A 60,948-nucleotide genomic window follows, 5' to 3' on the forward strand; every position below is an offset into this window, starting at 1 on the left:
AACAAAGGGAAACAAAAGGTATCCAAATTGGTAATGAAGAAGTCAAACTCTCTCTTCGCAGATGACATGATTCTTTATATGGAAAACCCAAAAGACTCCACCCCCAAACTACTAGAACTCATACAGCAATTGAGCAATGTGGCAGGATACAAAGTCAAAGTGCAGAAATCAGTGGCTTTCTTATACACTAACAGTGAAAATACAGAAAGGGAAATTAGAGAATCGATTCCATTTACTATAGCACCAAGAACCATAAGATACCTGGGAATAAACGTAACCAAAGAGGTAAAGGATCTGTACTTGAGGAACTACAGAACACTCATGAAAGAAAGTGAAGAAGACACAAAAAGATGGAAGGCCATTCCATGCTCTTGGATTGGAAGAATAAACATTGTTAAAATGTCTATACTGCCTAGAGCAATCTATACTTTTAATGCCATTCCGATCAAAATTCCACTGGTATCCTTCAAAGAACAGGAACAAATAATACAAAAATTTGTATGGAATCAGAAGAGACCCCGAATCACTAAGGAAATGTTGAAAAACAAAAATAAAGCTGGGAGCATCACATTACCTGATTTCAAGCTTTATTACAAAGCTGTGATCACCAAGAAAGCATGGTACTGGCATAAAAGCAGACACATAGACCAGTGGAACAGAGTAAAGAGCCCAGATATAAACCCCCAACTCTATGGTCAAATAATCTTCGACAAAACAGGAAAAAGTATACAGTGGAAAAAAGACATTCTCTTCAATAAATGGTGCTGGGAAAACTGGACAGCTATAAGTAGAAGAATGAAACTCGACCATTCTCTTACACCGTACACAAAGATCAACTCAAAATGGATAAAAGAACTCAACGTGAGACAGGAATCCATCAGAATCCTAGAGGAGAACATAGGCAGTAATCTCTTCGCTATCAGCCACAGCAATTTCTTTCAAGATATGTCTCCAAAGGCAAAGGAAACAAAAACGAAAATGAACTTTTGGGACTTCATCAAAATCAAAAGCTTCTGCACATCAAAGGAAATAGTCAAATAAACAAAGAGGCAATCCACGGAATGGGAGAAGATATTTGCAAATGACAGTACAGACAAAAGGTTGATATCCAGGATCTATAATAAACATCTCAAACTCAACACACACGAAACAGACAAACATATCAAAAAATGGGCAGAAGATATGAACAGACACTTCTCCAATCAAGACATACAAATGACTATCAGACAGATGAAAAAATGTTCATCATCGCTAGCCCTCAGGGAGATTCAAATTAAAACCCATTGAGATATCACCTTACACCAGTTAGAATGGCCAAAATTAACAAAACTGGAAACAACATGTGTTGGAGAGGATGTGGAGAAAGGGAAACCCTCTTACACTGTTGGTGGGAATGCAAGTTGGTGCAGCCTCTTTGGATAACAGTGTGGAGATTCCTCAAGAAATTAAAAATAGAACTTCCCTATGACCCTGCAATTTCACTCCTGGGTATTTACCCCAAAGATACAGATGTTGTGAAAAGAAGGGCCATCTGTACCCCAATGTTCATAGCAGCAATGGCCATGGTCTCCAAACTATGGAAAGAACCAAGATGCCCTTCAACGGACGAATGGATAAGGAAGATGTGGTCCATATACACTATGGAGTATTATGCCTCCATCAGAAAGGACGAATACCCAACTTTTGTAGCAATATGGACAGCACTGGAAGAAATTATGCTGAGTGAAATAAGTCAAGCAGAGAGAGTCAATTATCATATGGTTTCACTTATTTGTGGAGCATAACAAATAGCATGGAGACAGGGGGTGTTAGAGAGGAGAATGGAGTTGGGAGAAATTGGAAGGGGAGGTGAACCATGAGATACTATGTACTCCAAAAAACAATCTGAGGGGTTTGGAGTGGCGGGGGGGTGGGAGGTTGGGGTTACCGGGTGGTGGGTATTATGGAGGGCACGGATTGCAAGGAGCACTAGTGTGGTGAAAAAATAATGAATATGTTTTTCTGAAAATAAATAAATTAATTTATTAAAAAAAAAGAAAGATTCACTCAAAAAAAAAAAAAAAAAAAAAGCAAAGATTATCCACCATGACCAGATGGGATTCATCCCTGGGCTACAAGGATGGTTCAACATTCGCAAATCAATCAATGTGATAGAACAAATTAATATGAGAAGAGAGAAGAACCACATGGCCCTCTCAATTGATGCAGAAAAAGCATTTGACAAAATCCAGCATCCCTTCCTGATTAAAACACTTCAAAGTATAGAGACAGAGGGAACATTCCTGAACCTCATCAATTCTATCTATGAAAGACCCACAGCAAATATCATCCTTAATGGGAAAAAGCTTGTGTCCTTCCCTTTGAGATCAGGAATACGAGAAGGATGCTCATTCTCACCACTCTTGTGCAACATAGTATTAGAAGTCCTAGCAACAGCAATCAGACAACAAAGGGCAATAAAAGGTATCCAAATTGGTAATGAAGAAGTCAAACTCTCTCTCTTCGCAGATGACATGATTCTTTATATGGAAAACCCAAAAGACTCCACCCCCAAACTACTAGAGCTCATACAGCAATTCAGCAACATAGCAGGATGCAAAGTCAATGTGCAGAAATCAGTGGCTTTCTTTTACACTAACAATGAAAATATAGAATGGGAAATTAGAGAATCAATTCCATTTACTATAGCACCAAGAACCATAAGATACCTGGGAATAAACTAACAAAAGAGGTTAAAGATCTGTACTTGAGGAACTACAGAACACTCATGAAAGAAATTGAAGAAAACACAAAAAGATGGAAGACCATTGCATGCTCTTGGATTGGAAAAATAAACATTGTTAAAATGTCTATACTGCCTAGAGTAATCTATACTTTTAATGCTATTCCGATCAAAATTCCACCAGTATTCTTCAAAGAGCTGGAGCAAATAATCCAAAAATTTGTATGGAATCAGAAGAGACCCCGAATCGCTAAGGAAATGTTGAAAAACAAAAATAAAACTGGCAGCATCATGTTACCTGATTTCAAGCTTTATTACAAAGCTGTGATCACCAAGACAGCATGGTACTGGCATAAAAACAGACACATAGACCAGTGGAACAGAGTAGAGAGCCCAGATATGGACCCTCAACTCTATGGTCAAATAATCTTCAACAAAATAGGAGAAAATATACAGTGGAAGAAAGACAATCTCTTCAATAAATGGTGCTGGGAAAACTGGACAGCTATAAGTAGAAGAATGAAACTCGACCATTCTCTTACACCACACACAAAGATAAACTCAAAATGGATAAAAGACCTCAATGTGAGACAGGAATCCATCAGAATCCTAGAGGAGAACATAGGCAGTAATCTCTTCGATATCAGCCACAGCAACTTCTTTCAAGATATGTCTCCAAAGGCAAAGGTAACAAAAGCGCAAATGAACTTTTGGGACTTCATCAAAATCAAAACCTTCTGCACAGCAAAGGAAACTGTCAAGAAAAGAAAGAGGCAAATCATGGAATGGGAGAATATATTTGGAAATGATAGTATAGACAAAAGGTTGATATCCAGGATCTATAAAGAACTCCTCAAACTCAACACACACGAAACAGACAATCATATCAAAAAATGGGCAGAAGATATGAACAGACACTTCTCCAACGAAGACATACAAATGGCTATCAAACACATGAAAAAATGTTCATCATCACTAGCCATCAGTGATATTCAAATTGAAACCACATTAAGATACCATCTTACACCTGCTAGAATAGCCAAAAGTAGCAAGACAGGAAATAACATGTGTTGGAGGGGATGTGGAGAAAGGGGAACCCTCTTCCACTGTTGGTGGGAATGCAAGTTCGTGCAGCCTCTTTAGAGAACAGTGTGGAGATTCCTCAAGAAATTAAAAATAGAACTTCCCTATGACCCTGCCATTGCACTACTGGGTATTTACCCCAAAGATACAGATGTCGTGAAAAAAAGGGCCATCTGTACCCCAATATTTATAGCAGCAATGGCCACGGTAGCCAAACTGTGGAAAGAACCAAAATGCCCTTCAACGGATGAATGGATAAGGAAGATGTGGTCCATATACACTATGGAGTATTATGCCTCCATCAGAAAGGATGAATACCCAACTTTTGTATCAACATGGACAGGACTGGAAGAGATGATGCTGAGTGAAATAAGTCAAGCAGAGAGAGTCAATTATCATATGGCTTCACTTATTTGTTGAGCATAACAAAAAGCATGGAGGACATGGGGAGTTAGGAGAAAGGAGTTGGGGGAAATTGGAAGGGGAGGTGAATCATGAGAGACTATGGACTCTGAAAAACAATCTGAGGGGTTTGGGAGGGCATGAAGCTCTGTGCTCTTCCCCACATAACACACCCTATACATCTCTTTTTTCTGGCTATTCCTGAATTATACCTTTTTATGAATAAACTGCTGATCTAGTAAATAAAATGTTTCTTTGAGCTCTATAATGGACTCTAGCAAAGTAATCCAACCCAAGGAGAAGGTCAATGAACTTCAGATCTATAGCTGGTCTGTCAGAATTACAGGTGACAACTTAGGCTTGCCATTGACCTCTGAAGTGGGTGGAGAGCAGTCTTGTAGGACTAAGCCCACCACCTGTGGTATCTGACAACATCTCCAGGTAGATGGTGTCAGAACTCTGTTGAATTGTAGAATGCCCAATTGCTGTGGAGAATTGCTTTATGTGGAAAACAATATACATCAGAATTGGTGTCAGAATTTTAAACTGGAAAAAAAATAGCAAAATATATTCTTTTCAAGCACATATAAAACATTCTTCAGATTCAATCATGTGATAGACCACAAAAAAAGTCTTAATAAATTTAAGAAGATTGAAATTATGTCAAGAAACCTTTCCAACCATAATGGTATGAAAGTAGAAGTCAATCACAAGAAGAAAACCCAAAACTTTACAAATATGTGGAGATTAAATAATATCTACTGATCAACCAATGGGCCAACAAAGAAATAAATCAGAAGATAAATCAAAAAATAACTTCAGAAGCTAAAATGGAAATACAACATACCAAAACATGGGATACAGCAAAAAGAGTTCAAGGAGTGAAATTTATAATGATAAATACCTATATTAACAAAAAAGATCTCATACAACCAACCTAACTTTATACTTTAAGGGACTAAAACAGAGGAACAAATGAAGCCCAAAGCTAACAGAAGGAAGGAAATAACAAAGATCATGGAAATAAATAGAGACCGCAAAGAAAATATCTATGAAACTAAGAGCTGTTTTTTTTAATAAAAACAAAATAAAGAAACTTTAGTGAGACTTAATAAGAAAAAAGAAGACTCAAATAAATAAAATTATAAATAAAAGAGAAGACCTTACAACTGATACCACATAATTACAAAATGATATCTGACAATACTATAAAAAATTATATGACAACAAATTAGACATCCTAGAAGAAAATGGATAAATTCCTAGAAACATACAACCTACCAAGTTTAAATCATGAAGAAATACAAAACCAGAAAACCAGATTGGGAGGGAGACAAACCCTAAGTGACTCTTAATCTCACAAAACAAACTGAGGGTTGCTGGGGGGAGGGGGTTTGGGAGAAGGGGGTGGGATTATGGACATTGGGGAGGGTATGTGCTTTGGTGAGTGCTGTGAAGTGTGTAAACCTGATGATTCACAGACCTGTACCCCTGGGGATAAAAATATATGTTTATAAAAAATAAAAAATTTTAAAAAAAACAGATCAATTACTAGTACAGGAAATAAACCATTGATCAAAATCTTTCCAACAAAGCACCAAATGGCTTTACATGAATTCTACCAAACATTTAAAGAAGAATTAATACCAATCCTTCATAGAATCTTCAAAAAAAAAGAGAGAAGAAAATACTTTCAAACTTATTTTATGAGACCAACATTACTCTTATATCCAAGCCAGACAAAGGCACTACAAGTAAAGAAAATTATAGACCAATGTCCTTAACAAAAATATAAAAATCCTCAACATAACATTAGCAAAATAAATTCAACAATACACTAAAAGGATAATACACAATGATCAAGTGGAATTTATTCCAGGAATTCAAGGAATGGTTCAACCTCCACAAATCAATCAATGTGATACACCACAAAATGAAGGATAAAATTCCATATAGATGCTGAAAAAGCAGTTGACATAATTCATCACATTTTCATGATAAATAGTATCAGCAAACTGGGTACAGAGGAAATATCTCAATAGAATAGAGGCCATATATGAAAAGTCTACAGATAATACTGTTCTCTGTAGCAAAAAGCTGAAATCTTTACTCTAAGATCAGGAATAAGACAAAGATGCCCATTCTTACCCTTCCTATCCAACATAGTATTGGAAGTGCTAGCCAGATAGCTAGTCAAAGAAAATAAAAAACTGGCTTCAAGAGCAGAGAAGAAGAAAAACTATTTCTATTTGGATACATGTTATATGTAGAAAACTCTAAAGACTCCGCAAAAAAAATTGTTAAAAATAATAAAATATTTAGGGGTACCTGGGTGGCTCAGTCAGTTAAGTGTCTGACTCTTGATTTCACCTCGGGTCATGATCTCAGGGTGGTGCAATAGAGTACCACACTGGGCTCCACACTCAGCACAGAGTTGCTTGAGGCTCTTTCTCTCTCTCCCTCTGTCCCCTCCTAAAATAAATAAATCTTAAAGGAAATAAGAATTTTAGTAAATGTGTAGTTTACAAAACCATTATACCAAAATCAGTTACATTTCTACACACTAATAGTGAACTCTCTGCAAAAGAAATTAAGAAAATAATATCATTTACAAAAGCATCAAAAAGACTAAAATATTTAAGAATAAGTTTAACCAAGAAAGTCAAGATATATACACCAAAACTGTAAGACATTAATGAAAAATACTGATCACAACACAAATAAATGAAGAGATATACCATGCTCAGGACAGTCTTTACAAAAATTCCAATGACATTTTTCACAAAAATGAAAGAATCCTAAAATTTGTATAAAACCACAAAAGATCCTAAGTATCCAAATCAATCGTTATATAGAAGAACAAAGTTGAAGGCATCACATTATCTGATTTTAAACAATATTATAAAGCCATAGTAATCAACACAGTATGATATTGGCATAGAAGTTGACACAGAGATTAATGGAACAGAATAGAAAGTCCAGAAATGAACCCACACAAATATTGTCAACTAACTTATGACAAAGGAACCAAGAATACACAATGCAGAAAGAATATTCTCTTCCAAAAATTGTGCTGGGAAAACTGAATTGTCACACATAAAAGAACGAAATTTGTCCCCTATATTATGCCATACACAAAAATAAATTCAAAATAGGTTAAAGACTTGAACATAAGACCAGAAATCATAACTCCTAGAAGAAAATATAGGAGGGTAAGCTCTCTGACATTGGTCGTGGCAATGATTTTTTTTTTAATTTGAAACCAAAAGCAGAAGCAACAAAAAGCAAAAATAAGTAAGTGAGACTACACCAAATTAAAAAGCTTCTGAACTGCAAAGGAAAATGTCAACAAAATGAAAAGGCAATCTACTGAATGGGGAAAAACATGCAAATCATATATCTGATGAGGAGTTAATATCCAAAATATATAAAGACCTTACATAACTTTATAGGGGAAAAATCGAATTTGAAAAATAGACAGAGGATCTGAATAGATATTTTTCAAGAAAAGGCACACAGATGGCCAACAGGTAAAGGTGTTCAGTATCATTAATTGTGAAGGAAATGCTAATCACAACCACAGGGAGGTATCACTCACACTTGTAGAACTGCTATTATCAAAAATACAGGGGCGCCTGGGTGGCTCAGTGGGTTAAGACTCTGCCTTTGGCTCAGGTCATGATCTCAGGGTCCTGGGATCAAGCCCCACATTAGGCTCTCTGCTTGGCACGGAACCTGCCCCCCCCCCCCCCGCCTGCCACTCTGTCTACTTCTCTCTGTGAAATAAATAAATAAAGTCTTTAACAACAACAACAAAAAAGACAGATAGCAACTGTTGGTGAGGATGTGGAGAAAAGGGAACCCTAATACACTGTTAGTAATGTTAATAAGTGCAACTACTATGGAAGTTTCCTCAGTATGGAAGTTCTTCAAAAAATAAAAACAGAGCTATCATATAATTCAACAATCCCACATTTGGGTATTTATCTGAAGGAAACATAAACACTAAATAAAAATGTTAACAATATGGGTGCCTGGGTGGTGCAGCAGCAGGTTAAGCACCTGACTCAGTTTCGGCTCAGGTCCTGATCTCAAGGTCATGAGACTGAACTCTGCATCAGGCTCTGTGCTCAGTGCAGAGCCTGCTTAGGACTCTCCCTTCCTCTCCCCCGCCCCTCCCCCACCCCCCCCTCAAACAAATAAATCTTTTTTTAAAATGTTACAACCACTTTGAAACTGCCTGTCAAACAAAAACTTGCATTTGATCAGACCATTGAGAGGTAGGTATTTACCAGAGAGAAATGAAACACCTGTCTACACCAAAATTTGTAGATCAGTGTTCATAACAACTTTATTCACAATAACCAAAACCCAAGGACATTCAAAATGTCAATCTATTATTGAATAAACAAATTGTGATATATCTAAGTTGTGGAGTATTTCTTGGTAAGACAAACTGACTACTGATACATGCAATAGTAAAAATGAATATAGGGGTGCCTGGGTGGCTCAGTGGGTTAAGCCTCTGCCTTTGTCTCAGGTGTTGATCCCAGGGTCCTGGGATCGAGCCCTGCATCGAGCTCTCTGCTCAGCGGAGAGCCTGCTTCCCCCACCCCCCTCTCTCTCTCTGCCTGCCTCTCTGACTGTTTGTGATCTCTGTCTGTCAAATAAATAAATAAAATATTTTTTTAAAAAGATGAATATAAAAAACACAGAAGGGAAGAATGTTGTGTATAATTCCATTCATATGAAACACAAGAAAAGGACTTGCATTTGAAAAAATCAAATTTAATATAAAATGATGAAAAGCATATTGCCATTAGCTGGGATTAGAGGGTTTTAATAGGAAGAGACATTAAGGAACTTTGTAGGAAAATGGAAATATTCATTGTACTTCCAGTGGTAGTAATAATTAGAGAGGTATATTTTTGTAAAAATTCTTCAACTGAAATATTAAAAAATGGTCCATTTACTGTATGTAAATTTTACTGTAACAAAACTGTAACCCAACCTGCACCCATGTTAACCCATAAATGAATGAAGGTAGTAATTACTTAAAAGAAAAGAAGATCTGTGTTCATGACTTAGGTGAATGCACAAAGATACTCTTAAACACTTAATTTAAAGGAAGATATTAATTATTACTTAAAATAATGAATTAATAAAATGATCAATTAAAAACATAGTTAGAAATATATCAATATTATGAAGAAAGTTCAATTCTATCAATTATCTGACAATGTACAAAAAATATTTTCACAATTTTTTATCATTATAAAAATTTTTATAATGATAAAAAATTGTGAAAATATTTTTATAAAATATTTATTTTATAAAATATTTATTTAAAAATTTTATAAATATTTTATAAAAATATTTTATAAAATATTTATTTTATAAAATTTTTTATAATGATAAAAAATATAAAAAGAAGCTAAAATTATTTAAGGTAATTGGAAACAGTATAATTATCCATACAGTGATATTTTACAATGGTGAAACTTTGGAAGCAATTTACATTTATGACAATAATAAATTTTGGTTTAAATTCTGATGTCATATTAATATAGTGTACCAAAATTAAATAGATTTAAAATGATGCATCTCAATAGTAATTAAGATATAACAAGATTTACACACTTCTGAGGGAAAAATAACTGAGACAACTTGTATATCTCAATACAGAGGTATTTTTAATTTAATGTTCATGCATTTGTACTTACTATATGTGACAAACATGCATATGATTACAGGAAGGAAAGAACGAAAGGTATTCTCCAAAATATTACCTCTAATATTTCACCATGATTTTTCTGTTGTTATATATCTAATCAAATGTTTTAACATATAATTTGTTCATTCCATAACTATTCGAAAAAGCAGAGAGGGAGATCTATCATCTTTTAACTACCTTACACATAAGAATTAAAAAAAAAAAAAACTGGACTAGTTTAAGAGTCAATGTTCTCCTACCAGTCTCTTAAATGACTCTGTTGCTTTTCCTGTCTCGAAAGGACATGTTCCCACTGCTACTGTGTTAAGTTTACTTTTATTTTTGCTTTTTTTTTTTTACCCTATGGTCAAATGATTACACAGATGACTCATTAGCGATTTTTGAACCTGGGTCACCAAGGACTCTTCTGTTTATTAATTTTGCTGCAGATATGGCAAATAAATATCAAGCTTGGGAAACTGGAAAATTCTCTTGTCTCAGCAGAACAGTTCATAACATCCACTCTTCCAGAGTGCCCTTGAACCTGTTTTTCTTCTCAATGGCTGAGAGTTTTAAAAAAAACAAACAAAACAAAATAAAAAAACCTGTTTCCTAGGCTTGTGATGGCACTACAGCTATTGTGCGGGAATTGATACAATCACCTGAAGATAAAAACTGCAAGGAAAGTATGTATATTCTTGAGAGCTGTTACTGCAGGAGTGGCCGGACTCAGCCAGTAGCGACCAGAAGTTTTGTTGCTAGTTTTCAACATTATATGCATCTTCAAGTTGTAGCTGTAAGAATAATTGTAGTTAACTCAATAGAGAGAAGCTAAGATTAACTGCCAGAGTGTAAGTATTATGAATCCTGTCATTTCAGTTACATTTGTTATGAGATTTGGGTCATATTCACCTATAGTAAGTGAATCTTTACTGATTATATAAAATTTAGCAATGGAAGGGCACCATGGTGGCTCAGTCAGTCGAGCAACCAACTCTTGGGTTTGGCTCAGGTCATCATCTCAGCATCCTGGGATGGAGCCCTCCATCAGTCTGGGCTCCATGCTGAGTGCAGGGTCTTCTTAGAATTCTTTCTCTCTCTTCCTTTCCCTCTGCCCCACCCCCACCTTATACACACGCTCTGTCTCTCTAAAATAAATATTTTTTTAAAAAACTTCGCAATGTCATTTCTAATCTGGGTATGAAACATCATTTTTAGAGCACTTTATTCTTGGATAGTGTATAATTACAGATAAGATTAGTTTAAGCGACAATAAATAAGAGGTCACCTAAGAGTTGCATAATTTGAATTCCATGATGAAGTGATATGTCTCACAAATGCAAATTCTGGGAACTAAAAACTATTAACCAGTGGCTGGCTGAGGATGTGCATGCCCAGCAAAACTGGAGACTGGGAACCAAGATTGGGTGGGGAAACACAGAACAGTAGAGGGAAGATTACTCCAGATAGATAATCCATGTAAAATGCAGGTTTCAGTATCTAGCATATAATAAAGCTTCAATAAATATACAAGTTAGATTATTTTTAAAAAACACAGGGGGAGAAATAGGGTGAGAGTACAGAAAATTAAGAGTTTCATTTTGAACATTCATTTATGTTTGGAGTGCATTTGTTTATATAACTGAAGCGCAATCATTTTTAGGAGTTCAAGAAAACACTCAAAGGGAGCATTGTGTTAACAAGTAAAAAAGTATTAACAACTGGGACACATGGGTCATACAATCCATTAAGCATCTGCCCTTGGCTCAGGTCATGATCCCAGAGTCCTGGAATCGAGTACCACATCAGGCTCCCTGGAGCCTGCTTCTCCTTCTCCCTGCTGCTCCCCCTGCTTGTGCTCTCTCTCTATCTCTGACAAAATAAATAAATAAAATCTTTTTAAAAAGTGTAAAGAATTATGTCAACATATGAGAGATCAGCAAAAAAAAAAAAAAAAAAAGTATCTAGAGATTAGAAAGCCAAAAGATGGCAGGTAAACATGTATGTGGTATTAAGGTAAGTTATGAGAGAATGCTATGAATATTGGGTGGTTGAAGGTACACATTCTACTTAGAAATCTCCTAAACTTTAAAAGCAAAAAAACCAAAAGTGATAAATTTTGGCCTATATTATTTCAGTAGGTTCTTGAGAACAAAACAGGACTATAGCCTATTGATAATTGAATGTAAGGTAAATAAAAGGTAAATTATTCTGGACAAGGTAATTGAAGTAGTTAAAAAACTTATCACTCTTTATCAGCCATGTACATTCTAAGGACTTTATATATTAGTCTTTAATTTTTTGATGAAGGAAAATATGATTCCCATTCTGTAGATTATAAAAACTGAGTCACTGTTAAAGCAAGCCATGCTTGAAGAATGTGTTTAATAGCTCAATCTGAAAATTTTTGTAGTTAGTGATATTATTAACAATATTCTGAAATGTGTTTCAACCTCAACTAAGAAAACTAAGAAAAATTGTAATTACTTTTTACATCCCTATATATCTTACATCCAACACATACATATTATCATTCTATACATATATTTGTCATCAAAATACTTCCTGTCTTCCATAACACACTGGGAAATTAGTGTAATTTTAAAAATAAAATATGAAAGTCAGGGAAATGGGTGAGTGAGAAAGAAGTTGTTTAAGGAAACACATATTTATAAAATTATAATACTAGAGCTCGTCATCTTCAGTAATGGATATGCAGAGCCTATATAGTGAGACTCAAACTATTTGTGATTTGTTCCTTACCAAAACAAAGCTTCAGGGAAACGTATGAAGGTGATAATGAAAGTTTAAGATTCAGCTTTAGGATTCAGTCTGTGAATAGGGACAAAATGATCTCACAAAACATTAGCAATCAAATCTATCCATCGAGAAAATCAAATCCCAGGTATAAGTAAAAAATACATAAATTGCAAATTAAATTTAATGAGAAGGAAGCACCCATAATATTTTGGAGTATGATACAAATTTTTCTGATTTTTTAAAATATCTTCTGAATTTACCAGAAACACCCAATTGTAGAACCTAGAATACCAGTGTATTGATAATATTTGTAAACAAAAATTTTGTAAATGCATGTGATTATTTGCTTAGTTTTTTTTCCAATTAATTACCACTGCATCTATATCAAATATACCTGAATTTTAAATGCAGATTGAATTGAAGTCAGAAGTCAAAGATGAGAAACCACACAATAACAACTTTTATCCTGTTGGGACTGACCAATGATCCACAACTGAAGATTATGATTTTCATCTTTCTATTTCTCACTTATATGTTGAGTATAACTGGGAACCTGACAATTATCTCCCTTACCTTCATAGATTCTCACCTTCAGAATGCCATGTACTTTTTCCTACAAAATTTCTCCTTCTTAGAGATCTCATTTACCTCTGCTTGTATTCCCAGATATTTGTACAACATATTAACAGATGACAAGACAATCACATATGACAATTGTGCTTTTCAGATTTTTTTTACTGATCTTTTTGGTGTAACAGAATTTTTTCTCCTGGCCACCATGTCCTATGATCGATATGTTGCCATCTGCAAACCCCTGCATTATGTGACCATCATGAACAAGAAGGTCTGTAGAAGACTCATCCTTGGGTGCTGGACAGCTGGCTTCTTGATCATTCTTCCACCACTTAGCCTGGGCCTAAATCTGGAATTCTGTGACTCTAATGTTATTGACCATTTTTTCTGTGATGCATCCCCCCTCCTAAAAATATCATGCTCAGAAACATGGCTTATAGAGCGGATGGTCATAGTCTGTGCTGTGTTGACCTTCATTATGACCCTCATATGTGTACTTCTATCCTACATATACATCATCAAGGCTATTCTACGATTCTCTTCTTCCCAGCAAAGAAAAAAGGCATTTTCTACATGTTCTTCCCACATGATTGTAGTCTCCATCACTTATGGAAGCTGTATTTTCATCTATGTTAAGCCTTCAGCAAAGGAATCAGTGGCCATTGATAAGGGTGTGGCAGTCCTTACTACATCCATTGCTCCTATGCTGAACCCCTTCATTTATACCTTGAGAAACAAGCAAGTAAAACAAGCTGTCAAAGACTCAATCAAAAGAATTGCATTATTCTCAAAGAAGTAATAGTATTTGCTAAAATAGGGAACCACATTTTCATAAAAATATCTTTCGTTCCTAAGTATATATCTTTAGATTTTTATGTCATTCCTTTCTAGCAAAGAGTCTATTTCAGAAAACTTTCTTTTCAAAAAATTTTTTTATTTATTATTTTAAGAGAAAGAGAGAGTGCACAAATCAGGGGAGGAGTAGAGGGAGAAGTGAGGGAGAAGCAGACTCCCTGCTGAGCAGTGAGCCTGACTAGGGGCTTGATCCCAGGACTGTCATGACCAGAGCCCAAGGCAGACCCCCAACCAACTGAGCCACCCAAGCAAAGCTCTCTTAAAAAGAAAATGTGATACATTTCTAGGAACAAAATAATGCTTCACATCTTAACAAGCCTTTACAAAACTGCAGACAAAATAAGCAGAACCAATGAGTTAATTGTATATTTTGGATAGAGTAATTGTGTATTGCATTTTCCAGTTCTAGCTTTTAAGAGCATTTTTGATGCCAGGGACCATTTCAGGAACTGGAGATAGAATAGAAAACCTACAGGTTTCTTGCCCTTAAATGCTTTACACTTTAGAAGGAATATGTGACTAGTGCATTAAATAAAATATGAACATCACTGTCAACCTACAATTGTCAGGAAACAATACTCAAGCAAAAGTGTGTATTTGGGATCAAAGAATTATAATTCAGGTACCAGAGCTGGGCAGCAATGTCCTACTAGGAAGCAAAAACCAGGGGTTTTAAAGATAAAAAGGGAATGCTTGTGTAAGTTGTCCACAAAAACATCAATTGGTGTTAGCAGCAGAAAACTAATCTTGGATAAACATAACTGGTCCCTAAGGCCATCACTAAGCAAAAGTTCATTACTGCAGCAAGTTGTATATATTCTTGCAGAGTCCTTGAGGTATTTGGGATTAGGCCCGGTTCAGAAGTTCATGGTTCTACCTGATGAGGACAAGCATATAGCCCACCTCCTTAATGGCCTCCCAGATGCATTTTAAAACCCCTTGACATCAATGACTCCATTTTATTTCACCCTTCACAATTATAAACAACAAAAATATCTTTAAGTGAAAAGAAGGAAGCTATGACAAATGTTTGCTTCTTAATGCCTAAGCTGAATTATAAAATGTAAATTCTCACAATTTTGAGTACTCAAAAAATCAATGACTAGCAGGTTAATTTGAACTAAAAGTGCTAACAATTCTTCTTAAAAGACAAGTAAATTTATTTATTTATTTATTTGTTTTGTTTTGTTTTTGTTTTTCATTTTTTTTATTTAATATCTTTTCAGTGTAACAGAATTCATTGTTTATGCACCACACCCAGTGCTCAGTGCAATACATGCCCTCCATAATACCCGCCACCAGGCTCCCCCAACCTCCCACTCCCTGCCCCTTTATAGCCCTCAGATTGTTTTTCAGAGGACAAGTAAATTTCTAAAGACAGTGGTTATATATCCATATCTGTATTTGTTTCTAAACCTTTATAACTATATGCATTAGTTATTGAGAAACATGTAAAAAATAAAAAAACAAGTAAAAACATGAAATGTATTTTAATTAGGCACAGAAATAACTACAACTCAAAGGAAACCTATGGAAGCAGTACTTTCATCTATAGTACACAGTCAGCCTTGGAAACAGTGGCTGTTAATAAGGGCATGACAGGGCTCCATACTTCCTATGTTCAGAACTACTTCCTGGACCCCTTCATTGATGCCTTGAAAAACAAGGAAGTAAAACAAAATTGTAATGACATTTCAGGGACCTTGATTGTGAAATAATATTTGATATATTTGATTACATAAAATATACCATTTAAATGGATTTTTAAAAATTTTTTAATTTATTTTTTTATAAACATATAATGTATTTTTATCCCCAGGGGTACAGGTCTGTGAATCACCAGGTTTACACACTTCACAGCACTCACCATAGCACATACCCTCCCCAATATGTCCATAACCCCACCCCCCTATCCCAACTCCCTCCTCCCAGCAACCCTGTTTGTTTTCTGAGATTAAGAGTCACTTATGGTTTGTCTCCCTCCCGATCCCATCTTGTTTCATTTATTCTTCTCCTACCCCCCCCAGTCCCCCATGTTGCATCTCCACTTCTTCGTATCAGGGAGATTAATTTATAATATGGCTATAGAAATGTCTGAATTAAATATGTGCCTTACATCACCTTTCTATAGGAATGCTTCAGATATTTAAGCAGTGCTGGTTAGTAGTGGACTCAGAATATAGGGTCTGTTTATTAGACCCAAAATTCTGTATTTGACTAAAGAAAAATTCACCAAAGAAACACTTTTAGCAAAAAAGATGTTTTCATAAGACTTCTCAAGTAAAACGTACATGGAATGAAATCAGTATAAGTAACATTTAAAAATATTATCCCTAATATTAAAAAAGGCTCACAGAGACTTAACCTATAAAATGCAGTACATCTTTTTTAATGTAAGATTAATAATGTACAAATGAAATTAATCTGTGGGTTAAGTATGAAAAGAACTTTCAAAAGATAATATAAATGTAGTGATCACTAGCATAATATAACTAATTTTCCTTTTAAAAGTGTTGAACTTTTAAATATATATAAATTAAGATAAAAAATGGGAATCTGAATATGTAAGCAATGTGGTTTTTAAGAGCAATACTCCTTGGCATTGAGTAGGCAGGAAGGACAGCTGAGTGCAATGAGGTCAGGAACCCTGGGAAGCTCCTTCTAATGCAGGCAGAACTTTTTTAGCAACTCTCTATATCAATTGTTGTACAGCATTAACTGCAGTTCATACAAGCTCTGACTCTGGTGGAATCATTTTTTCCACATCATTTTTTCACCTTTGCCCAACCTTCTCCCATTTCCTTCATTGGTCTAGTAGGTGCCCTCACTCCCAAGGAGACAATACTAAGAATTATATCATCCTCGTCCAGAGCTCCTGATCTGACAAACTGGGTGTTTCCAGAGACGAGTGGACTTAATGACTAAGTTATTAGAAATTGTCAGTTTCTGGGAATTTAGATTGCAATAATAACCCTCACCTGTCTTGAGACAAGTTGCTAGAGGAGGCCTGTGTTATAGGAATAAAAGTCCCTTACTGCTCATGCCCACTAATAGTAGCTTACCTGAGGGCCCAGAATGAGAAGTTATAGTCCTCCAGGTCTTGTTCTAAGACAATAGGTCTTGTTCTAAGGCTTTTTCAGCCCAAGGGTAATTACAACTAGTTTCCTAAATTCCTTAAAATGTCTAAAATATTAAAAATATCTTTAAAAAAATCTTAATATCAACAACAAATTATTTTTGAGTACTTATTCTACCCCAAGCTGTATGTCAAACACTTCATTTCTCTTCAACTTACATAGAGAAAATTTCATAATACACAGTACTGTCTCAATCACATCAACAAGTATCAATTTATAGTCAACTTGTTTCATCTACAAACAGGTCTATTCCTTCCAACCCCTACTTGATTATTTGAAACAGATACATACATTATTTCATATACATTTCAGTATGACTCTCGAAAAATATAAATTTTTTAAACATTGATGATAATATATAATATAGCACATAATTCACTGTGTACAGCTTGATGAGTTTTCAAAAGTACTGATACTCATGTAACCATTACACAGATCCAGATACAGCACATTTTAAGCACCCAAGACATCTCTTTTATGCCACTCAATATCAATATCCTCTCAAATGCATCTGCTCCGCTGATACAATGCCAAGGCTCAGTTTTGTATAATCACGACCATCAAATGAATAAGAATACACAGAACGTACTCTGCGGGGTCTAGTTTCATTTGTTTGACATCATGTCCATAGAGTGGTCCAAGTTGTTTTGTTAGCAATTTATAAGTTATAGTCTATTATAGAAATATAGCACAATTAATTTAGCCATCTCCTATTAATAAATATTTAGGTTGTTTCCTATATGTGACTATTATAAATAAAGGTCAAAGAACATTCTTGACATGTTTTTTTGGCAGACATAAACACACATCTGTAGAATATAGAACTAAAAGTGGATTGATAGGCTATCTGTTAGCCATATGTTTAGCTTAGTTGACATTTTCAAACAACACTCAAAAATAGTGTACTGATTTATCTTCCTATCAGCAATGTATATGAACTATAATTGCTTCATATTCTTGCCAACATGAAACTTTGTCAGACCTATTAACTTTAGCCATATTATGACTGATGATGTTGAATACTCTCATATGCTTTTCAGATATCAGACATCCTATTTTGTGAAGTGCTTATTCAAATAATTTGTCCTTTCTATTAGATTTCTTTCTGTTTGAATTTATTTTTAGGACTTTTATTAATTTTCTATATGTCAGTCCTTTGTCAGAGGCGAATACTGAAGTTATCTCTTATCTATGTCTTGTCTGTTCATGATGTTTATGTTAAATTTGTAAAACAAAAGATCTTAACTTTAATGAAGTCCAATCCATCCTTTCATTTCTGTTGTTGATAGAGGGTTCTTCGTTTTTTGTTTTGTTTTGGGGGATTTGTTGTTTCAGAAATCTTTGTTAACTAAACATCATGAAGGTAGATAACTATGTTCTATTCTATAAGTTTCACTCACAGTTCTTACAAGCTAAGGTTAATGGCCCATGTGAAATTGACTTTTTCTATGGTTTGAGATAGAGAAGTATGGTCTTTTTTTCCATGTGAATATCAAAATAACAGAATTATTTCTTGAAAAGATTCACCTTTCTCCTTGAATTCAGGATGCTGTTTAGTCTCCATGTATTTGGGTTCTTTCCAAACTTCCTCTTGTGGTTGAGTTCTAGCTTTATAGCATTGTGGTCTGAAAAAATGCAGGGAATGATCCCAATCTTTTGATACTGGTTGAGACCCAATTTAGGACCAAGGATGTGATCTATTCTGGAGAATGTTCTATGTGCACTAGAGAAGAATGTGTATTCTGTTGCTTTGGGATGGAATATTCTGAATATATCTGTGATGTCCATGTGGTCCAGTGTGTCATTTAAGGCCTTTATTTCCTTGTTGATCTTTTGTTTGGATGATCTGTCCATTTCAGTCCCCTACTATTATTGTATTATTGTTGATGTGTTTCTTTGATTTTGTTATTAATTGGTTTATATAGTTGGCTGCTCCCACGTTGGGGGAAAGATATTTAAAATTGTTAGATCTTCTTGTTGGACAGACCCTTTGAGTATGATATAGTGTCCTTCCTCATCTCTTATTATAGTCTTTGGCTTAAAATCTAATTGATCTGATATAAGGATTGCCACTCCTGCTTTCTTCTGATGTCCATTAGCATGATAAATTCTTTTCCACCCCCTCACTTTAAATCTGGAGGTGTTTGGGTCTAAAATGAGTTTCTTGTAGGCAGCATATAGATGGGTTTTGTTTTTTTATCCATTCTGATATCCTGTGTCTTTTGATTGGGGCATTTAGCCCATTAACATTCAGGGTAACTATTGAGAGATATGAATTTAGTGCCATTGTATTGCCTGTAAGATGCCTGTTACTGTATATGGTCTCTGTTCCTTTCTGATCTACCACTTGTAGGCTCTCTCTTTGCTTAGAGGACTCCTTTCAATATTTCCTGTAGAGCTGGTTTGGTTTTTGCAAATTCTTTCAGTTTTTGTTTGTCCTGGAAGCATTTAAGCTCTCCTTCTATTTTCAATGATAGCCTAGCCGGATATAGTATTCTTGGCTGCATGTTGTTCTCGTTTAGTGCTCTGAATATATCATGCCAGCTCTTTCTGGCCTGCCAGGTCTCTGTGGATAATTCAGCTGCCAATCTAATATTTTTACCATTGTATGTTACAGACTTCTTTTCCCGGGCTGCTTTCAGGATTTTCTCTTTGTCACTAAGACTGTAAACTTTACTATTAGGTGACGGGGTGTGGGCCTATTCTTATTGATTTTGAGGGGCGTTCTCTGAACCCCTGAATTTTGATGCTTGTTTGCTTTGCCATATTGGGGAAATTCTCCCCAATAATTCTCTCCAGTATACCTCTGCTCCCCTCTCTCTTTCTTCTTCTTCTGGAATCCCAATTATTCTAATGTTGTTTCATCTTATGGTGTCACTTATCTCTCGTATTCTCCCCTCGTGGTCCAGTAGCTGTTTGTCCCTCTTTTGCTCAGCTTCTTTATTCTCTGTCATTTGGTCTTCTATATCGCTAATTCTTTCTTCTGCCTCATTTATCCTAGCAGAGAGAGCCTCCATTTTTTATTGCACCTCATTAATAGTTTTTTTTTTATTTCAACTTGGTTAGATTTTAGTTCTTTTATTTCTCCAGAAAGGGCTTTTATATCTCCCGAGAGGGTTTCTCTAATATCTTCCATGCCTTTTTCGAGCCCGGCTAGAATCTTGAGAATTGTCATTCTGAACTCTAGATCTGACATATTACCACTGTCTGTATTGATTAGGTCCCTAGCCTTCAGTACTGCCTCTTGTTCTTTTTTCTGTGGTGAATTTTTCCGCCTTTTCATTTTGTCCAGATAAGAGTATGTGAAGGAGCAAGTAGAATACTAAAAGGGTGGCAACAACCCCAGGAAAATATGCTTTAAACAAATCAGAAGAGATCCCAAATTGTGAGGCTGGAAAAAGGCGATAAAAAGAGGTTCACAAGAAAGAAAGAAAAAGAAAAAAAAAAGAATTAAAACAAAGAAAATGAATAAAGAAAAGTATAAAAAAGAAAAAAATATATATATATATATTAGATAAACTAGTTAAAAAACGTTAAAAAAGAAAAGGGTAAAAGTTAAAATTTAGCAGAAGAAGGGAAAAAATGAAAAAGAAAAAAAATTAACTGTAAGATTAAAAGATCACAGGGAGAAAGCCATGAGTTCCATGCTTTCCTTTCTCTTCCTCTGGAATTCTGTTGCTTTCCTTGGTATTGAAACTGCACTCCTTGGTAGGTGAACTTGGTCTTGGCTGGATTTCTTGTTGATCTTCTGGGGGAGGGGCCTGATGTAGTGATTCTCAAGTGTCTTTGCCCCAGGGGGAATTGCACCGCCCTTACCAGGGGCCAGGCTGAGTAATCCGCTCGTGTTTGCTTTCAGAAGCTTTTGTTCCCTGAGCACTTTCCGTAGAGTTCCAGAGGACGGGAATACAAATGGCGGCCTCCTGGTCTCTGGCCTAGAGTTGCCGAGAGCCCGGGGCCCCACTCCTCAGTGCACCCTCAGAGAACAGTGCCCAACAACTCCCGTCTGCCTGACCTCTGGCTGCGCTCCGAGCTCACCAAGCCTGTGGCCAGTTCAAGGTAACACTGAGCTGTGAGCTTACTGTTGGCTCTGTCTCTGTATCTGGCTTTCCCGTTCCAATACCTGCAAGCTCTGCGACACCCAGACACCCCCGATCCTTCTGTGACCCTGCGGGACCTGAGGCCACGCTGACCCCGCGTGGGCTTGGCCCTGGTTTAGCCTCTGGAGTGATGTCCCTCAACGGAACAGACCTTAAAATTCCTGATTTTGTGCTCCGTTGTTCTGCCGCTTGCCGGGAGCCGGCCCCTCCCCCCAGGGTCTATCTTCCCGTCGCTTTGGATTCACTTCTCCACCAGTCCTACCTTTCAGAAAGTGGTTGTTTTTCTCTTTCTAGAATTGCTGTTCTTCTTCTCTTCAATCTGCCGATGGATTTGCAGGTGTTTGCAATCTTTAGATAAACTATCTAGCTGATCTCCTGCTAGCTGAAGTAGTCTCAGCCTGCTACTTCTCTGCCATCTTCTTTTGCACCCCGCACATCAATTTTTCTTAAAAAAACTTTTTTAAATTAAAACTCATAAAACTACTAAGTAAATTTTTATATTGGTAATTTTTTTTGTTTTTTCTTAATTTTTTACTATTCTTTTTATAAACATACCATGTATTTTCATCCCCAGGGGTATAGGTCTGTCAATCGCCAGGTTTACACACTTCACAGCACTCACCACAGCACATACCCTCCTCAATGTCCATAACTCCATCCCCCTCTCCCGACCCCTCCTCCCCCCAGCAACCCTCAGTTTGTGAGATTAAGAGGCCCTTATAGTTTGTCTCCCTCCTGCTCTCATCTTGTTTCATTTATTCTTCTCCTACCCCCCCAACCCCCCATGTTGCATCTCCACTTCCTCATATCAGGGAGATCATATAATAGTTGTCTTTCTCCGATTGACTTATTTCACTAAGCATGATACCCTCTAGTTCCGTCCACGTCATCGCAAATTGCAAGTTTTCATTTCTTTTGATGGCTGCATTGTAGTCCACTGTGTATATATAACACCTCTTCTTTATCCATTCATCTGTTGATGGACATCTAGGTTCTTTCCATAGTTTGGCTATTGTGGACATTGCTGCTATAAACATTCAGGTGCACGTGCCCCTTAGGATCACTACGTTTGTATCTTTAGGGTAAATATCCAGTAGTACAATTCCTGGGTCATAGGGTAGCTCCATTTTCAATTTTTTGAGGAAACTCCATGCTGTTTTCCAGAGTGGCTGCACCAGTATGCATTCCCACCAACAGTGTAGGAGGGTTCCCCTTTCTCTGCATCCTTGCCAGCATCTGTCATTTCCTGACTTGTTAATTTCAGCCCTTCTGACTGGTGTGAGGTGATATCTCATTGTGGTTTTGATTTGTATTTCCCTGATGCCGAGTGATGTGGAGCACTTTTTCATGTGTCTGTTGGCTATCTGGATGTCTTCTTTGCAGAAATGTCTGTTCATGTCCTCTGCCCATTTCTTGATTGGATTATTTGTTCTTTGGGTGTTGAGTTTGCTAAGTTCTTTATAGATTTTGGATACTAGCCCTTTATCTGATATGTCATTTGCAAATATCTTCTCCCATTCTGTCAGTTGTCTTTTGGTTTTGTTAACTGTTTCCTTTGCTGTGCAAAAGCTTTTGACCTTCATGAAGTCCCAATAGTTCATTTTTAAGCTTGCTTCCCTTGCCTTTGGCGATGTTCTTAGGAAGAAGATGCTGCAGCTGAGGTCGAAGTGGTTGCTGCCTCTGTTCTCCTCATGGGTTTTTATGCATTCCTTTCTCATATTGAGATCCCTCATCCATTTTGAGTCTATTTTTGTGTGTGGTGTAAGGAAATGGTCCAATTTCAATTTTCTGCATGTGGCTGTCCAATTTTCCCAGCAACATTTGTTGAAGAGGCTCTCTTTTTTCCACTGGACATTCTTTCCTGCATTGTCAAAGATTAATTGACCAGAGTTGAGGGGCTATTTCTGGGCTGTCTATTCTGTTCCATTGATCTATGTGTCTGTTTTTTGTGCCAGTACCATGCTGTATTGATAATGACAGCTTTGTAATAGAGCTTGAAGTCCGGAATTGTGATGCCAGCAAGGGTTGCTGGGGGGTGGAGGGGAGGGATAGGGTAGCTTGGTTATGGACATTGGGGAGGGCATGTGCTATGGTGAGTGCTGTGAATTACATAAGACAAATGATTCACAGACCTGTAACCCTGAAGCAAATAATACATTATATGTAAAACAAAACAAAACAAAACAAACAAACAAAAAAAAAACTAGAGTGTATAAAGCTAAGTGAAATAAGTCAGTTAGAGAAAGACAAATACCATATGATTTTACTCATATTTGGACTTAAGAAACAAAACAAATGAACAAAGAGGGGAAAAAAGAGTGACAGACAAACCAAGAACCAGACTCTTAACTAGAGAGGAGAAACTGATGGTTACCAGAGGGGAGGTGGGCGGGGAAATGGGTAAAATAGGTGATGGGAATTTAAGTGGTCCCTTGTGATGAGCACTGGGTGATTACATTTTTTTTTTTGAAAAGGCAACCTATGAAATGGGGAAAACATATTTCCAAACCATAATCAATAATATCTAAACTATACAAGGAACTCATGCAATTCAATAGATAGCTAGATAACCTAACTGAAATATGGTCAAAAGACCTGAACATTTTCCAAGACATAAAAACACATACATGAAAACGTGTTCAACATCACTAATCACCAGAGCAATGAAAAAACTATAGTGAGAAATAACTTTATACTTGTTAGAATGTCTAGTACCAAAGGAAAAAAACCCCAAGAGGTACCAAATTCTGCTGAGAATGTGGAGGAAAGGTACCCTAATTCACTGTTGGTGGGAATGTAAACTGTTACAGTTAGCACTGAAAACCATACGGAGGTTCCTCAAGAAATTAAAAATAGAATTACCATAGGATCCATGAGTCCCACTTCTGGTGTATGTATCCAAAGAAAATTAAATTATCTCAAAAAGATACCTATCTTCCTATGTTCACAGCAGTATTCACAACAGCAGTATTCACAACAGCCAAGGTACAGGAAAAAGCCTGTTTTCACTGATGGATGAATGGATAAAATATATAAATATATATATATATATATGGAAATTAGCCTTCAAAGTAAGGAAATCCTACCATTTGCATGACATGAATAGATTCAGAAGGCATTATATAAATGCCTTATATAAATGCTTATATAAAGCAAGCAAGAGAAAGAGAAATACTGCATGATACCATGTAGATGTGGAATCTACAAAAGATTTTTTTTAAAGTTTAACTCATATAAACAGACCAGAATGGTGGTTGCAGAGGCTGGAGAGTGGGGAAAATGTGTAGCAGTTTAGATAAGGACATAAGCTTTTAGTTATAACATGAATATGGTTTGAAGATCTAATGTGTAACATGGTGGCTATAGTTGATAATTCCGTGTTGTATAATTGAAATTTGCTAAGAAACTAAAACAACTGTTCTCATAAATAAATAAATAAATAAATAAATAAATATGGGGGGCAGAATGCATTAATTAACTAGATTGTGAGAATCCTTTCACAATGTATACATATATCAACCCGTCACACTGCACATTTTTTTTTAGAGTTTTTTTTTTTTTCTAATTCTAGTCAGTTAACATGCAGTGCAATATTGATTTCAGGAGTAGAATTCAGTGATTTATCACTTACATACAATACCCAGCGCTCATCACAACAAGTGCTCTCTTTAATACCCACCATCCATCTAGCCCATCCTCTACACACGTCCCTCCATCACTACTGTGTTTGTTCTCTATAGTTAAGAGTCTCTTATGGTTTGAAGTGCACCTGGGTGACTCAAGTTGGTTAAGCAACTGCCTTCAGTTCCAGTCATGATCTCAGGATCCTGGGATGGAGCCCCACATTGAGCTCCATGCCCAGTGGGAAGCCTGCTTCTCCTTGTCCCTCTGCCTCCCCTCCCCCTGCTCATGCTCTGTCTCTCTCTCTCAAAGAAAGAAATAAAATCTTTAAAAAAAAAAAGTCTCTTATGGTTTGGTTCCATTTCTTCTTTGCCCTCCCATATATTCATCTGTTTTGTTTCCTAAATTCCACATATGAATGAAATCATATGGTTTCATTTGTCTTTTTCTGACTGACTTGTTTTGCTTAGCATAATACACTCTAGTTCCATCCACAACTGTGCAAAAGGTAAGATTTTATTCTTTTTAATGGCTGAGTAATATTCCATTGTACATATATACAACATCTTCTCTATCCATTCATCAGTCAATGGACATTTGGGTTCTTTCCATAGTTTGCCTATTGTTGATAAAGCTGCTATAAACATCAGGGGAACTATACCTCTTTGAATCTGTACTTTTGTATCCTTTGGGTAAATAACAAATAGTACAATTGCTGGATCATAGAGTAGTTCTATTTTTAACTTTCTGAGAAAACTTCATACTGTTTTCCAGAGTAGCTGCACCCGTTTTCATTCCCACCAAAAGTGCAAGGGGGTTCCTCTTTCTCCACATCCTTGTCAACACCTATTATTTTGTCTGTTGTTAATTTTAGCTATTCTGGCAGGCATGAGGTGGTATCTCTTTGTGGTTTTGATTTGCATTTCCCTGATGGTGAATGATGTTGAATATCTTTTTATGTGTCTGTTAGCCACCCAGATGTCTTCTTTGATAAGGTGTCTATTCATATCTTCCTCCCATTTCTTAACTGGATTATTTGTTTTCTGGGTGTTGAGTTTGGTAAGTTCCTTATAGATTTTGGACACTAACTCTTTATCAGATATACCATTTGCAAATATCCTCTCCCATTCCATAGGCTGCCTTTTATTTCATTGTTTCCTTCACTGTACACAAGCTTTTTATCTTGATGAAGTCCCAATAGTTCATTTTTTGTTTTGTTTACCTTGCCTCTGGTGATGTATTTAGTAAGAAGCTGCTCTGGCCAAGGTCAAAGAGGTTCCTGCCTATGTTCTCCTCCAGGAGTCTGATGGTTTCCTATTTCAATTTCAGTCCTTCAACCATTTTGAATTAACTTTTATGTATGGTGTAAGAAAGTGCTCCAGTTTCATTCTTCTGCATGTCATTATCCAGTTTTTCCAAACCATTTGTTGAATATCCATTGGATACTCTTTCTTGCATTATTGAAGTTTAGTTGACCACGTAGTTGTGGACCCATTTCTGGGTTTTCTCTTCTGTTCCATTGATCTACATATCTGTTTTTGTGCCAATAATATATGGTCTTGATGACTACAGTTCTGTAATATAGTTTGATATCTAGAATCATGATGCCTCAGCTTTTGCTTTTCCTTGTTCAGGAGTGCTTTGACTACTCAAGGTCTTTTGTGGTTTCATATGCATTTCAAGATTGTTTGTTCTAGTTCTGTGAAAAACACGGGTGGTATTTTGATAAGGATTGTGTTAAATGTGTAGATTGCTTTTGGTAGCATAGGCATTTTAACAATATTTGTTCCAATCCACAAGCATGGAATGTTTTTCCAATTCTTTTTCATCTTCTTCAATTTCTTTCATAAATGTTCTGTAGTTTTCTGAATACAGACATTTTACCTCTTTGTTTAGGTTTATTCCTAAGTATTTAATTACTTTTTATGCAATTGCAAATGGTATCGATTCCTTGATTTCTTTTTCTGCAGCTTCATTATTGGTGTATAGAAATAGAACAGATTTCTGTATATTGATTTTATGTCCTGTGACTTAGCTGAATTCATGTATTAGTTCTTGCAATTTTTTTGGTGGAGTCTTTCAGGTTTTCTACATAGGGTATCATGTCATCTGCAAATAGTGAAAGCTTGATTTCTTCCTTGACAATTTGGATGCATTTTATTTCTTTTTGTTGTCTGATTGCTGAGGCTAAGACTGCCAGTATTGTGTTAAATAGTAAAGGTGAGAGTGGATATCCATCTTGTTCCTGACCATAGGGGAAAAGGTCTCAGTTTTTTTCCAATTCAGGATTATATTAGCTGTAGGTCTTTCTTATATGACTTTTATGACATTGTGGTAGGTTCCTTCTATCTCTACTTCATTGAGGGTTTTTATCAAGAACAGGTACTATATTTTGTCAAGTGTTTTTTCTGCCTCCATTTAGAGGATCATATGGTTCTTATCCTATTATTAATGTGGTGTAGCACATTGATCTGTGAATATTGAACCACTCCTGCAACATAGGAATAAAACCCACTTGATAATGGTGAATACTTCTTTTAATGTATTATTCAATTTGATTTGTTAGTCATATTCATCAGAGTCACTGGATTGTAGTACTCCTTTTTAGTGGGGTGTTTCTCTGGCTTTCACATTGTACATTTTACAGCTAAAATTTTTTTTTAAAAAAGAACAAAAATGTAGTCATTCCCATTGCCTAATTAGTGGTCCCTAACATTAACCTTTATTTCTTTTTAAAAGCAGATCCTTGGGCACCTGGGTGGCTCAGTCATTGAGCATCTTCCTTCAACTCAGGTCATGATCCCAGGGTCCTGGGATCAAGTCCCGCATTGGGCTCCCCACTCTGCGGGAAGCCCGCTTCTCCTTCTCTCACTCCCCCTGCTTGTGTTTCCTCTCTCACTGTGTCTCTCTATGTCAAATAAATATATAAAATCTTTAAAAAAAGAAAACCCTCAATGAATTAAAAAAACCCATATTCTCAAATAATGAAAAAATAATTATTTTAATAGATTTTTTAAAGACCCCCAAAAAATGCATTTAAAAATGCAATTACCCCAATTTAAATTCCTATGGCTAGGTCAGACAGCAGACTGGATATGGCAGAGGTGACAATTAACTAGGAAAATAAAAGAAATAATTGAGAATATAAGGAAAGAGACCAAAAAACAACCATGGAAACATGAAAAAGAGGTAAAGAGATATGAAGTTTAGATAAGAAAGTCTAAATATGTTTTGAGACACCAAATCATAAATTCAAAAAGCTAAGTGAAATTTATTATGTTGTTAGACAGGATATAATAAGCCATAAGAGTTTTTGTTGTAGTGTTCAATGATTTATTAGTTGCATATAACACCCAGTGATCATCCCAACACTCTCCCACCCCATCACCCAGTTACACCCTTGTTTGTTTCCCGAAGTCCAGAGTCTCTCATGGTTTTCTCCCTCTCTGATTTCATCCTATTCCATTTTCCCTTCCTTCCCTGTGGTCTTCAACTCTATTCTTCATGTTCCACATATGAGTGAAACCATATCGTAATTGTCTTTCTCTGCATGACTGATTTCACTTGGCACAATCCCCTCCAGTTCTTTCCATGTCAATGCAAAGGTGGGTATTCATCCTTTCTGATGGTTGAGTAATATTCCATTGTATATGTAAACCACATCTTCTTTATCCATTCATCTGTTGAAGGGCATCTTCAACAACCTTCCACTGTTAAGCTATTATGGACATTGCAGCTATGAACATTGGGGTGTTGTGCCCCTTCTTTTTACTACATCCTTACCTTTGGGGTAAAGACGTAATAGTGCAATTGCTGGGTCACAGGGTAGCTCTACTTTTAACGTCTTGGGGAACCTCCACACTGTTTTCCAGAGTAGCTGTACCAGCTTGCATATCCACCAACAGCATAAGAGGATTCCCCTTTCTCCACAGCCTCACCAACACTTGTTTCCTATCTTATTAATTCTGGCCATTCTAACAGGTGTAAGGTGGCATCTCATTGTTATTTTGATTTGAATGTCCCTGATGGCGAGTGAAGTTGAATATTTTTCCATGTGTCTGTTAGCCATTTGGATGTCTTCTTTGCCAAAGTGTCTGTTCATGTCTTCTGCCCATTTTTTTAATTTTTAAAGATTTATTTATTTGACAGACAGAGATCACAAGTAGGCAGAGAGGCAGGCAGAGAGAGAGGCGGAAGAAAGCTCCCTCTGGAGCAGAGATCCTGATGTGGGGCTCGATCCCAGGACCCTGAGATCATGACCTGAGCCAAAGGCAGAGCATTATTAACACACTGAACCACCCAGGTGTCCCTCTTCTGCCCATTTCTTGACTGGATTGTTTTTTGGATGTTGAATTTGAGAAGTTCTTTATAGATGTAGGATATCAGCCCTTTATCCAAAATGTCATTTGCAAATATCTTCTCCTCTTCTGTGGATTTCCTCTTAGTTTTGTTGACTATTCCCTTTGCTGTGCAAAAATTTATGTTGATGGAAGTCCCACAAGTTCATTTTGCTTCTGTTTCCCCTACATTTAGAAGTTGTGGCCAGTGTCAAAGAGGTTACTGCCTATGTTCTCCTCTAGGATTTGGATGGATTCCTCTCATGTTGAGGTCTTTCATCCATTTTATCTTTGTGTATGGTTTAAGAGAATGTTCTAGTTTCATTCTTCTGCATGTGGTTGTAGAGTTTTCCCAGCACCATTTATTGAAGAAACAATCTTATTTCCATTGGATGTTCTTTCTTCCTTTGTCGAAGATTAGTTGACCATAGAGTCCATTTCTGGGCTCTCTCTTCTGTTCCATTGATCTATGTGCCTTTTTTGTGCCAATACCATACTGTCTTAATGACTATGGCTTTGTAATATAGCTTGAAGTCAGACACTGTGATGTCTCAGTTTTGGTTTTATTTTTCAACATTCCTTTGGCTATTTGGGGTCTTTTCTGGTTCCACACAGATTTTAGAATTATTTGTTTTAGCTCTGTGAAAAATGCCTATGGTATTTTGATAGGGATTGTATTGAAAGTGTAAATTGTGCCCTGGGCCGCATAGACATGTTAAAAATGTTTATTCTTCCAATCCATGAGTATGGGATGTGATTTCATCTCCTCAATTTCCTTCATAAGTGTTATGTAGTTTCTAGAGTACAGATCCTTTGCCTCTTTGGTTAGGTTTATTCCTAGGTATATCGTGGTTTTTGGAGCTGTTGTAAATGCAATTCTAATTATGGAACATTATTAAGATAAATAATAAGACATCCCAATCTAGACTCATAAGAGTATACCTGCAGTAAACAAACAAACAAAAAAAAAGCGGGCCCCCCCCATGAGTAAAATCTTTAATGTAAGCAAAAATTGTGGGGAAAAGGAGCAGAGTGGGGAACAGATTATGTTCAAGGGAGAAACAGGTATACACCTGATTTCTAAAGAGCAATTATGAAAGGCAAAGGGCAGTGGAATGACATTTTCTGTATGATCAAAGAAAATAACTATTCACCTAGGAATCTCTATGCAGTGAAAATGTACATCAAGAGGAAGAGGAAATAAAGACACATATTTTTTTAAAAAAATTTTATTCATTTGTAAGAGAGTGAGGGAAGAGGAGAGAAAGAGGGAGCACAAGTGGTGGGGAGGGGTAGACAGAGTGGAAGAAGACTCCAGACTGAGCAGTGAGCCTGAAGTGGGGCTCGATCCCAGGACCCTAGGACCATGATATGAGCCAAAGCCAGACATTTAATCAACTGAGCCATCCAGGTGCCCAATAAAGACATTTTTAAATAGAGGTTCATTACCTGGCAGTTCTCACTCATGAAAATTTTAAAGTATGTACATAAACAAACAGAAGAAAAATAATCCCAAATAGAAATTCTGAGATGTAAGAAGAGAAGAAAAAAGTTAAATATATAGTTCAGTTTAAATGAACATTGAGACTACCATATGAAAGTTATAAAAATATTGATTATTTTTTAAAGATACAAGACAGAAAACACAAAACAACAATACACATAAATTTGAAGCCAAGTAAATTAAGTTAAACATATTCAAAATTCCTTGTGTTAACATTATCCATGGACAGGAGAAAATCCTCACTAGGATATTAGCATATCAATAGTAGCAATGTATGAATCAAATGAGTGAAATCACAACTTAATTCAGTTTTCCTGAGAAATGCAAAGATGGTTTAAATGCAAAGTTGGTTTAACATGAGCACATAATGTAATTCACCACTGACAAATTATTAAAAATATCATCTCAATATATGCAAAGTAAACCATTCATTTAACATTCATCCATGATAAAACTTAGAAAACTAATAGTATAAGGGATCTGTTAATATAATCGTCAAATAAAGACCCTAGGTGACCCCATAACAAATGCTCTTTGGTGTTCTCACCTTTTATAATCCTTTTCCCTTAAGTGTAGCCAAGATCTGTGACTTGACTCTAGCCATTAGAACATGGCAACTATAAAGGAATTTTGCAAATATAATTAATTATTAATTTCAAGTTAATCAAAAAGGGATTATTCTATGTAAGCCTGATTGAAGCAGGTGAAATCCTTACAAGACTGAGCCCTCTCTGCAGGGAAATTCTTCTTACTGGCCTCATGAGGTAAAAAGCCATATTGGAGAGGCCTACCTGGCAAAGAAGAAGGAACAGCCTTGCTATAGACTGAATATTTCTGTCCCTCTAGCTCCCAAATTAGTGTGTTAAAACTTAGTGTTCAATGTAATTGTATTTGGAGGTGGAGACTTTGGGAAGTGATTACTCATGAAGGTGGAACCCTCATGAATGGGATTAGTGCCCTCATAAAGGAGTCCAGAGAGAGCTCCCATGGCCCTGTGCAGTACGAAGAAACAGGAGGAAGACCACTATCCATGAACCAGAAAGCAGGCCCTCACTGGACACTGAATCTGCCAACGCCTTGAATTTGGACTTCCCAGCCTCCAGAACTGTAAGAAACAATATAATAAGATAGTTTAGCAAGATAGGTGAATCTAAGCTCAATATGCAAAATAATTTTATTTCTATAACCTAGCAACAGGAAATGAAATTGATTTTTAAAAATAATATTTATGGTAGGATCAAAAGTATCAAATAACTGGGAATAAATCTAAAAAAATATCTGCAAGACCTTTATAGGAAATTTTTTAAACATTGAGAGTTAATTAAAATCGTGTTTGGAAAACTCAGTATTATGAGAGAGAAAACACAAGCAGGGGGAGCAACAGGCAGAGGGAGAAGCAGGCTCCCCAATGAGCTAGGATCCCAATGCAACATTCAATCTCAGAACCCTGGGATCATGGTCTAAGCCACCCAGGCATCCCTGATCTGAATTTTATCATAAGGAAACATAAAAAAAACCCTGCACTGAAAGACATTCTACATTACTGGAATTAACTCTTCAAAAGATTAAGTCATGAAAATCCAGGAAAGACTGACTAAGTAACTGTTCAAAACTGAAAGAAACTAAGAAAGAAAACATGTGAATTAAATACATGGCTCTGAACAGGAACTTTCTTGCTGTACAGACAACTAACTAAACTTAAAAAGAGCATGAGGACTAAATGATTAAATGATAGAATGTATAGGGTGCTTAGGTGGCTCAGTCGGTTAAGCAACTGCCTTGGGCTCATGTCATGATCCCAGGGTCATGGGATGGTGTTCTGTATCAGTCTCTGTTTTCAGCAGGGAGCTTGCTTCTCCATCTCTCTCTGCCTGCCACTCTGCCTACTTGTGCACTCTCTCTCTCTCTCTGTCAAATAAATAAATGAAATCTTAAAAAAAAAAGAATATATAGTTGACATGGTTTGAATGGGTGTAGTTATATGCAGATTTTTTCAATAAATACAGGATAGTACTATAAGTGCATTTTCTCTTATGATTTTTAAAAGATTTTTATTTATTTATTTGACAGAGAGAGAGAGAGAGAGATCAGAAGTAGGCAGAGAGGCAGGCAGAGAGAGAGGAGGAAGCAGGCTCCCTGCTGGGCAGAGAGCCCAATGTGGGGCTGGATCCCAGGACCCTGGAATCATGACCTGAGTTGATGTCAGAGGCTTTAACCCACTGAGCCACCCAGGCGCCCCCTCTTCCTTATGATTTTAATAACATTTTCTTTTCTCTAGCTTACTTTATTGTAAAAGTATAGTATGGAATAAATATAACACAAAACAAGTTAATTAACTGTTTTTGTACATGTAAGTTTTCTGGTCAACAGCTTGGGGAGTCAAAAGTTATTCACATATTTCTGACTGCAAAGGGTCTGTGCCCTTAATCCCCGCATTATTCAAGGGTCAACTGTATTAGAATTAATTGTCTGATTGTCAAGGTGGTTCAGTAGTTATGTGGAATGTACTGACTTGTAGGATATAAATGCTATGGGAATCATGCATAATTTAACAATTGTCCTGCAAATGGTTCTGGGGTAAAAGTTCTTTTTTTCTTCTAATTTTAAGAGTGTTCTGAAAAAGTAAATAAAAAATAAACAGAAAAGGTGAAAAGCCTTAGGCAAATCTTATTTCACCATGAGGGAAGAGCTATGAATCAGTATTTATTTATTTATCTATTTTTTAAAAAATTTTTAAGATTTTATTTATTTATGTGACAGAGAGAGAGAGAGACATCACAAGTAGGCAGAGAGGTAGACGGAGAGAGAGATGGAAGCAGGCTCCCCACTGAGCAGAGCATCCGATGTGGGGTTCGATCCCAGGATCATGAAACCATGATCTTAGCTGAAGGCAGAGGCCCAACCCACTGAGCCACCCAGGCACCCCAGAATCAGTATTTAAAATTAAAATTATACATAGGTTTTATGGCACTATAAAAATTAGAATACGTGTAAACATTGACAATAAACTTAGCAGCGATATATCAAAATAATGTCTATCTAAATCTCCAGGTTCAAATGTAGTAATAAAAATTGGAAAATACCAAAAAGTTATCAATTAACATGACTGAAGTATTCATGAAAACTTGGTTGGTTGGGTGCTGTTTAGAAAGCTGGTATTTGGGTAGCCTGGAGCATGTAAAACCCATAATGCTGATTTCCACATAAAAAATCTGCTTAAAAGTTAATTAGCTGCCAAGAAACATAGCTTAAAATATTATATAAACTTTCATTACACACATGGTCCAGAAATATTTTCCTTTACTAAAGATTTTTGCATATCATCCATTTAATAGGAAACAATTAAAATGTTGTAAATCCAGTAAATATTTACTATTTATCTTTCAAATGCTATACTTTTTCTTCAGAAACTCTGAGTACTCTCTGTATGCTTTCATTACATCATCACAATCTGTATGTCTTTCACAAGTAGATTCTAAAGAGGTGACCTCACCAGATGAGCCTAATTCAACTTCAGCAGCAGCTGAAAAGGAGAAGAATTGCAGTCTTTATCTATAATAATTCATTCTTAACTAAAAGTTAGTAAAAAGACAAAGTTGAAGCCTAATGAGTGTTATGAAGAATGAAAAATATCTAATACAAATACAATATAAAATACAAGATTACTTTTAAATGTATTTTGCTCACGGTTGTCCACTGAGGTAATTGCTATTGTGGATAAATATCAGAGCTTCTGTTTTTCTCATTACAAGATGATAACAGAGCCCACCCATGAACAATCATATAGGACAGACTCAAAAATCAAACAGGCAATTTTCAGAGTTGAACATAAGACGCACAGAAGGAAAATCCTAGTTTTCTATCAATATTGTCTGCTTTTTGGTGGAGGGGATATGTAAGCTGATGCCTGAAGGACAGGGAAAAAGCATGCCAGGTAGAGGGAAGATGCATATACAAAGAATGTACACAGAGAGTGAGAAAGAACACTTGTGGAATTGCAAGTAGTTGATGCTGAAGAGGTGGGAGAGCAAAGCCACAGAGTAGGGTAAATGTTAGCGATAGAGAAGGCTGAAAAATCTGGCAAGAACCAAACTGATTTGGGTGTTTTTATTCCATGTACGGAGATTGGAATTTTAACCAATGGCAAAAGGAAAATCCATGACAAAATCAACAACTGGAGATTTAAATGTCACCTGTCAAGGGACAGCTATTTGAACTATAATTGCTTAACTATTACCTAAGACAAGACTGCTTTTTTTTTGGGGGGGGGATGTTTATATTATTACAGAAACAAGGATTTGAGAAAGCCCACATATTTAGGTTGACAGTTCCAGAGGGATGGCCAAAGAGAAGGAAGATTACAGCTTGAAATAACAGATAAATAGGCATATGGAGATTTTTTTTTTTTAAGTCTGAAACACAATGACTAAATGAGGAATAAGTATATATCTCATTATGTTTATGTTTTGCATTTTTATTAGATATATATTAAAAATTTTAACATAGTACCTATTATCCAAACAATGGAAAGCAATGCCATTTAGTATTCATAATTTATTTCAAAAATCAACGACCATCTTAATTCAGAAATTTGGCAACATACCTTCCTTTGCTGCTCTAGTTATAGTTTTTTCCAACTCCTGCTGCACCTGAAATTAGTCAAGTATTATTTATAATGTTCAAGTTAGACAAGAGACATTACTGTAGGAATTATATATAGCTTATGAAATGTGAACTTAAAATAACACTATTATGTCCTCCATGTATTTATGCTCCACAAATAAGTGAAACCATATGATAATTGACTCTCAAGAGGAACAGGGAGGGAAATTGGAAGGGGAGATGAACTATGAGAGACTATGGACTCTGAAAAAACAATATGAGGGTTTTTAAGGGGTGGGGGTGGGAGGTTGGGGGATCCAGGTGGTGGATATTATGGAGGGCACAAATTGCATGGAGCACTGGGTGTGGTGAATAAACAATGAATTCTGTTACACTGAAAAGAAATTAATAAAAAATTTTTAATATAAAAAACCACTATTAGAGACTAAAACTAAGTTAGAGATTGCTTAAATAGAAAGATAATCACATAAATAAAATAAATCCCTATTTATTTTAATCTTAGGTAACAGAAGAAATACATGTAATGCTATTTAGATAAATCTGATAAAAAGTACAATTAATATTGGTCTATTAAATATACAAAATTTCTGGAAGAAGAGGAATATGGCAGAGGCATAGGGGACCATAGTTTTGTCCAGTCCCTGGAATTCAGCTAGAGTTTTCAAATCATTCTGAACACCTGTGTACTCAACATGAGATCTAAAAAAAGAATTGTTATAATTCTACAAATAGAAAAATGACCACGTTCTGCAAGGTAGGAGTTGTGGCATGGAGAAGTGAATCCAAGGTGATATATGGGAAGATAAACTGTTGATGGGGTGGGGTGCATAAACCCCCTATCAGAAAGTGATATAACAGTTGCCTGAAAACTGAAACTTTTATAAGTCTAATCTGGTGAGAGACATCTGTGCTTGAAAAGCACTCAGGTGGAGAAGTAGGTCAGAATCCTAGGTAGAACTGCCTGATCTAAGGATCCCCATTCACAGAAATAATGGGGTGCCTGAGTATGGGAGAGTTCCCAGGTGTTTCAGCAGGGAAACCAGCTGCAATCAAAGAGCAGAGGAGGGGGCTTTCAGCTCCGTGTTGCCATTAACCACAAACCCCATCCCGCTGGGTAACTGCTCTTAGAGTAGGACCCAACACACAGAAAAGCCAGGACAAGACCTCCCTCCCTCTCCCTGGAGTAGCAGCATGAATGCATGCCACGGGAGACTGCAAAGTTTGGAAACTCCAAAGGGGGTAGCATGGCTGAGATAAAAATGCTCAAAGGTTGGGCATGCAGAGAGCACATACAGAAACCAGGGAGAAAAGAGTTATTGACAGATTTTCTGTGAGGGCACACTGAAGAGTGGAGGGAGCCCGCTTTCAGCTCTAGGGCTGGACACTGGGAGGCTCACATTTTCATTCTAATCCTCTCAAGTGGTGTGGAAAACCATCAGGGAACAAAAGCCACAAAGAGGAATCTGGAAGCCTTACTTAGCCTGCCCCCCTGGCAAGGGCAGTGCAATACCACCAGGGCAAAGACCTTCGAGAATCAATTAAAGCTCAAATTCTCCTCCCCCAGAAAATCAGCAAGAACTTAGCGCTAGGATCAACTTTAACCAATCACAGAGAACTGCAAAGCTCTAGTGCTGGGGGAAAATACTATATAGGACTCAAGGCTCCTTAATCTTTCTAGTTTAATTTTCTTTTTCTTTTTCCATTTCAACCAATTTCTCATTTTACCAACTCGGGTTTTTAAATTTTTTTTTAATTTCAATTTTTATAGCTACATTTTATCCATTCATAGTGTTTAACTTTATTTTTGATTATATATATCTTTTCTTTCTTTACAATTTTGGGATGTAGTTTCCTCCAGCAAACAGACCAAAATATACCCAGAATCTAGTGTATTGTTCTGTTCTCATCACCTGTCTGATTATATTCTCTCTCTTTAAAAATTTTTATTTTATTTATTTATTTTGGTTTCTGGTCTCTTCTGATTGGTTTAAGATTATAATTCTCTGGGATTGTTGTTATTATTTTAGTATTCTGTTCTCTCATTTTCTGTTCTTCTCTAGACAGAATGACTAGATGGAAAAACTCACCTGAAATAAGAGAACAGGAGGTACTACTGATTGTCAGGGACCTAATCAGTATGGATATAAGTAAGATGACAGAATTAGAGTTTGGAATAACAACTATAAAAATACTAGCTGGGCTTGGACAAAGCACAAAAGACACTGGAGTATCCCTTTCTGCAGAAATAAAAGAACAAAAATATTACCAAGTTGAAATCAAAAGGTTATTAAGGAGATGCAATAAAAAAAAATGGAGGCTTGGGAGGAGTCAAGATGGTGGAGAAGTAGAAGGCTGAGTCTACTTCAGGTAACAGGAGATCAACTAGATAGCTTATCTAAAGATTGCAAACACCTACAAATCCAACTGGAGATCAAAGAGAAGAACAGCAATTCTAGAAACAGAAAATCAGCCACTTTCTGAAAGGTAGGATTGGTGGAGAAGTGAATCCAAAGCGACAGGAAGATAGACTGCGGGGGGAGGGGCCGGCTCGCAGCAAGCAGGGGAGCAACAGAGCACAAAATCAAGACTTTTAAAAGTCTGTTCCACTGAGGGACATTGCTCCAGAGGCTAAACCGGGGCGAAGCCCACACGGGGTCAGCGTGGCCTCAGGTCCTGCAGGGTCACAGAAGGATCGGGGGTGTCTGAGTGTCACAGAGATTGCAGGTGTTAGAGCGGAGAAGCCGACTACAGAGACAGAGCTGAGGAGTGAGCTCTCAGCTCAGGGTTACCTTAAACCGGTCGCAGTCTCCGTGAGCTCAGAGCGCGACCAGAGTCCAGGGAGACAGGAGTAATTGGGCGCTGTTATCTGAGGGCACACTGAGGAGTAGGACCCCGGACTCTCGGCTCCTCCAGGCCAGAGACCAGGAGGCAGCCATTTTCATTCTTGTCCTCCGGAACTCTATGGAAAGCGCTCAGGGAACAAAAGCTCCTGAAAGCAAACCCAAGCGATTACTCAGCTCGGCCCCTTGTAAAGGAATGCAATTTCGCCTGGGGCAAAGACACTTGAGAATCACTATAACAGGCCGCTCCCCCAGAAGATCAACAAGAAATCCAGCCAGGACCAAGTTCACCTACCAAGGAGTACAGATTCAATATCAAGGAGAGCAGCGGAATTCCAGAGGAGGAGAAAGCAAAGCACGGAACTCATGGCTTTCTCCCCATGATTCTTTAGTCTTGCAGTTAATTTAAACATTTTTTTTTTCTTTTCAATTTTATTTCTTCTTCTGCTAAATTTTTTTTATATATACATTTTTTTAAATTAATTTTTTATTTTTTATAAACATATATTTTTATCCCCAGGGGTACAGGTCTGTGAATCACCAGGTTTACACACTTCACAGCACTCACCAAAGCACATACCCTCCCCAATGTCCATAATCACACCCCCTTCTCCCAAACCCCCTCCCCCCAGCAACCCTCAGTTTGTTTTGTGAGATTAAGAGTCACTTATGGTTTGTCTCCCTCCCAATCCCATCTTGTTTCATTGATTCTTCTCCTACCCACTTAAGCCCCCATGTTGCATCACCACTTCCTCATATCAGGGAGATCATATGATAGTTGTCTTTCTCTGCTTGACTTATTTCGCTAAGCATGATACGCTCTAGTTCCATCCATGTTGTCTCAAATGGCAAGATTTCATTTCTTTTGATGGCTGCATAGTATTCCATTGCGTATATATACCACTTCTTCTTGATCCATTCATCTGTTGATGGACATCTAGGTTCTTTCCATAGTTTGGCTATTGTGAACATTGCTGCTATAAACATTCATGTGCACGTGCCCCTTTGGATCACTACGTTTGTATCTTTAGGGTAAATACCCAATAGTGCAATTGCTGGGTCATAGGGCAGTTCTATTTTCAACATTTTGAGGAACCTCCATGCTGTTTTCCAGAGTGGCTGCACCAGCTTGCATTCCCACCAACAGTGTAGGAGGGTTCCCCTTTCTCCACATCCTTGCCAGCATCTGTCATTTCCTGACTTATTTATTTTAGCCATTCTGACTGGTGTGAGGTGATATCTCATTGTGGTTTTGATTTGTATTTCCCTGATGCCGAGTGATATGGAGCACTTTTTCATGTGTCTGTTGGCCATCCGTATGTCTTCTTTGCAGAAATGTCTGTTCATGTCCTCTGCCCATTTCTTGATTGGATTATTTGTTCTTTGGGTGTTGAGTTTGCTAAGTTCTTTAGAGATTCTGGACACTAGTCCTTTATCTGATATGTCATTTGCAAATATCTTCTCCCATTCTGTCAGTTGTCTTTTGATTTTGTTAACTGTTTCCTTTGCTGTGCAAAAGCTTTTGATCTTGATGAAATCCCAATAGTTCATTTTTGCCCTTGCTTCCCTTGCCTTTGGCGTTGTTCCTAGGAAGATGTTGCTGCGGCAGAGGTCGAAGAGGTTGCTGCCTGCATTCTCCTCAAGGATTTTGATGGATTCCTTTCTCACATTGAGGTCCTTCATCCATTTTGAGTCTATTTTCGTGTGTGGTGTAAGGAAATGGTCCGATTTCATTTTTCTGCATGTGACTGTCCAATTTTCCCAGCACCATTTATTGAAGAGGCTGTCTTTTTTCCATTGGACATTCTTTCCTGCTTTGTCGAAGATTAGTTGACCATAGAGTTGAGGGTCTATTTCTGGGCTCTCTATTCTGTTCCATTGATCTATATGTCTGTTTTTGTGCCAGTACCATGCTGTCTTGATGATGACAGCTTTGTAATAGAGCTTGAAGTTCGGAATTGTGATGCCACCAATGTTGGCTTTCTTTTTCAATATCCCTTTGGCTATTCGAGGTCTTTTCTGGTTCCATATAAATTTTAGAATTATTTGTTCTATTTCTTTGAAAAAGATGGATGGTACTTTGATAGGAATTGCATTCAATGTGTAGATTGCTTTAGGTAGCATAGACATTTTCACAATATTTATTCTTCCAATCCAGGAGCATGGAACATTTTTCCATTTCTTTGTGTCTTCCTCAATTTCTTTCATGAGTACTTTATAGTTTTCTGAGTATAGATTCTGTGCCTCTTTGGTTAGGTTTATTCCTAGGTATCTTATGGTTTTGGATGCAATTGTAAATGGGATTGACTCCTTAATTTCTCTTTCTTCTGTCTTGATGTTGGTGTAGAGAAATGAAACTGATATCTGTGCATTGATTTTATATCCTGACACTTTACTGAATTCCTGTATAAGTTCTAGCAGTTTTGGAGAGGAGTCTTTTGGGTTTTCCACATATAGTATCATATCATCTGCGAAGAGTGATAATTTGACTTCTTCTTTGCCGATTTGGATGCCTTTAATTTCCTTTTGTTGTCTGATTGCTGAGGCTAGGACCTCTAGTACTATGTTGAATAGCAGTGGTGATAATGGACATCCCTGCTGTGTTCCTGACCTTAGTGGAAAAGCTTTCAGTTTTTCTCCATTGAGAATGATATTTGCGGTGGGTTTTTCATAGATGGCTTTGATGATATTGAGGTATGTGCCCTCTATCCCTACACTTTGAAGAGTTTTGATCAGGAAGGGATGCTGTACTTTGTCAAATGCTTTTTCAGCATCTATTGAGAGTATCATATGGTTCTTGTTCTTTCTTTTATTGATGTGTTGTATCACATTGACTGATTTGCGGATGTTGAACCAACCTTACAGCCCTGGAATAAATCCCATTTGGTCGTGGTGAATAATCCTTTTAATGTACTGTTGAATCCTATTGGCTAGTATTTTGTTGAGTATTTTCGCATCTGTGTTCATCAAGGATATTGGTCTATAGCTCTCTTTTTTGGTGGGATCCTTGTCTGGTTTTGGGATCAAGGTGATGCTGGCCTCATAAAATGAGTTTGGAAGTTTTCCTTCCATTTCTATTTTTTGGAACAGTTTCAGGAGAATAGGAATTAGTTCTTCTTTAAATGTTTGGTAGAATTCCCCCGGGAAGCCGTCTGGCCCTGGGCTTTTGTTTGTTTGGAGATTTTTAATGACTGTTTCAATCTCCTTACTGGTTATGGGTCTGTTCAGGCTTTCTATTTCTTCCTGGTTCAGTTGTGGTAGTTTATATGTTTCTAGAAATGCATCCATTTCTTCCAGATTGTCAAATTTATTGGCATAGAGTTGCTCATAGTATGTTCTTATAATAGTTTGTATTTCTTTGGTGTTAGTTGTGATCTCTCCTTTTTCATTCATGATTTTATTTATTTGGGTCCTTTCTCTTTTCTTCTTGATAAGTCGGGCCAGGGGTTTATCAATTTTATTAATTCTTTCAAGGAACCAGCTCCTAGTTTCGTTGATTTGTTCTATTGTTTTTTTGGTTTCTATTTTATTGATTTCTGCTCTGATCTTTATGATTTCTCTTCTCCTGCTGGGCTTAGGGTTTCTTTCTTGTTCTTTCTCCAGCTCCTTTAAGTATAGGGTTAGGTTGTGTACCTGAGACCTTTCTTGTTTCTTGAGAAAGGCTTGTACCGCTATATATTTCCTCTCAGGACTGCCTTTGTGTGTCTCACAGATTTTGAACCGTTGTATTCTCATTATCATTTGTTTCCATGATTTTTTTCAATTCTTCTTTAATTTCCCCGTTGACCCATTCATTCCTTAGAAGGATGCTGTTTAGTCTCCATGTATTTGGGTTCTTTCCAAACTTCCTTTTGTGGTTGAGTTCTAGCTTTAGAGCATTGTGGTCTGAAAATATGCAGGGAATGATCCCAATCTTTTGATACCGGTAGAGTCCTGATTTAGGACCAAGGATGTGATCTATTCTGGAGAATGTTCCATGTGCACTAGAGAAGAATGCGTATTCTGTTGCTTTGGGATGAAATATTCTGAATATATCTATGATGTCCATCTGGTCCAGTGTGTCGTTTAAGCCCTTTATTTCCTTGTTGATCTTTTGCTTGGATGATCTGTCCATTTCAGTGAGGGGAGTGTTAAAGTCCCCTACTATTATTGTATTATTGTTGATGTGTTTCTTTGATTTTGTTATTAATTGGTTTATGTAGTTGGCTGCTCCCACGTTGGGGGCATAGATATTTAAAATTGTTAAATCTTCTTGTTGGACAGACACTTTGAGTATGATATAGTGTCCTTCCTCATCTCTTATTATTGTCTTTGGCTTAAAATCTAATTGATCTGAGTATTGCCACTCCTGCTTTCTTCTGATGTCCATTAGCATGGTAAATTCTTTTCCAGCCCCTCACTTTAAATCTGGAGGTGTCTTCGGGTTTAAAATGAGTTTCTTGGACGCGACATATAGATGGGTTTTGTTTTTTTTTCCATTCTGATACCCTGTGTCTTTTGACAGGGGCATTTAGCCCATTAACATTCAGGGTAACTATTGAGAGATATGTATTTAGTGCCATTGTATTGCCTGTAAAATGCCTGTTACTGTATATGTTCTCTGTTCCTTTCTGATCTACCACTTGTAGGCTCTCTCTTTGCTTAGAGGACCCCTTTCAATATTTCCTGTAGAGTTGGTTTGGTATTTGCAAATTCTTTCAGTTTTTGTTTGTCCTGGAAGCTTTTAATCTCTCCTTCTATTTTCAATGATAGCCTAGCTGGATATAGTATTCTTGGCTGCATGTTTTTCTCATTTAGTGCTCTGAATATATCATGCCAGCTCTTTCTGGCCTGCCAGGTCTCTGTGGATAAGTCAGCTGCCAATCTAATATTTTTACCATTGTATGTTACAGACTTCTTTTCCCAGGCTGCTTTCAGGATTTTCTCTTTGTCACTAAGTCTTGTAAATTTTACTATTCGGTGACGGGGTGTGGGCCTATTCTTATTGATTTTGAGGGGCGTTCTCTGAACCTCCTGAATTTTGATGCTCGTTCCCTTTGCCATATTGGGGAAATTCTCCCCAATAATTCTCTCCAGTATACCTTCTGCTCCCCTCTCTCTTTCTTCTTCTTCTGGAATCCCAATTATTCTAATGTTGTTTCATCTTATGGTGTCACTTATCTCTCGAATTCTCTCCTCGTGGTCCAGTAGCTGTTTGTGCCTCTTTTGCTCAGCTTCTTTATTCTCTGTCATTTGGTCTTCTATATCACTAATTCTTTCTTCTGCCTCATTTATCCTAGCAGTGAGAGCCTCCATTTTTGATTGCACCTTATTAATAGCTTTTTTGATTTCAACTTGGTTAGATTTTAGTTCTTTTATTTCTCCAGAAAGGGCTTTTATATCTCTCGAGAGGTTTCTCTAATATCTTCCATGCCTTTTTCGAGCCTGGCTAGAACCTTGAGAATTGTCATTCTGAACTCTAGATCTGACATATTACCAATGTCTGTATTGATTAGGTCCCTAGCCTTCGGTACTGCCTCTTGTTCTTTTTTTTGGGTTGAATTTTTCTGTCTTGTCATTTTGTCCAGATAAGAGTATATGAAGGGGCAAGTAAAATACTAAAAGGGTGGCAACAACCCCAGGAAAATATGCTTTAACCAAATTAGAAGAGATCCAAAATCATGAGTGGGAAGAAAGGGGATAAAAAGCGGTTCAAAAAGAAGAAAGAAAAAAAAAGAAAAAAGAAAAAAAAAGAAAAGAATTTTAAAAAAAGAAAACACCTAAGAAAAATGTAAAAAAGAAAATATATATATATTAGATAAACTAGTAAAAAATCGTTAAAAAAGAAAAAGGTAACAGTTAAAAAAAAAAATTTTACCCGAAGGCGAGGAAAAAAAAAACAAAAAATGAAAAAGAAAAAAATTAAATTAACTGCAAGACTAAAAAAAATCACAGGGAAAAAGCCATGAGTTCCGTGCTTGGCTTTCTCCTCCTCTGGAATTCTGCTGCTCTCCTTGGTATTGAAACCGCACTCCTTGGTAGGTGAACTTGGTCTCGGCTGGATTTCTTGTTGATCTTCTGGGGGAGGGGCCAGTGTCTTTGCCCCAGGCCGGGGCCGGGGTGAGTAATCCGCTCGGGTTTGCTTTCAGGAGCTTTTGTTCCCTGAGCGCTTTCCGTAGAGTTCCGGAGGACGGGAATACAAATGGCGGCCTCCTGGTCTCCGGCCCGTAGGAGCCGAGAGCCCAGGGCCGCACTCCTCAGTGCGCCTTCAGAGAACAGCGCCCAGTTACTCCCGTCTGTACCTCCGGCCGCGCTCCGAGCTCACCGAGCCTGCGATCGGTTCAAGGTCACCCCAAGCTGCGAGCTTATTGTCGGCTCTGTCTCTGTAGCTGGCATTCCCGTTCCAATGCCGGCAAGGTCTGCGACACTCAGACACCCCCGATCCTTCTGTGACCCTGCGGGACCTGAGGCCACGCTTACCCCGCATGGGCTTCGCCCCGGTTTAGCCTCTGGAGCGATGTCCCATGGCGGAACAGACTTTTAAAAGTCCTGATTTTGTGCGCTGTTGCTCCGCCGCTTGCCGGGAGCCGGCCCCTCCCCCCAGGGTCTATCTTCCCGTCGCTTTGGATTCACTTCTCCGCCGGTCCTACCTTTCAGAAAGTGGTTGTTTTTCTGTTTCCAGAATTGCTGTTCTACTTCTCTTCGATCTGCCGATGGATTTTCAGGTGTTTGCAATCTTTAGATAAGCTCTCTAGCTGATCTCCGGCTAGCTGAAGCAGTCTCAGCCTGCTACTTTCTGCCATCTTGACTCCTCCCCCCTCTTCTGCTAAATTTTTTTAACTTTTCTTTTTTAACGTTTTTTATCTAGTTTATCTAATATATATATATATATAGTTTCTTTTTTTATATTTTTTCTTTATTCGTTTTTGTTGTTGTTGTTTCTTTTTTTTTTTCTGAACCTCTTTTTATCCCCTTTCTTACCCTCCACATTTGGAATCTCTTCTGATTTGGTTAAAGCATATTTTCCTGGGGTCTTTGCCACCCTTTTAGTATTTTACTTGCTTCTTCATGTACTCTTATCTGGATAAAATGACAAGGCAGAAAAATTCACCACAAAAAAAAAGAACAAGAGACAGTACCAAAGGCTAGGGACCTAATCAATACAGACATTGGTAATATGTCAGATTGAGAGTTAGGAATGATGATTCTCAAGGTTCTAGTCGGGCTTGAAAATGGCATGGAAGATAGTAGAGAAACCCTCTTGGGAGATATAAAAGCGCTTTCTGCAGAAATAAAAGAACTAAAATCTAACCAAGTTGAAATCAAAAAAGCTATTAATGAGGTGCAATAAAAAATGGAGGCTCTCACTGCTAGGATAAATGAGGCAGAAGAAACAATTAGCAATATAGAAGACCAAATGACAGAGAATAAAGAAGCTGAGCAAAAGAGAGACAGACAGCTACTGGACCACAAGGGGAGAATTTGAGCGATAAGTGACACCATAAGATAAAACAACATTAGAATAATTGGGATTCCAGAAGAAGAAGAAAGACAGATGGGAGCAGCAGATATATTGGAGAGAATTATTGGAGAGAATTTCCCTAATATGGCAAAGGACACAAGCATCAAAATCCAGGAGGTGCAGAGAACCCCCCTCAAAATGAACAAGAATAGGCCCACACCCCATCACCTAATAGTAAAATTTACAAGACTTAGTGACAAAGAGAAAATCCTGAAAGCAGCCTGGAAAAGAAGTCTGTAACATAAAATGGTAAAAATATTAGATTGGCAGCATACTTATACACAGAGACCTGGCAGGCCAGAAAGAGCTGGCATGATATATTCAGAGCACTAAACGAGAAAAACATGCAGCCAAGAATACTATATCTGGCTAGACTATCATTGAAAATAGAAGGAGAGATTAAAATCTTCCAGGACAAACAAAAACTGAAAAAATTTGCAAACACCAAACCAACTCTACAGGAAATATTGAAAGGGGTTCTAAGCAAAGAGAGAGCCTAAAAGTAGTAGATCAGAAAGGAACAGAGACAATATACAGTAACAGGCATCTTACAGGCAATACAATGGCACTAAATTCATATCTCTCAATTGTTACCCTGAATGTTAATGGGCTAAATGCCCCAATCAAAAGACACAGGGTACAGGTCTGTGAATCATGAAGGGACGGGGGGTGGGAGGTTGGGGTACCAGGTGGTGGGTATTATAGAGGGCATGGATTGCATGGAGCACGGGGTGTGGTGCAAAAATAATGAATACTGTTATGCTGGAAATTAAAAAAAAATAAATAAAAAATAAATAAAAAAAACTCCAATCTTGGCTCTGATTATTAAAAAGCCAAGTATTAAATTATTAATAATTATTAAATTATTAAAAATTCAAAAAAAAAAAGACACAGGGTATCAGAATGGATAAAAAACCAAAACCCATCTATATGCTGCCTACAAGAAACTCATTTTAGACCCAAAGGCACCTCCAGATTTAAAGTGAGGGGGTGGAAAACAATTTACCATGCTAATGGACATCAGGAGAAAGCAGGGGTGGCAATCCTAATATCAGATCAATTATATTTTAAACCAAAGACTATAATAGGAGATGAGGAAGGACACTATATCATACTCAAAGGATCTTACCAACAAGAAGATTTAACAATTTTAAATATCTATGCCCCCAACGTGGGAGCAGCCAACTATATAACCAATTAATAACATAACCAAGAAAACACATCAACAATAATACAATAATGTAGGGGAATTTAACACTTCCCTCACTGAAATGGACAGATCACCCAAGCCAAATATCAAAAAGGAAGTAAAGGCCTTAAATGACACACTGGACCAGATGGACATCACATATATATTCAGAACATTGCATCCCAAAGCAACAGAATACACATTCTTCTCTAGTGCACATGGAACTTTCTCCAAATAGATCACATCCTCCATCCTAAATCAGGTCTCAACTAGTATCAAAAGATTGGGATCATTCCCTGCATACTTTCAGACCACAATGCTCTGAAGCTAGAGCTCAATCACAAGAGGAAATTTGGAAAGCACCCCAGTACATGGAGACTAAACAGTATCCTTCTAAATAATGAATGGGTCAACCAGGAAATTAAAGAAGAATTTTAAAAATTCATGGAAACAAATGATAATGAAAACACAACTGTTCAAAATCTGTCGTACACAGAAAGGCAGTCCTGAGAGGAAAATATATAGCAGTACAAGACTTTCTCAAGAAACAAGAAAGGTCTCAAGTACACAACCTAACCCTACACCTGAAGGAATGGAGAAAGAACAACAAAGAAAGCCTAAACCCAGCAGGAGAAGAGAAATCACAAAGATCAGAGCAGAAATCAATGAAATAGAAACAAAACAACAATAGAACAAATCAATGAAACTAGGAGCTGGTTCTTTGAAAGAATAAATAAAATTGATAAACCCCTGGCCAGAATTATCAAAAATAAAAGGGAAAGGACACAAATAAATAGAATCATGAATGAAAGAGGAGAGATCACAACCAACACCAAATAAAACAATTATAAGAACATACTATGAGCAACTCTACACCAAGAAATTTGACAATCTGGAAGAAATGGATGCATTCCTAGAGACATATAAACTACCACAACTGAACCAGGAAGAAATAGAAAACCTGAACAGACCCATAACCAGTAAGGAGATTGAAACAGTCATCAAAAAATCTCCAAACAAACAAAAGCCCAGGGCCAGAGAGCTTCCCGGAGGAATTCTACCAAACATTTAAAGAAGAACTAATTCCTATTCTCCTGAAACTGTTCCAAAAAATAGAAATGGAAGGAAAACTTCCAAACTCATTTTATGAGGCCAGCATCACCTTGATCCCAAAACCAGACAAGGATCCCATCAAAAAAGGGAACTACAGACCAATATCCTTGAACACAGATGCGAAAATTCTCACCAAAATACTAGCCAATAGGATTCAACAGTACATTAAAAGGATTATTCACCCCGACCAAGTGGGATTTATTCCAGGGTTGCAAGGTTGGTTCAACATCCACAAATCAATCAATGTGATACAACACATTAATAAAAGAACGAACAAGAACCATATGATACTCTCAATAGATGCTGAAAAAGCACTTGACAAAGTTCAGCATCCCTTCCTGATCAAAACTCTTCAAAGTTTAGGGATAGAGGGCACATACCTCAATATTATATTAAATGGATGGATTCAGTGGGAACTCCAACAAAAGAAAATATAAAGAAGAACCAACCAGAGCTGAAAAATACAATAACTGAAATGGAAAATACACCAGAGGGAATCAACAGCAGATTAAAAGCTGCAGATGAACAGATCAGTGATCTACAGGACAGGGCAGCAGAAGTCATCCAAGCCAAAAAACAAAAAGATAAAAGAATTTTTAAAATGAGGACATGTTAAGGGACCTCCTAGGATCAAGCCCCACCAGGCCCCGTACTCAGGTAGTCTGCTTCTCCCTCTCTCTGTGGCCCTCCCCTCCCATCTGTGTTCTCTCTTGCTTGTTTTCAAAAATACATTAAAAGAAAGAAAGACAAGGACATAACTAGAAATAAGAAAATTATGAAAGAAAGAGTTTTATTGGTAAAAGCAAACATAGAATAAAAGTAATAGATCAATCATTTTTATAAAGCCAGTATGAATGTTAAAAGACAAGAGCACTAACAACAATTGTATCTACAGTAATTAGTTAAGGGATACACAAAATAAAAAGATGTAAACTAAGACATCAAATACATAAAACAAGGTGGGGTGGGAAAATGTAGTGCTTTTAAAATGTGTTTGAACTTAAGTAACCATCAACTTAAAATAGACTTCTATATGCATGGAATGTTATATATGAACTTCACTGTGATCACAAAAATCTATAATATACAAAAAAGAAAAAGAAAGGCAACAAGCATAACACTAAAGCCCTCAAATTAGGAGGGAAGAGAGCAAGACAATAAGGAAACCAAATGAAAGAACAAGATAGAGGCCTCATTTACCATGAGCCTATGTTACTTTTGTCTGCATTTGTAAGACCATGAATATACTTTCAAAACCATAAACCTATGTACATTGATTGAAATGGACATTTTAATAACAATGATACACAATGGAAACCAGCTGCTACTTAAAGACTCCCTATTATTCCCATCTTAGTCATCAATCATTCAAGTAATGGCAAAGCAGATATACGTGAACTTCATTTTAAAAATTACAGTTGTGGGCCACCTGGGTGGCTCAGTGGATTAAAGCCTCTGCCTTCAGCTCGGGTCATGATCCCAGGGTCCTGGGATCTAGCCCTGCATTGGTCTCTCTGCACCTCACCCCCCCACTGCCAGTTTGCACACTCTCTCTCTCTCTCTAAAAAAAAAAAAAAAAAGAATCCTGTATTTGCTTGATTTAGCGATTTAGAAAATGCTCTATAATTGCTCAGCAGAACATTTTGTAAAAATTGAAATAGAAGTGTTATAAGTTTTAAAAAATGCTCCAAGTAAGACAACAATTAAGGATGTACTCTCAGGTGAGAAAATGACAGCAATTACAACTGAAAAAGTAAAATTAATCTCTTTAGCATTACAAGTTTATTTAATTCATAAAAAGGACTTATCATAGGCTCTTTTAAATAATAAATATCCATATGTGATTAAGTGTTTGGATTCTTATTGTTCACTTATACATAAGAGTGGGGAAAATGGGTAACAGCAAACTTTAAAATTGTTAAGAACCATTGCCAACCAAGAAATTAGTCAAAGCATCTAAGTATAGATTTCATTCATGAGCAATAGTAGTTACTTTCTCAAATCGAATTTAGATGTAGGTTTTCAAGAAATTTAAAATATGTCCGTTTTGGGGTGCCGGGGTAATTCAGTCAAGTGTCTGACTCTTGTTTTCGGCTCAGGTTATGATCCTAGGGTTGTGAGACTGGGCCCCATGTAGGGTTCCACACTCAGCAGGAAGTCTGCTTGAGAATCTCACACTCTTTCCCCACCTTATACACTCTCTCTCTAAAATAAATAAAATCTTGAAAAAATAATAAAATATGACAGTTTAGTTATATTTATTGATAAATGTTATAATAGGTATCTCTTGAAAGTCAGAGCTCCAGGATCTAAGAAAAAAAGTCAAAATTTCTGTCTCATTTCTTTATTAGCACAAATAATTATGACTTTTACTTAGTGTGTATTAGTTAGCTAAACAACTCAGAATTTTACCAAATTAAAAACAAAAATTATATCAGGAATCTGAAACCCAAGGAAAAAAAGGAAAACTAATATAACTAACCTTGGTGAGGTAAGTATCGATGTCATTACTTGAACGCCGTGAGTTTTAGGTAGGAATACCATGTTTTCTCTTAGAGCAACATTTCTATTGAATAGTGAACTATTATTATTAACATTTCTACCATAAGGCAGATCTGGGGCTGGCCTCATATTAATAGTGTCAAGCAAATTTTGCTTTGGCTTCTTCTCCACCAGAAGTTTGGTACTGGTCTCTGCCAGCCTCTCACTAGTCCTGTTCAGATAACAAAACACAATGCTTAGTATTTCATTTCTCCCCAGATCAGTTCTAAATTACTTGCATTTTTTAAGTTTCCATAATAGTAAAGAGAATGTGCCATTAAATAGTGTTTTAACATGGTAAATGTGACAGAGCAGACCTACTATGTATAATTATAGATTTAAAACTCTTCTAAAGAAGTACATATATTTCTAGGGTTCCTAACTAACAAGTAATTCAAAGTAAGGAGGGAGAGAAATGGCTATCAGTGATGTCCATGGCCTAACAGGTTATACCTGCTGCCTTCTGGAATGGTTATACTTAAAAGATTCTTGGGGATGCCATGATACATACTTATATTTAGTAAACCAGATTAGAGCTGGGGGTCTGGGTGGCTCGGTCAGTTAACCATCTGCCTTCAGCTCAGGTCAGGACCCCACAGTCCTGGAATTGAGCCCCACACTGGGCTCCCTGCTTGAGGGAAGCCTGCTTCTCCCTCACCCTCTGCCTGCCGCTCCCCTCTGCTTGTGCTCACTTGTTCTCTCTCTCTCTGTCAAATAAATATGTAAAATCTTTAAAGGAAAATAAAAATTTAAAAAATCCCTCAAAGACATTTTTCAAGCATTGGCTTTCACCACTCTTGTACATTTCACACATTACCTCAGAGAGATTGAGCATTTGGCACTGAGGAAAAATTAGATGAACAATTGCTAGAGGACAAGTAGATGGCAGAGTTGTGATCAGAAAGAACTGAAACAGTTCCAGAGGCAATTAGGTTATAACACAGATACCAGGGTACTGGAGGTGGAATCTACCATTTCCATCTTGACCTTTTGGGCTAAAGATGTACTCTTCCAAAAATAAACTAACATTAATGAATAAATATTAATAAACTTATTTCTATTTAGGGTAATTCTGACAATTTTATAATAATATGCTGTCTAAATTATAAACCTTCAAACAGTTAGTTTAAAGACTAGGAGATCAGAATAACTGAAAATATTCAAGGGAAAAAAATAAAATCATTTAAAACAACAACAAAAAAAAGAGAAATGCAGACTGACTTGGACTAGCATTTCAACAATAAGTTCATTTACAAACATCATTTTTCAAAATTATGCTACCTAGTTGGCTTTCACTTACTACTGATCTCATGAACATGGCTCCAAAAACTTATAGTTTAGAGGCAAATTAATAAGCTAACTCTACTTTCTATGATTGTTTTAACTTACTTATTCTGTTCATTTGTCAATGACATTCGATGTGTTACTTCTTCTAGGTAGAGGTGCTTGTATGTGCCCAATTCTGTTTTAGTAAAGTCTTGACAACTTTTCATTTTGGATAATTCAAATTCCAGCTCTTTAATTCTGAGTTCCATTTGACTTCTTACTGAAGCATTATTATTTTCTCATAACTGTGCTACGCTTTCTTGAAATGCTACTTGCGTCTAAAGCAAATTAAAAGCATAGTTTTAAAATTGTTACAACCTGGGTACAGTATATTTCTTTCTTTTAGTTTTGTGTCAATGATTCAGAGAGCAATTTTTAAAGTGAAAAAAAAAGCTGAAATGTAAAATATTTATCATTAATGTGAAACTGAATTAAATGTGAATAATGTTCATTCTTACATTAGAACTCATGCAATCTGATAATTCAAAGAATAATAAAATCATTTAAATTTTTAAAAAGTGAACAATACAACTTAAAAATAATTGAGGTACCTGGAGTTCTTGGCTGACTCAGTCATCTGAGTGCCTGACTCTTGGTTTCTGCTCAGATAGTGATCTGAGGGTACTGGGATAAAGCCCTGTGTCCTACTCAGCATGAAGTAATGCCTGGAATTTTCTCTCTACCTGTCCATCCCCCACTCGTGCTTTCCAAACTTGTCTTTTTTTTTTTTTTCAGCATAACAGTATCATTATTTTTTCACCACACCCAGTGCTGCATGCAATCTGTGCCCTCTATAATACCTACCACCTGGTACCCCGACCTCCCACCCCCCCACCACTTCAAACCCCTCAGATTGTTTTTCAGAGTCCATAGTCTCTAAAAAAAAAAAGACTTTCTACTGTGAATCATTCTGAAAGATCAATTTAGTGTGAATAATAATGAAAACTGAAATTTTTAAAGGGAAGGAACAAATGCTTCCAGAAATTTACCAAATTGCTATAAAGGAAGAAGAGGAAAACTCTACACTGCATATAACCAAAACGTGATTTGCAGTGAAATGAATTAAAGCATTTTATAGACAAATAAATTAACCTCTAAAAATAGATCGACTTCTTTTAATTTTTCTGCTACATTCAATCTTGTCCTTTCTTCAAAATCCCGTTTATATTGCTCTATTTTATATTGCTCTATTTTACTATATTACTACGTTGACTTCCTCACAACTTCTGAGGTTTACTACTTGTTGTTCCAACTTCTTTTTCTTCTTCTCTAGCTTTTCACATTTAGTCCGTATTTCTTTCATAGATGATAACTCCTGAATAAGAACCTGGTTTCTTGAAGACACAGTTTCCAATTTTGCTGTAAGATCATCAACCTGCATGAATAAAATAATACGGTTTGGAAATAGAGTGAAAAGATCTAATGCAAAACTAAGACCCCAAATTTTTTTCAAAGATTTTAAATCTTTGCACCAGACATGGGGCTTGAACTCACACCCCCAGGATCAAGAGTCACATACATTACTGACTGCTCCAGGCAGGTGCTCAAATTTTAAAATAAGTTCATTTTCAACAAAATGTTATCTATATTGTAGTACAGTCTTGGAATGCGGAACCTCAAATAACTCAGAAAATGAAGAACAAAATTCAAACCACTAGGAGTTGCTAAAATCGATCTCTGCTGTCATCCTCTTTGCCACACATTTGTATTTAATTTTTATACTTTTATTTTTCTGATTGTTTCAGATTTTTCCTCCATAAAATACTGTAAGTCATGTCTTAGTTGAAAGTCTCTCTCTCTCTCTTTTTTTTTTTTGTAGAGAGAGAGAGAGGTCACAAGTAGGTAGAGGGCAGGCAGAGAGAGAGGAGGAAGCAGGCTCCCCGCAGAGCAGAGAGCCCGATGTGGAGCTCGATCCCAGGACCCCGGGATCATGACCTGAGCTGAAGGCAGAGGCTTTAACCCACTAGGCCACCCAGGTACCCCAGTAGAAAGTCTCTTAACCCTTCCCTCATCTTAACACTCCATAATTTTTTAAAAATTTTTATTTATTTATTTGAGAGGGAGAGAGTGCAAGACAGCAAGAGCAGGGAGAGGGAGAAGCAGACTCCCCACTGATCAGGAAGCCCAGCATCGGTCTCCATCCCAGCATCCCAGGATCATGACCCAAGCCAAAGGCACTTAACTGAGCCACCCAGGTGCCCATGTACTCCATAATTTTTAAAGAAGTTTCAGGAATACCATATTGACTTACGTAGGTCTGAGCCAATAAATGCTTACCAAAATAAGACATTGAAAATAAGACTCTAATTAATGAATCTATAAATACTGATTCTATTGCCATCAGCCTTTTTCTGAATTACAAATGTTTTATGATAATTTGAATTGGATTCTGAGGAGAAATGATTCACAAGGTTAAGAAATCACATCTCTCAGTAAAAAAAAAAAAATAGTGGGGAAAAATTTAGTGAGATGATCCATATATTTTTGGATAAAAAAAAATTCTTTAACTCGACAATGTTACAATCCTTTGTTACTTCCCACAAAATAAGAGAATATACTAAGCAATGAAAACAACCAAAAAACTTGCTGGAGTTTCAGTGATGCTGAGTTGGGAAGAACTCCTTTCCTTTAGATATGACTGGAAAGACAAGTGGAAGTGGTGGTTTTATACACTGACACTTCTCCCATGACAATCCCTCCCCTTAGTAACTGGTTCCTAGTGAACAGAATATGGCAGAGCTGCTGTGTGATTTTTAAGGTGAGATTAGAAAATGTGATATAGCTTCCATCTGACTTTCGTCTTCTAGGAAACCTCACCCTTAGAATCCAGCTGTTGTGGGAAAGCCCAGGGTACCTAGTGAGTCTTCATGCAAATATTCCAGCTGAGACTGCCCTAGCTAACATCCTAGCCAAAAGCCAGCCTCAACAGCCAAACATGTGCATGAACAAGGTTTTAGATGATTCTAGTTCCCAGCTTCCAGTCATCCCAGGTGATGCCAAATGAAGAAGAAATGAGTTGGCCTTACTCAGCCTTGTCCAAAGATTTGTGAACAAGATAAATGCTGTTTTGAGCCACTAGATTTTAAGATGGTTTATTATACAGCAATAAATAACTGGCACAGACATTAAAATGGGGTGCTGCCATTAAAAAAGAAAACCAAAAAACGGAAACTAAACCTTCTTTGAACCAGGAGGTGGGTGGAACCTGAAAGAAGAGTAAGAGTGAGAAGTAGAGAAGAGTAAGAATGAAAACCAAAAGGGCTTCCAAGAGACTGTGAGTGGAAACCTGATGGTCCTTGAAGAGGCTTACAGCAAAGGTTTCTAGACAAGTGAAGAAAATGACACTAGAGGGAAAAGGAACTCGTGCCACAAACCACGTGAAAGTAAAACTGGTAGGAGAGATAAGCTAAAGAAAGACTATTCAATATGAAGGAACCAGGACTTACTGGATTCATCTACCTGTTCCTCATTTATAGCCTCTCCACATGCTGTATTGTCAACGCTAAAATAAAGAAATGGCTTCTGGGTTAAAAGCAAATCCAGGAAGACATGGCCTATGGATAAAGCCAAAACTATAAACCCTTTATTAAGACTTGAGAAGGACTTAAGGTGTGCCTGAAATTTCTTTAAGGATCTTAAGAGTGTGAGAATTTGAAAGGCATTGTCAAATGAGAGCTGCACAGGAAACCTGAGGTGAAAGCTTATCTCAAAAGACCCAGGAGAATGGCTTTTCTAATGGCATGAAATCCAATCGTATTCATGGAAAACTCAAAAAACTAAGAGAAATATAGTAGCAAAAACACTGTTTGTGAGCTTGGACTAAAAGAGACCAAGATAGTACAAACTAAAAATAGGCATTTGAGTCTTAGAATTCCCACCAGGAGGAATCAGGCTGAAAAAGAAGCTACAAACACAGGTCATTCCTTATGAAAAGGACAGAACCAAGAGCTCAAAAAGTAAAGCAAACAGCCATGGAGAAGCATTCCCATGGTTAGGACTAAGTCCTCACTGAAGAACTGACAGCATGCTTCAGGGTGTGTTTCAAAACTGCTATGGACTAGTGTGCCTCCCATCTTCTTTCAATGGGAGAGTCCTTAGCAGGTTACCAGAGTGTTCCATTTTGAGTGGTAGAGAACTGTCTTCCTTAATTCCCAAGTGTTCAGATGGAGAAGACTTGCACTCAAGGGACTATACTTCAGGCACCTTATCCCTACTGTACCTGATTAACATTGTAAGATCTTGGACTCAAGCCCAAACCCAATGCCAGGAGAACTGAGATTTGTGGGAGGTATGGGGGGGAGGTGAGTGTATTTTTCATGTGGGAGAAATATAAAAAATTGTGGCCGGTGGGTAAATCATGCTGCTTTTAAAATGTGTCCATAGGTTTTTTAATATTCATTCCATTAAAAAAAAAAGACCATGGGCCTACCTTTGTGACTTTCTCCTAACAGAGTATGGTGAATGTGATGCTCTGTGTATTCCAAGGCTAGGTTACAAAAGACAATAGAGCTTCTGCCTTGCTCTGCAGCTCAGGCAGCTTTTTTGGATTGGAATTTAGCCCCCCACCTTGTAAGAAAATTCAGGCCACAAAGAGTCTAGGTTTGCCAGTGTAAGTGTTTCGGCTGCCTGCCCCAACTGTAGTCCTAGACAATAGCCAGCATCAACACCACCAGATGTGAGTGAGCAAATCTTCAAAGAGTTCCAGCCCTAAGCCTTTCAGCTGCCCCACCTGAAGCTAGGGGAAGAGAACAAGCTGTCCTAGCCACACTTGTCCTAACAGTAGATTTGTGAACAAAATAAATGTTATTTATTTAAGCCACTAAACTTTGGGGAGTTTGTTAAGAAAAAACAAACAGATAGAAAAATGGATGACAAAAAGTTAATAAGTTACATAATTTATATATTAGAAATTGGTCTCCATTAAAGTGGGAAGTAAAAAAGGTTAAGATTAATTTTTTTTAATTTTAAAATATTTATTCATTTGGGAGAGATAGAGAGAGACAGAGAACAAGCAGGAGGAGAGGCAGAGGAGAGGGAGAAACAGACTCCCTGCTGAGCTGGGAGCCTGACGTGGGACTCGATCCCAGGACCTGGAGATCATGACCTGAGCCGAAGGCAGACACTTAACCATCTGAGTCACCCAGGTGCCCCTAAGGTTAGTTTAATAATGATAAACAGTGCTAATGAGAAGCCCATAATTAGAAGCAAGACCTAAGAAGTTTTTCTTTCTGTTCTCCCCCATTTAGGATGTCATTACCTGTGCATTTTTTAATATATGACCTTTATTATGTTGAAGTATATTCCTTCTAAACCTACTTTTGGAAGGTTTTTATCATGAGTGGATTTTTTACTCTTTTATCATGAATGGATGTTGCACTTTGTCAAATTCCTTTTTTTAAAGATTTTATTTATTTATTTGACAGCGATCACAAGTAGACAGAGAGGCAGGCAGAGAGAGAGAGGGCAAAGCAGGCTCCCGGCCTAGCAGGGAGCTTGATGCGGGGCTAGATCCCAAGATGCCGGAATCATGACCTGAGCCGAAGGCAGAGGATTTAACCCACTGAGTCACTCAGGTGCCCCTCACATGATTTTCCCACATCTTTTGAAATGATCAGATGATTCTTCTCCTTTTATTAATTTGGTGTATCACAATGATTGCTTTTCAGATATTAAAACACCCCCATAACCTATGAATAAATCCCATTTGATCATAGTGATGATTTTTTTAACGTATTGTTGGATTCAGTTTGGAGTATTTTGTTGAGGATTTTTGCATCCATGTTCACCAAAGATAATGGCTTAGAATTCTTTTTGTGGCGTCTTTGTCTCGTTTTCGTATCAGGGTAATACTGGCCTCATAGAGTGAATTTGGAGTTTTTTCTTCCTTTTCTGTTTTTTGGAATAGTTTGAGAATAGGTACTAACTCTTCCTTCAAAATGCTCAGTAGAATTTGCCTCTGGTCCGGGACTTGTGTTTGTTCATAGTTTTTGGATTAATGATTCCATTTCTTTGCTGGTTTCCAGTGTGTTCAAATTTTCTATTCTTGTTTCAGTTCTGGTAATTTATATGTTTCTAGGAATTTATCCGTTTCTTCTACATTGTCCAAATTGTTGGCATATAGTCGTTCATAATATTCTTTTATAATTGTCTGCATTTCTGTGGTGTTGATTATTATTTCTCCTCTCTCATCTATGATTTTATTGGGATCCTTTTTCTCTTCTTTCTGATAACTCTGGCTAAAGCCATATAGGTTTCATTAATTTTTTCAAAGAACAGCTCCTGGTTTCATTGATCTCTCCTATTTTTGTCTTTTTAAAGTTTCTATAGTGTTTACTTCTGCTCTAGTTTTTTTAAAAAAAAATATTTGAGAGAGAGAGAAAGTGGGGAGAGGGTCAAATGGAGAGGGAGTGAGAGAATCCTCAAGTAGACTCCCCGCTGAGCAGGAGCCAGAAGCAGGGCTCAATTCCAGGACTCTGAGATCATGACCTGAGCTGAAATCAAGAGTCTGCTGCTTAACCAACTGAGCTACCTACTACTACTACTACTCTAATTTTTATTATCTCCTTCCTTCTGCTGCCTTTAGGCTTCATTTGTTGTTCTTTTTCTAGCTTGTTTAGGTGATGATTAGGTTGTTGTAGATTTTTCTTATTTCTTGAGGTAGGCCTGCATTGCTATATACTTCCCTCTTAGAACCATATTTACTGTATCTCAAAAGTTTGGGCAATTGTGTTTTCATTTTCATTTGCTTCCATGTATTTTAAAAAATTTATTCTCTTATTTCCTCATTGGTCCATTCATTGTTTAGTAGAATGTTACTTAACCAATATGTATTTGTGGTCTTTCAGATTGTTTCCTGTGGCTGACTTCTAATTTAACAGTATTGTGATCAGAAAAGGTGCATGGTATGACTTCAGTCTTCTTGTATTTATTAAGACCGGTTTTGTGGGTATTATGGAGGGCACGTATTGCATGGAGCGCTGGGTGTGGTACATAAACAATGAATTTGGGAACACTGAAAAAAATTAAATTAAAAAAATAACTTGTTTTGTTGCCTAATATGTGATCTATTCTACAGAATGTTCCAGAATGTGTATTCTGTTGTTTAAGGATGGAATATTTTGAATATATCTCTTTAGTCCATCTAGTCCAGTGCATCATATAAAGCCACTGTTTCTTTGTTGACTTTCTGATCTGTCCATTGATGTAAGTGGTGAGTTAAAGTACCCAACTATTGATTATTTCTATTCCTTCCTAAAATATCCAAATTGTACATTTGGATACTTTTTCAATTGGGAATAAAAGAAATGAATTTCATTTAAAACATATATATAATAAAACATATATAATAAAACATATATAATAAAATTAAAGGACCCTAGTATTATTGTATTATTATCAATTAGTTCTTTTATGTTAGTCATTAATTGTTTTATGTACTTGGGTGATCCCATGTTGGGTGCATAAATATTTACAATAGATAGTTCTTCTTCCTGTCAGATTGTCCTCTTCATTATGATATAGTGCTCTTGTCTCTTACTGCAGTTGTTCTTTTAGACTCTATTTTGTCCAATATAAGTATTACTATTCTAGTTTTCTTTTTATATCCATTTGCAGGATACATGTTTTTTTCCATCCCCTGACTTCCAATCTGCAGGTGTCCTTATGACAAAAATAAAACTCTTGCAAGTGACTTATACATGGGTCTTGTTTTCTTCTTCTTCTTCTTCTTTTTAATCCACTCTGACATCCTATGTATTTTGATTGGAGCACTTACCCCACTTATATTCAAAGTAATTATTGATAGATATGTATTTGTCATTTTACTACTTGCTTTGTGGTTGTTTCTGGAGATTTTCTCTGATCATTTTTTGTGTCTTTGATGTTTTACTGGTTTTCTTTAGTGATATATTTTGATTTCTTTCTCCTCTTTGAGTGTTTATCAGTGGGTTTTTTTTTTGTTGTTTTGTTTGTTTGTTTGTTTTGTTTTGTTTTGTTTTTAGAGAGGGCATGAGTGGGGTGGGAGAGGGAAAGAGAATATTAAGCAGACTCCATGGCTGGAATAGAGTACAGTGCAGGGCTCAATCTCACAACCCTGAGATTATGACCTGAGCTGAAATCAAGTCAGATGTTTAACCAACGGAGCCACACAGGCACCACTATTAGTGGGTTTTGATATATAATTTGTATGTAACCTCTTCTGCATATAGCAGTCTATATTTAAACTGCTGGTCTTTAAGTTTGAGCCCATTCTTTTCTCTTCTTCTCCCTATGCTTTAGGTAAAGTATTAAATTTTATATCCCTTTTTCCTGAGTTCCTTAACTTATTTTTTATATAAATGTTCATTTTTGCTACTTTTGTGTTTCCTGCCTTTATACTGTCACAATTGGTCTCTTCTTTCCACTCAAAGAGTCCCCTTTAATATTTCTTGTGGGGCTAGTTTAGTAGTCACAAACTCCTTTAGTTTTTATCTGGGAAACTCTATCTCTCCTATTCTGAGTAATAGGCTTGCTGGATAGATATTCTTGGCTACAGATTTTTCCCATTCACCACGTTGAATAGATAATACCACTCCCTTCTGGCTTGCAACGTTTCTGCTGAAAAAGTTCCTGCTAGCCTTAAGGGGTTTCCCCTGGAAGTTACTGACTTGCTTTCCTGCTTTTAAGATGTTTTCTTTATCGGCATATTTTGCAAATTCAATTACAATAGGTCTTGGTGTTAGCCTACTATTGTTGATTTTGATAGTTTTCTGTGTCTCCTGGATCTTTTAGATTATGGACATTTTCAGCTATATTTCTAGAAACAAGTTTTCTTACACCTTTTTTCTCTTTTCTTCTACTGGGATTCCTATAACATGAGTGTTATTATATTTGATGGAGTCAATGAGTTCCCTAGGTCTGGTCTCATTTTGCATAACTCTTCTTTCTCCCCCTTCTTTGGCTTCATTGCTTTCCATTACTTTGATTTCTTAGTTGTTAATTTGTTCCTCTGTTTTTTCCAGGCACTGTTCATT

At 36.9% G+C, this 60,948-nt stretch overlaps 1 protein-coding gene and 1 long non-coding RNA gene across 2 annotated transcripts; one reads left to right on the forward strand and one right to left on the reverse strand.

Moving 5' to 3' along the window:
* Nucleotides 1–13,116: 13,116 nt before the first annotated feature.
* LOC116592485 (olfactory receptor 6C2-like) lies at nt 13,117–14,052 on the forward strand. Its single transcript, XM_032345674.1, has one exon. It carries the CDS (start codon nt 13,117–13,119, stop codon nt 14,050–14,052), a length of 936 nt encoding a protein of 311 aa, XP_032201565.1.
* Nucleotides 14,053–50,738: 36,686 nt separating this feature from the next.
* On the reverse strand, nt 50,739–53,312 carry LOC116593894. Its single transcript, XR_004286982.1, has 3 exons — nt 53,142–53,312; nt 52,001–52,215; nt 50,739–50,783 (listed from the first exon to the last, which is right to left on the reverse strand). It is a non-coding gene; the product is annotated as an uncharacterized LOC116593894 (long non-coding RNA).
* Between the last annotated feature and the right edge of the window lie 7,636 nt (nt 53,313–60,948).

This window comes from Mustela erminea, chromosome 6 (genome assembly GCF_009829155.1).
Source record: "Mustela erminea isolate mMusErm1 chromosome 6, mMusErm1.Pri, whole genome shotgun sequence".
Taxonomy (NCBI): domain Eukaryota; kingdom Metazoa; phylum Chordata; class Mammalia; order Carnivora; family Mustelidae; genus Mustela; species Mustela erminea.

Excerpts from the sequence above, each read along its gene's own strand:
- LOC116592485 (XM_032345674.1), top strand. The coding sequence starts at position 13,117 with ATGAGAAACCACACAATAACAACTTTTATCCTGTTGGGACTGACCAAT.